Raw genomic sequence first — 72,089 nt, 5'->3', positions numbered from 1 at the left:
ACTATTTTGTATTTTTTAGATATATTTTTTAAACATTTTGTCATATAATCATATTATCTTGTCCTTCAGATACTTCCAAGGCTGGCTCAGAATCGCGAAGCTGCAAGGAAAAGTCGATTAAGGAAGAAAGTATTATTCTTGCTTCCATACAATACTTTGTTAATTTGTTTTTGTTTTTTCAATATTTTGCATCATCCTGATTGATTATTTGTAAAAATGAATGCAGGCATATGTTCAGCAACTGGAAAATAGTAGAATCAAGCTTCAACAGCTCGAGCAGAAGCTTAAACGAGCACGCCAGCAGGTACTTGTAACAAGAAATGCTAGCAATTTTAAGTCTTTTAACTTTAAAAAGTCTCAAAAAGTTGCTAATTTTATTTTAATGTAGGGTATGTTTATTGCTAGTGGAGATCAGAGCAATTTAATTGGTGGAAATGGTTATTACTAATCAATATTCCATTATTTCTTAAGTCAAGTAATTGGTTTATAAATTATGTACATATTTTGAGAGATAAAAAGTTCAAAACTTGCTAACAGGAGCCTTAGCATTCGACCTGGATTATGCACGATGGTTAGACGATCATCAAAGGCTAATTAACGACGTACGGTCATCATTAAACACTCAAGTCCCCGATAACGAGCTTCGTCTTCTCGTCGATGCAATCATGTCACATTACGATGACATATTCCGTCTTAAAAGCATTGCCGCAAAATCTGATGTGTTTCACATGCTTTCCGGAATGTGGAAGTCACCAGCCGAACGATGTTTCATGTGGATAGGCGGTTTTCGCTCTTCCGCTCTTCCGAACTGGTTCAGCTTACAAAAGTTGAATCAGCCAAAATATCAAAAACAATTTGACTTTTTTTCTATATGATTTTTATACGTATTTTTTAAATATAATTTTATTTTTCACCTATAGCAATCAAACAAATATAAATTTAACTGATTTTGTGTAATTATAATTATTATTATTATTATTATTATTATTATTATTATTATTATTATTTTGTGTTGACCATTTAATACTCAAAAAGGTAAAAAGTTGGGTGTGTTTTTTAGAAGTACCATTTTACTGAATTTCTGAACATACAAAATGGCTCAAACCATCAAAACTGAACCATTTTGGTCAGTTTGGCCCGCTCGCTAGCCAACCCAGCCAGACTCACGGTTTAGTTTTTTCAACAGCTGTACTTACCGGTTCAGCCCAAAATGTTCTTTTATAATCAAACCAAACCGTAAACATCTTTGTTTAGAATCATTAAACATCAAAACTATTGTTATATATATTACAATCAGTGCAAACATTTTAATGGATAAAGAGCAAATCTTTTGGTATGTATAAGTGTCAAAAACACCCTCTCACTGGTCAATGATTACTATGATATGATGATCCAATATAGTCTCTGCTCTCCACAACTTATTATGAGGTACACACGTACGTACTATGATGATCCAAGATTCTTGTGTCCTGCTGCTGGATGTACATTTACTCTGCCTCTTTCATCACTCTTCTTGGGTTTATTATTATGCCTTCTTCTGGCCCTGTGTACTCCGCCACGCGGTATAAACACCCCCGTGCCACCACCATTCGCCGCCCACAACCTCTCCATCCACCCAGGAACCGAAACCTTGTTACTCTCCGTCCAGCTAAAATAGTTTCCGGGAGTCAACGACAATCCATTTCCGCCAACCAGCCTCCTAATTTTAACGCTCTTGTTTTTCACTTGTGGCTGGTCATGGTCTTCACCCGTAAGAAGCAGTATTTGCCTTGTAAGCTCGGCGTAGAAGGCGGCGTCTTCCGCATCATCAATGGTCAACCACTGGTCCATTGGTGGTTCGAGTGAGGATTAAGGGTGGGTTTAAGGTTTATATAGGAGGGTGTTGGGTGAGGTTTTGGTCAACGAAAAGTGAGGATGTGTTATTGTTTAGTTGCGAAGTGGAATAGAAAAATGGATAGTGGAAGATTACAAGTTCACAAGTCATTTATGGGAAGACAAGAAAAGAATAATGTTAAAGTTAAACAACCGTACGTGTTTAAAGGGTTCTAGTTACATTCACGCAGACATAAACCGGTTTGGTGTGAACTTGGAATATTAATCTCGAGTGACGCCGTTCTGTAATCTTTCTTTCATAAAAGTTTTGTGGTTGTGAACATGACATTAATAAATCAAGAAATGGAATTAAGTGTTGGTCCAAAGGGAGGATGTGCACACCGCGGTATATTATTATGGATCTATTCTAAATCAAACCGGTTATTATTATCATTTTTATTTTGATGCATATAACTCACGATTAACTTTTCCATACATTTATTGCATTGTAGATGATAAAATTAAACATGATGTTACCTACGATAGGAGATTCAAAATTTTCATCAACTTTCCATACTTATTCTACTGCTCAATTTTTTATTGAAGTATTTATTTTAAAAGGTATACATATCTTTTAAATAACAACCCATAATACAAACAAAAGAAAAAGTGAAAAAAAATGAAATAAGTGAATTTCATCCCACATTGATTGAGGAAATAAAATAGAAGCCTTCCACCTTGATATAAATAAGAAAGTGAATTGTTTTACATCGCTAGATTATAAAACTAGTAAGATCTTAATAAGTAGGCTAGTTTATATGATAATCTTTTTATAAGACAAATCACACCTAGTGGTGCTAGCGGAGGGTGCACGGGCACGAGCTCGGGCAAAGTGCGATGGGCGCAATGTGCACGCTTGCAGCGCCGCGAGCTGCTTGAGAGCCACCTTAGTGTTTTTGAAAACTTGTTCATTCGTGCTACGCGAAGAAATACATTCAAGCTCCTTCGCGATGCACGAAGCATTATCAGGTTTCCGAAAACTGTTTTGTTTTTCGCGTTACGCGAGGTAATCCTTCGCGCTACGCGACGTGGTAGTCACGCAACAGTGACACATTGCCTGCCGTGTGGCATGCCACGTGGCATAGCTAGGGATGACTCGACAAAGCTATAGTTGCTTCACGCTACATGAAGCCGTTGATTGTGTTGGTTCGTGCTACGCGAACGGACAAAATTTCAACTATAAATAGGAGGAAAAATCAGCCTTCATTCTTCATCCCACATTTGCTTTCTCTCTCAGTTTTCTTGTAAAAAGGTGTTGGTTTAATACCCGAGTAAACGTAACGATACCCTCTCCGATTGATAGAAATTTTTATACAAGAATCCGAAAGCTCTGCATGTACAAGGTAAGACATTGCGCCATCGTGTAAAGTTTCTAATCTCGTGATTATCGTTATAATGAGTTTATACTAATTTAAATATGCTACATTGTGTTTAACCTAGGTGTTTAATACCAGGAAGCGTTCGTTTAATATAAACTTACAAGGTGAGACATTTGAGTCTTTGCACAACTCACATTTGCGTGAGACAGCTAGTTTTCCAATACTGTCATGAGGATTTTTAAAACATATTAAACTCATGACAAATAATCCAAATACTTTCAAATATAATTTCAAAGGATTTTAAAATACATTACAGTGATTAAGTCTCTGTAGACTTACGAGATGATTATTAATGGTATTGGGGGGTTTTGTATACAAGGCTTGCCTACTGGACTATTGCACGTTTGATGCTAGTCTGTCGCTATCTAGTAAAAAACAATTAATATCATTTCCTAATCACCTAAGTAAGCTAGGGTAAGTAGGGTGTCGAACCACGAGGAGTATGTGGTCAATGTAACGTGTAACAAATTTTATGCGATTATGAAGTAATGAATTGTAGGGCTGATCACACAAACAAATAAGTTTTGGTTTTAATCTTAATTAAGCAAATTATAACTTTCAACAATTAACAAAGAGAAATCATACCTAGGATTTAAGTAAGCAACTGAACAACAATCTCATGCAGCTTAACAGATTAACTATCTTAGATCAATACAGACTGACTAACGAGCTAAACCTTATGCACCAACAATCGCTAACACATGGCACTGGTTATCAACCAGTCCTACCAGTGTGACTCAACTAAGGGCAATCGAATGCTTCATTGTATCTAACTAGTCAAACAATCCTATAAGCAATTATTATAGCAACCGACAACTAATCGTTCTGATGACATAAACCTAAACCGAATGAATGCATAACAATACTAAACATCAGTACTCATAGATTAATCAACGATAGCTACATCTCATTAATTCTAAATACATGAGAAAATACTGAAAGTTACAAACTTTACATCCCCGGGTATGATTCGAGAAGACTAGCCGAGCATCGTCATCGTTGATCTTCCATTATGATGAGGAAGACCATTAGGATTGATCAAGAGATTATTTCTAGCCCTGGAATTCACCCAAAATCTACTAACAGCTGCTGGAAGTCGTAATAACTGATTAGGGTTTGTAAAATAGATGATATAGGTTTACTTGTTTTTTCCCGTTTTTTAGGTCCATCGCGATACGCGATGGACATATACCCATGTCGTCGCGTACCACGACCAAAGATAACCTCATATTCAGATTCCTTTCATCGAGAAACCCAAAATTCATATATTATGGGTCTTGTAACTCATTTTCTAGCCCAGGATATGCTCGTTTTACTTCTTGTCGCATTTTGTCAACCTATCTTGTTCAGTTTTAGCATCGGCTTTTGATTTCTCATCCATACTCTTCCCGAATCCTTTTAACACTTCCCAATACTTCAAATCAAGCTCCGTTCTTCCCGAGATATCATTCCATGCTCGTACAAGTCTCAAATTTAGCATCTTTAACGATCAATAATCTGAAATACAAAAGCACGTATGAAGTAACAAAGTTCTAACAATATAGTCAATAAAAATATATAATTAATACACTAATATATATACAAAATACCCGACCATCACATCCCCACACTTATTTTTTGCTTACCCTCAAGCAAACTTTAATGCAAACATCAACCTCTATCATAGGTATGTTAATTACCACCATTAATACTAGTAAGGTTTAAGGTCATACACGGTTTTCCAGACTGACACTTTCTAGAATAACAACCCACATGTATAAATATTAATGCTATAAAAACAATAAAGCCGCCTAGACGAGTGTACTTTGTTTCCGATTAAGGCATACATGTTCATACCCCTCACACTATCAACTCTCCTCTCGGTTTACTCTCTGAACTAGAAAAAGATGTGCTAGTATATATCTCTACCCTCGAATACCAAATATGAGTCACAACTTAATATGCTCGCAGGTCAGTCTTATCTTCACCCATTACCCACCGGTTGCATAAAGACTCAGACTAGGGTTTTGCTGAGGCTTAGGTTTGGGTGCGGATTAGGCATATTTAGTGACTAAGGTGGATGAAACCCATCTTTACAAATTCACAAATAAATGATCAAATACAAACAACTGCTATTTACAATGACTAACATAAACTGGTAACTTCTTTTTGGCTTTTTGTTGAATTTTTTTTAGACATCAACACAAACTGATAAAGAAATATTTATAACTCTATTGAGACATGTGTACATTATGTACTATGCTCTATAACTGACTATATACAACTCAATAATAAACTGGATTTCATCACATGAGTAATAATAAAAATAAAGGCCAAGGTTGAAATGGTGTGTAAAGTTTGATTTAGTAAATGGAAAGAAATATGGTCCAAACGGGCTCCTAGGGGGATAATGTCGGGTAAGAAATTCTATTTAGTGGGGAAAATATATGTACGGGTTTTTAAAGTCCTAATATCCATACAGGTGGTGGTATTAAGATCTCGATAAACATATGACAAACAAGTTCTAATTCTGCATACCGGTCACCCTCAATAAATGATAAGACATGTTTTATATTTATGATATAATATGTGTATTAAGTATAGGGGCAATCTCACAATATGCTTGGACATATGGGCTGACGATATGAAACATGTATACCCGTCCCCTTGACTCGTTATCCCCACCTAAACGACCCCATTTTCAACTTCTCTTTATGAAAAAAATTGTTAGGAAAACTATCGAGAAGCTGAAAATCAAACCATGACCAGAAACCTATAACTTGGCATTAATGACAATAATTAAAAGTTAACAACTTTGGTTTTCGAACACTCCTCGAGGTATTATCGGGCTAAAAATTTCAATTTTCCCCCATCCCCACACTTGAGGTTGACATTGTACTCAACGTTAAACATATAAATCGTTTAAAGAACATTTCAAGGACAGGGTTGAAATTGTTTGCTTAAAAATTTTAAATCGGGGCTCTAATGTGATGGTTCTGACACCAAATTCTACAATTACACTTCTAACACTCAAACTAAAATAATAAATGAAATCACCTGATATGAATGATAATTCAATGCTAAACGTGGCTCGTAAACTCTCGTGAACACTCGTTTCCCCCAAATACCATAATCGAATCTGGAAAATCTCGAGACGCGTAGAAGCAAGCTTATTACAAGTGTCAGGCATAGGCCTTTCAATAATTTTGCAAAAATGATTTTTTTAATTAATTTTATAAGACGATTATCAAGCTGAATTAGATAGTTTCATAATAAATTTTGTTAAACGAGTTAAAAATGTTAAAAGACCTAACTCACTTTCGTAGGAATCACTATAGCATTTAGCGTATGCAACAAGCCCTTTAAACCTCCTCGGTAGCCCGGGTGGACGAGTGAAGTCTCGTGAGGGTTTATAGTGAATAACACCCACAAAGTTCAATATACAACAAAATATACATGTACCTGGATTAACCACAACAAAAAGAACATGAAAGCACTCTCGTTAGCTTAAGTGAAACCTCATGAACCTTTCGTTCAAAATCTCTTTTTTACTTAAAAACCTTTAGTTTGAAAGTAATTTATAAACCTTTATTTTATTTATAAAACCCGACGTTTCTTCTTCTCTAAGAAACATATTCTTTTTCATTATTATTTAAGAATAGTTATTTATTACTTAAATAATATTTCATAACAAAGAATATATACTTACACACATATATATATTTTTCCATATTCGTAATCTTATCTTTTTGTTCTTTTCTTTGTTATGTTTACTTTTCTTTTCTTTTATCGAGGTATCGATTATAACCTCGACTTAAGGTTTAAGCCTTTTATAATATTTTATTATTATATTCATTGGCGTTAAGCCTACCTTGTTGGCGTTTAGAAACCCTAATAACTCGAGAAGCAACCTAACGCCGCTTCACCTTTCTTTCCTTCTCGTTTAAACTCTTCTTTCTCGTTTTCCTTTCCTTGATACGCCACACGATGAACACCAATGCTTTCACCAATTGCTGGCACGCTTCTCTCGACTAATCACCATGGTGTTGGAAATCACAAACTCCTTCTTGATGGATACGTCGCGGAAGATGGTACGAACAATGAGGAAACGAACACGGAAATTAAGGTATTATGGTACGTTTTACAAGGTGGATCTTTAATATGAATATGAACTTCTAGTGAGAGGTTAGAGAGAAGATTGTATGTGTGTTTTGAGGTGTGAGAAGCAAGAACCCGTGGCCTTCTTTTTATAGGTAGATTTTGGATCCCGTCGCTGTACGCGATGGCCTCCTGGCCAAACCTGTCACGAATCGCGACGTAGGCCTTCGTCGTCACCACGTAGACCTGGCAGGTGTTGTGCCGCGTGGCGGCACGTGACGGACGTGTTGCCACGTGGCGACACATTGTGCCACTGTCTGCCACGTGGCACACGTGTCACGATGTGTCAGACCACGTCATCGCGATACGCGATGACGCTGGTTCAATAACGATAGCGTATCGCTATTGACCCTTCCAGAAACTTTTGACCAAGCCCTTCGCGATACGCGATGGACTTGTCCTTTTGTTCCGTCGCGTTTCGCGATAGGACAAGAAAACAGAATTTTTCATTATAAACCCTTTGGTTTGGAATTTTGACAGATTTGATCTCAAAACTTTTGGATTTTGACATTTTGAACTTGAAATTTATGTGATGTTACAGGACAAGAAAACAAAATTTTTCCTTATGAACCCTTAGGTTCGGAATTTGACAGATTTGATCCCTAAACTTTTGGTTTTGACATTTTGGACTCGAAATTTATGTGATGTTATATCCTCCCCACCTTGAAGTAAATCTTGTCCTCGAGATTGCTTTACAAGAACAAGTGGGAGTATTTCTTTTATCATTTCCGATTCGAGTTCCCATGTATATTCGGGCCCTCTTCGTGAGTTTCATTTAACTTTCACAATTTTCAATGTACTTTTTTTTAGTTTCTTTGTTTTCGAATCTTCTATTTGTATTGGTTTTTCAACAAATTTTAAATTTTCGTTTATTTCAACATCTTTTAAAGGCATGTATAGAGATTCGTCGGTTAAAAACTTTCACAGATTTGGGATATGGAATAGATCTTGTATCCCTTGCATTTCCTCGGGCAGTCGCAAACGGTATGCAACAGTGCCAATTCGTTCAAGTACCTCGAAGGGTCCAACGAATCGAGAAATTAGTTTTTCTTTCTTACCGAAGCGAACTACGCCTCTCTAGGGCGAGACTTTCAATAACACTTTGTCACCAACATTGTATTCCAACGGCTTATGACGGATATCAGCGTAACTCTTTTGGCGATCACGTGCTATCTTAAGTCGTTCTCGGATTTGAATAATCTTGTCGGTGGTTTCTTGGGTTATTTCAGGTCCAGATAATTGATTGTCTCCAGTTTAAGACCAACACACGGGCGTTCTACAGTTACGGCCATATAACGCCTCAAATGGTGCGGCTTGAATACTTGTGTGATAGTTGTTGTTGTACGAGAATTCCATTAGGGGTAAGTGGTCATCCCAACTTCCACCTAAATCAATCACACAAGCCGAAGCATGTCTTCCAACGTTTGAATCGTCCTTTCGCTTTGCCCATCAGTTTGCGGATGATAGGCAGTGCTAAGGTTAAGCTTTGTGCCTAAGGCTTGTTGGAAGCTTTTCCAGAAATGAGATGTGAAATGACTATCTCGATCAGAAATTATAGACAGCGGTACTCCATGTAAAGCAACGATGTTGTTCACATATATACGTGCTAGTCTATCCATTGAGTACGATTCATTGATGGGTATGAAATGTGCGGATTTTGTCAATCGATCCATAATAACCCAGATTGAATTATGTTGTCTAGTCATTTTAGGGAGTTTGGTAATGAAATCCATGGTAATTAACTCCCATTTCCCTACGGGAAGTTCGGGTTGCTGAAGCAATCCCGAAGGCTTTTGATGTTCAGCCTTGACTTTCAAACAAGTTAGACATTTCGCAACATGCGAAGCGACATCCCTTTTCATCCCATTCCACCAATAGTTTGTTTTGAGATTATGATACATTTGTCGCTCCCGGGATGCATCATATATTTGGATTTGTGAGCCTCGTCCAAAATTTTCTCACGCAAGTCCCCAACGATTGGTATTGCCGAGTCTAAGTATACCATCGTCACCCTTGACTAGCGAGTCAAAGGTGCCGTTATGTTTTTCGTCGGAGATTTGATTTTCAGTGATCGCTTGAATTTGGGCAGATTTGATTTGTTCGAGTAAATCGAGTTGAAGTTCTAGACGCAACGCTCGGACTCTTTTCGGCTTCTCATGTTCCTTGCGACTTAAGGCATCAGCAACAACGTTGGTTTTGCCTTCATGGTAAACAATCTCGCAATCGTAGTCGTTGAGAGTTTCCATCCATCGCCGTTGACGCATGTTAAGCTCTTTTTGATCAAAGATATGCTTTAAGATTTTATGATCAGTGTACTCGGTAAATCTTACTCCATAGAGATAATGCCTCCATATCTTAAGTGCAAAGATTATGGCACCTAACTCTAGATCGTGAGTCGTATAGTTCTTTTCGTGTACTTTGAGTTGACGAGAGGCGTAGGCGATTACTTTCTTACGTTGCATTAGTACACATCCCAATCCAGAATGAGACACGTCACTAAAGACAACAAAATCCTTAGTACCTTCTGGCAAGGCCAGTATAGGTGCTTGGGTGAGCTTTTGTTTGAATATATCGAACACCTCTTGTTGCTTTGTTCCCCATTCATACTTGATGTTCTTGCGAGTTAAGGAGGTTAGGGGAACGGCTATACGAGAGAAATTTTCAATGAACCTACGGTAATAGCCAGCCAAACCTAAGAAACTTCTGATCTCGGTTGGCGATTTTGGGATCTCCCACTAAGATATAGCTTCAATCTTAGCGGGATCAACTTGTATACCGTTGACGTTGATGATGTGTCCAAGAAACTGTACCTCGTGTAACCAGAACTCGCATTTTGAGAATTTAGCATATAACGTCTCGGTCCTAAGAATTTCAAACAAAGTTCGGAGATGGACTTCATGATCAGCCTTAGACTTAGAATAAATAGGTATGTCGTCGATGAATACGATAACAATTTTATCCAAGTAAGGCTTGCAAATACGATTCATCATGTCCATGAACGCGGCTGGCTCATTAGTAAGTTCGAATGGCATAACGGTGAACTCATAATGGCCATACCTTGTTCGAAAAGCAGTTTTGGGATATCCTCGGATTGGACTTTGAGTTGGTGATAACCGGAACGAAGATCAACTTTTAGAAAAGAATCTAGCACCTTGAAGTTGGTCAAAAAGATCATCGATCCGAGGGTGTAGATAACGGTTTTTGATTGTGACTTTGTTTAACGCACGATAGTCGATACACATACGCATAGATCCATCCTTATTCTTGACAAATAGAATTGGCGCTCCTCATGATGACGAACTCAGTCGAATGAAACCTTTCTCAAGCAGTTCATTGAGTTGATTCTTTAATTCTTTCATTTCAGTTGGAGCGAGACGTTATGGTGCCTTTGCGATCGGAGCAGTACCAGGAATAAGATTGATCCTAAACTCTACTTCACGATCGGGAGGGATTCCGGGAAGTTCATTAGGAAAGACATCTGAAAAGTCAGAGACGACAGGTACGTCCTTTATCTCTTTTGGGTTTGATTCTTCAGTGACATAAGCCATGAATGCTAAGCATCCTTGATTTAAACATTTGTTAGCCCTAATCATGGAAATTATGCTAACTTGGCCAGCGTCTTTGTCCCCTTCAATTCGAATGGTTCTTTTATCGGGGGCCTGAAGTTCAACGGTTTTGCTATTGCAGATGATACGTGCATGGTTATCGGATAACCAATCCATACCAAGTACAATATCAAAGCCAGATAGTGCCATTGGTAAGAGTTGAATATGTAGAATATAACCAGCTAAGAGAATTTTTCCGTTTTCAAGGGCCTCAGAGATCTTAACGGTTTCACCTCTAGCAGTCTCGACGCTTAGAGTTTTATTTAATTTTGTTAAAGGTTCGTTTAATAGACTACAAAAACTATAATCTATAAAACTCAAATTGGCACTCGAATCAAACAAAACTCTAGCATAGGTGTAGTTGACTAAGAACGTACCGGTGATGGTTTCCGACATGTCAGCGGCTTGTTTTGTGTCAAGTACAAAGACTCTTGCGTTTCCTTTCTTGTTTTGACCACTTCCACCCGCACCACCAGTCGCGGGTTTGTTCTTGGGACACTCAAAGCTTAGATGCCCCATCTCCTGGCAGTTGTAGCAGGTCATCTTCTTCTTCCAACAGTCGGCCGTTGCATGGCCAGGTCGATTGCATGACTCACAAACTTTTGGAGGCGGAGCGAAGTTACATCGACCCTTGTGATATCTTTTACATGTTTTGCATGGCGTAGCATTTGAATTGAATCGATTTTGGTGTTGATTTATGCCTTTTCCTTTGAATCGATTGTTTCCTCCAGTCCTTCTCTGGTCGTTAGTTAACACAACCTTCTTATCCTCTTCTTTATTGCGGATCAATTCGCCCATCAATAACCAGCCAATTCCATCGCGGAGTCGGCGGTTTGTGGTAAGTGTGACCTCACCATGTCGCGGATTTCCCACGGCAGTCCCCAAATGTATCTTGTAACCTTGCTGGATTCAGGATTAACAAGCTGGGGAACTAAACGACAATACTCATGAAACTTGGTGTTGTATTCTCGAAGATTCGTCCCCACGACCTTAAGATTGAGAAATTTAGTTTGAATCTGGTCGGTTTGATGCATAGGACAAAACTTTGCCATTATCATCACCTTGAACTCATCCCAAGTCAGATTGTACATCATCTCCCTTCCTTTACTCATGATCATTGTATTCCACCACTCGAGCGCTTCCCCTTTAAACATAAGAGCGGAATATTGAATTTTCTCTTTATCTGTACACTTGCTTGTTATAACAATTGTCTCTATTTCTTCAAGCCATCTCACGGTTGTGATGGCTCCTTTATCACCATGAAATTCCTTTGGTCCATAATACTTGAAATCTTTAAACGAACAACCACTTATTTTCAATTTCTTGACTTCTTGCCTAACCCCACCATTAGCGTTGGACTCATGAATACTTTCCTCGACACGAGACGATTTCGGACGATATTTCATGGATTTTCGGGAAGGATTAACGGATTGGGAATGTTTTGAGTTCTTCGATTGGGACCTAGCCATAGATTCTTCCCTAACCGCATCCTTAATCATCTTTTGTATTTGACTCATATATTTTTCAGGGATCGGTTTATCTTGTTTATTCATGGGGTCTTTCCCCTTTTCTTTTCTTATTTGTTTTTCTTTTCGAGCATTCTCATTGTTGTTTCTTTGTTCAGACATTTTCTTTTTCTTTTTCAATATATCTTTTATATCTGAAATTTAACAACTTCCTTTAATTAAACATATATCTTATTTCACATTTATATATATATATATATCACGAATGGATATATATATATATTTATTTATTTTACAACATACACACACAATATAAATATATATATATCGTGTGATTGATATATATATATATTGATAAACCTATCTTTATTTAAGAACGTTTTCACGTTCTTTATTACATAACATTTCACATAACACGTAAGATTACATTAACACACATAGAGCTTTCTTGTCAAAACCTTCTCCATCATCTTCAATCTCTCATGAACTTTCTCACACCCCTTGTCAACTTGTTGCACTTTCGAAGAAGCGTCTCTCCTATCTTCTTCTTTTTCATTCCTTTAACGGCCATCTTTTTCCTCCATTCGCCCGACTCATGTAAAGCGCAGTCCAAGTGTTCCTCAGCAGCCATTTGCTCATACTCAGCAGTTTGCAGGGTCCTCTGAGGTGCACTAGGGAGACTTCATCTCGATGCAGGCTAACACTTCGGTCGCTCCATTTGTCACTCCAGGAAATACCCTGTTTGGGAATGCAAGTTACAACACCCAGACCGCTCCTCAGAATATTAATCAGGGTAACACTTTCAATACAATTCCCTTTAATGCTAATCAAGTATTTTTGTAGGATGCAGGCATAAGTTCAAGTTTAGCCCGGGAATTACAGAAGCTCAAGGACATGATATCAAATGTTCCTGGTGTAATGCGTCCCATAGCTGAAGTTCCCACTGATAGTCACAGAGTATCCCGATTTGTACCATCAATTGGTGACGTACAGATCCCTAAACGGTTTCAAACCCCAAATATGAAGCTATATGATGGTTCGACGGACCCCGAGGAACATGTTGCACAGTATAGAGAGCGTATGGAGATCAACCAAATCCCTATGGAAATCAAGGAAACGTGTCTTTGCAAGGGATTTGGGTCTACCTTGACTGGAGCAGCCATGAAATGGCTACTGAGTATTCCTCCTAATACTATCACTTACTTTTCTCATTTAATTAACTTGTTCAATAACCAGTTTTCTTGCAGTAGAACATTTGAGAAATTGACAGGTGATCTTTACAGGGTTACCCAGAATCTTGGGGAATCATTGAGAGATTTTATTACCAGGTTTAGTAAGGAGTCGCTGGAGATCCCAAATCTAAACCCGGTTTCGGTAGTGGAAGCTCTTAAGTTGGGGTTAGAAAAACACTCCTCTTTCTATGATGATCTTGTCATGACTCCATGCAGGTCATTAGATGAAGCAAGAAGCAGAGCCCTAAGGTTTATCAGGCTAGAAGACGATAAGAAAAAATTTAAAAAGATCGATATACCGAAGTATGATCAGACGAACAGGAAGGCCGAATTCCCGGGAAAATCATATCGATCAAAGCCTTATTATAAGCCTGATAACCCCAGGATCAATGCAGTAGATGATGAAGGCTATCTTAAGGTCTCTAAAAATTGTTTTTCTGTTGATATTGGTGGATTAATGTGTGCCATGCAGGATTTAGGTGAGAAAGCCAGGTGGCCAAAGAAGATGGAAAAACAAGGAGCCTGGAAAGACAAATCAAAGTGGTGCACATTCTACGAAGACTTTGGGCACTTGACTGATGATTGCAATGCACTCAGAAGGGAGATCAGCTATCTTCTCAGCAAGGGTCACTTGAAAGAGCTACTTGGCAGGAAAAGGAAAGAGAGCAAAATCCTGTAAAAGTTCCTGAAAAGCCGACTCCTCCACCAACGGATGAAAAAACAATCATGTTCACATCTGGAGGATCTGACATATGTGGAACCTCTTATTCTGCTGCAAAAAGAAATGTTAACCAAAGAAAGTTAGAAGTGGTTGACAGACCAACAAAGAAATCTATTCTCACTCAAGCAAAGACCATATCCTTTGATGAAAGTGATAGAGTCAATATTCAGGATCCCCACCATGATAGTTTGGTAATAGTGGTAATAACATTATATGTGGCTAACCATTATGTGCGCAGGATCCTCATAGATGGTGGAAGCTCTGTCAACATTATTCAACTAGATGTGCTGAGAAAGATGAATATTCCTGAGGATGAGATTATCCCTAGTTCCTCAGTATTGGTTGATTCAGTGGAGAAACTAAGAATACTATTGGGGATATCAAGCTCCCAGTATATGTCGAAGGGGTAAATAAAATGCAAAAATTTTGTGTTATTGACTGTTTGTCTTGTTGCAATATTATATTTGGCAGGCCCCGGATACACGACATGGAAGCAGTCCCCTCCACTTACCACCAATGTTTGAAACTCCCAAGCCCGTGGGGAGTTATCAAAATCATCAGTGATCAACAAGATGTAAAGAATTGCTACACCTCTTCTATGAAGTGTATTGCCAAATCCCAGCAGGCGTAGCAATTACAGAAGCCAACACGAGACGTAATGGAGGCCAGGGAACAAGAAATTAAAGAAGTACTTCCTTATCCCGAGGATCCTGAAGTCAAAGTGCTGATAGGAACGAGCATTCCTGAGGATATTGAGTCAAAATTGCTCGATTTCCTCAAGTCAAGACTGTCAACATTTGCATGGAAACATGAAGATATGACAGGTATTTCCAAAGATATTGTAACACATAAACTTGGAATTGATAATTCTTTCATGCCAATCCATCAAAACAGAAGAAAGTTTGCACCTGAGAGAAACATAATTATCCAAGAAGAAGTTGAAAGACTTTTGAAGGCAAATATGATCAGGGAAGTCCAATATCCCCGATGGCTAGCAAATGTGGTGGTTGTACAGAAAAAGAATGGCAAATGGAGATTTTGTGTGGATTTCAAAGACTTGAATAAGGCCTACCCTAAGGATCCATTCCCTCTACCACACATAGATTCTATGGTAGACGCTACAGCTGGCCATGAAATGCTGACATTGATGGATGCATCCTCAGGATTTCAGCAAATCCAAATGGAGCCCTCAGATCAAGAAGACACGGCCTTCATGACTCCCACAGGTATTTATTGTTATATTTCTATGCCCTTTGGACTTAGAAATGCAGGTGCAACCTATCAGAGGTTAGTTAATATGATGTTCAAAGAGCAAATGGGGGACACGCTGGAAGTTTATATCGATGATATGGTGGTGAAGTCCAAGAAAGCTAAGGATCACCTCAAGGATCTCAAGACTGTATTTGATATCCTCGACAAATATAACATGAAGCTGAACCCTGCAAAGAGACATTTCGGAGTGAAGGCTGGCAAATTCTTGGGATATATGGTCACCAAAAGGGGGATAGAGGCGAGTCCAGAGCAGATACAAGCTATCCTGAATCTGAAATCCCCAGCGTCAGTCAAGGATGTTCAAAGGCTAACTGGCAGGATAGCGGCACTCAACAGATTCATATCCAAATCCTTAGAAAAGTGCAAAGAATTTTTTGATATCCTGAGGAAAAACAAGAAGCTCGAATAGACCAGTAAGCATGAGGAAGCTTTAATATCCTTAAAATCTTATCTTTCTTCTGCTCCTCTACTGGTAAAACCCGAAAAAGGTGAACCTCTATTTCTATATCTAGCTATATCAAATAATGCTGTAAGTGCAGTTTTAGCCAAGGATGTCGAAGGTCAAGAGCATCCCATCTATTATGTAAGTAAAAGTCTATTGGATGCTGAAACCAGGTATTCTTATCTTGAGAAATTAATTTTAGCACTTATTATGGCATCTACTAAACTTAGACACTATTTTGAAACTCACCCTATATGTGTTAAAACTAATTACCCTATTAAGTCTGTTTTGAGAAAACCAGAAATGTCAGGCAGAATGGCAAAATAGGTTGTGAAGCTAAGTGCATATGATATAAATATGAACCTTGAACTGCCATCAAATCCCAGGCATTAGCAGACTTTGTGGCTGATTTCACCAGTGAACTTAAAGAAGAAGCAGACTTGGAAGTCCAACAACTTGAAGAAACCAAAGATAAGTGGACTCTATACACTGATAGTGCTTCAAATGTTAGAGGAACAGGTCTCGGGATCTTGCTGAAATCGCCACAGGGGAAAATTAAACCTCAATCCATATCCTGCAGATTTCAAGCCATAAATAATAAGGCAGAATATGAAGCTCTGATAGCAGGATTACAACTAGCAATCGACATGAAAATCAGGTTTATTCAACTACATGTTGATTCGTTATTATTAACTAATCATTTTAATGGTTCATATAGTGTTAGAGGAGAAAAACTAATGAAATATTTAGAGCTAGTCAAAAAACTAGCAAAGTGTTTCGAAATGTGTGATATTTCACAGGTTCCTAGAGAAGAGAATGTTGAAGCAGATTGTCACACCCCAAACCACGGCCTAGGCGTATGACATATATGCTGGTACCACAAGTGTAATTAAATCAGAGTTACGTTTAATAGCGAAAGACTTTATAAACTTGTGGGTTTAAAGTGTAATATTACAAAAGACGGGATTATAAAAATACCCATTATAAGTTATAACAAAAGTATTACTTGTTTTTAATTACAAACCACCATTTTAATATATTTAAGTTTATACAAAACAAATCCGAGCCATCGGATGTTTTTAGCACTTCGTCACTCCAAGCGCTATCCTTGTTCACCTGCAAAATGTAAGAAAATACGTCAGCAACGAATGCTAGTGAATATGCTGACGCTAAAAATATTTTCTTTTACTTTATTACCCCTCGAGACTACGCCTACCTCGGCCCATCGTGGCTTAGGAATAACAAAGTTAAAACAACATGTTTATAAACTCGAGTCTCTACTCTAAATACCTCAGCAAACACCGCAGTTTTCGACTTAGTTAAGTGCCTGTATGTATACACATGGTCGTGCTCCCCGCAGGAAAGTGTCCTACGACCAGGTGTGGTGCGATGTGCCCACCGCGTACTACCACATATGTAAGGATCCAGACAGACGTATACTACAGCCTGAGGGCTAGGCTTATACTCTTATTTATAACGATTTTAGGAATACGTAGTCCCTTGTAAATATTTTTCATATAACATGTTTGACTCGTTTGAAAATAAGTTTGTAAAAGTTTGGGGGCGTATTCACCTTTTCACTTTGGGATCGGCTTCAAACACCGTCCGAGGGTCTTTCCCTTGCTATCTCGCACCTATAGTAAGAGTATAACCATTTGTTAGTCGGATATACAATCCGGCTTAAGACCTTTAGTCTTATTTTACAAACTTTACCTCGATGAACCTTTAATTTAAAATCTCATTTTACTTAAAAACCTTTAGTTTAAAAGTAATTTATAAACCTTTAGTTTATTTATAAAACCCGACGTTTCTTTTTCTCTAAGAAACGTATTCTTTTTCTTTATTATTTAAGAATAGTTATTTATTACTTAAATAATATTTCATAACAAATAATATATACTTACACACATATTTTTCCATATTTATCATCTTATCTTTTTGTTGGTTTCTTTGTTATGTTTACTTTTCTTTTCTTTTATCGAGGTATCGAGTATAACCTCGACTTAAGGTTTAAGCCTTTATTATATTTATTGGTGTTACGCCTACCTTTTTGGCGTTTAGAAACCCTAACAACTCGAGAAACACTCCAACGCCGCTTTGCCTTTCTTGCCTTTTTGATCAACTTTCTTTCTCGTCACCTTTCTTTTTTTTTTTGCACACCAAATGATAACACCAATCTTTCACCACTTTTTGGTGTTTAGGAACCCTTGTATCATGTTATATCCCCTTGGCCTTTCATGAAGTGCGGTATGGATATTGTGGGGAAACTACCAAGAGCTCCATGTTGGTGCACTTTGTGACCGTCGCTATGCAATTCCGACTAGTTGGGTGAAGTTGTGGAGGGAGCCAACTTCACGTGTTGGTGAAATTAGAACAACTTCACATGTTGGTGAAGTTAGGACAACTTCACGTGTTGGTGAAGTTAGGAACAACTTCACCTATTGGTGAAGTTAGGACAACTTCACCATAGGCCCAAGCCCAAGCCCGCGAGTTTGTGTATCTATATATACGTGTGTCATGTTTAGGGTTTTAGTATCGAGAAAAAGAGAGAGTGAGAGCAGAAAGGTTTTCTAGAGAAAACAGATAGGGAGAGTCTCGTGGGCAGACCCGAGGTATAGCTCACCTCGGGTCGACCGTAACAATGTTTTCTTTTTCGGTATGTAATGTGTTTTGATTAATATATAAAGTGGTCTGCAGATCTGGTTATTATATTCGTGTGTTTGTTTGTGTGTTATCGTGTTCTTCGTCTCCAACATCATAAACGGGTATAGGAGGATTCCGCACTCCTAGACATCGTGCGGATCTCGAATCGATCACCATCGGCCCGAGGGGACTTACACTCCAGGAGGAAAAATCTTTATGCTGGCTATGACGAATTATTTCTCGAAGTGGATTGAAGCGGAAGCTTTTGTTCAAGTCAGAGAGAAAGAAGTTATCTCATTCATCAAGCGCAATATCCTGACAAGATTTGGAATCCCGGCAGAGATAGTGTGTGACAATGGCTCGCAGTTCATTGGCAAGAGAACCAACAACTTCTGTGCCTGTTGGGGTATCAAGATGATCACCTCAACACCTGTCCATCCTCAGGCTAATGGTCAGGCTGAGTCAAGCAACAAAATCGTTATCAATAACCTGAAGATAAAGTGGGGTCTAAGAAAGGAAAGTGGGCCGAGGAACTACCTTTTGTTCTTTGGGCAGATAGGACCAATTCAAAGAATGCTACTGGTCAGACTCCTTTATCATTGGTATTTGGAGCTGAAGCAGTTATCCCGACAGAGATGGTTATCCCTACAGCTAGAATCAGTCATCAGAATCCCGAAGATAATACTCAAAGTCTACTTGAAGATCTAGATGTAGTAGAAGAGCTCAGGGATTTAGCGAAGATCAGAATGGCCTCTTATCAGCAGAAGATAGCAAAGTCCTACTACAAGAATATCAGGGTTCGTAGATTTCAAGAAGGGGATTTAGTTCTCCGAAAAGCTTTTCAGAATACTACAAATCCTGCGGATGAAAAGCTCGCACCAAAATGGGAAGGTCCTTACTTGATTGAGTCAGAAGCAGGAAAGGGGGCATACAGATTGTCTACTTTGGATGGTGACTTATTACCAAGGGCTTGGAACGCTATCCACCTCAAAAAATATTTTATGTAAGACTTCTATCCCGAAGATAATTGCTATTCTGAGAAATTTAACAATGATGTTAAACAACTAAGGTATGTATTCAAATTTATTCATTTTCAATATTATTATTCCTTTATCATGTTACTGACTTAAGCATCGGAGGGGTGTTAGCAAGGCTAACACCCACCCCTCACTTAGATTTGAGTTTTTTGTAGCCTGAAGACATGTGGTATCCCCACATGGAATGAAGTTAATTTGGGCCATGTCGCCAGTCTGTTTGGGCCTTGTCGCCAGTTTCTTTGGGCCTTTCCGCCAGTTAAGGTATTATTCAATGCCTTCTAAGGTTTAAGGGGTTTTCACCTCTTCTTAAGATCGCCTGTAGCGCACGTTTATTCAACTGTAGTTCGAGAGACGGGGCCAACACATGAAATATAGTGACTTGTTACCTCGTTATCCTCAGCTATTGGTTTGACTCTTAAGTTTATGGTAGACGTACCATTTCCTAAGGTTTAAGGGGTTTTCACCTCTTCTAAGGTCCTTGTCGCCTGTTTATTCCTAAGGTTTAAAGGGTTTTCACCTCTTCTAAGGGCCTTGTCGCCAGTTTGTTTAGGCCTTGTCGCCAGAATTTCTGAAATTATTTTCAGGATAATATTAATATTGCAGGTCTGTCAGAATATCCTTATGATTGGAGGAACATCCTGAAAGGTAATCTTATTACAAGGATGAAATGGTCTATACATTATCAGAGTTAGTTGCTATATGATTCTGGTATGATTTCACATTTGTAATTATCTTATATTTCATATTACTTGCCATATTTATAAGATGAATTTTATGACTTGGTATTGATTTATTGACTTAAATTGTTATTAAAAAATTCCATTTATAATAGATTCAATTTTTTCTCTAAAAATTTTATAACAGAAACATGGATAAAATACCAGCACAAGTCATAAAAAGTTGTCATACTAATATTATAGTGCAGGAAAGGATGATTCAGGTTTCACTCAAAATAGAGCCCATCCACCTGAACCATCAAATTGTTCAAAAACATGAAATAAAAGTTAGTTTGGGTTTCGTCTTGAACCAGGATCCCTCAACCCAAACCACTATCCTAGGCATATTGTTCATACATAACCAAAACACAAATTGTTCAAACAAACTGGAAACACATCAAATTAACCTGGAAACCAGGTTCAAACCTTGACACCATCACCATGATCACCCTCCTTCTTCTCCGATCCCGTCACATCACTAGCCTTCGTCTCCTTCATCTCCTCACTAGCACCTGTCTCCTTAATCACCTCAGAGGTACCTGCCACATCAACCTCTTCAACCTTCTCACCCCTCAGCATCTTCAGCTTCTTCCTCCAAGCCGCAGAATTTCAGGAATCCATCACATAGCCGTTCGCTTGCACCTCCTGTGACATCTTGAGCATTGACTCTAGGATACTGGTGGCTGCAGATTTCTTAGCCTCTTCAATAAACTCAGTCTTCTCCAACTCAAATGAAGTTCTGAGGTCCACAATCTCTTTGTCCTTTTTGAGAAGCTTGTTCTTTATGTCAGCTGCTTGTAGAAGATCGACAATCTTGCCCTCAGCCTCTTTCAGAGCCAATTCAGCATCTTGGGATCTCCGATGGTAACCTTCGGTTCTCTGTTATCCCCAAATTAACATAAGTTTTTCTACAGATTACCATTTTCAGGCTAAACAAAGATACTTACTGTTCCAAGAAAGTTGGCGAGAGCTTGCAACTTCTCTACAGCATTGGTAGTGCTCATGTCGGCAAAGGGCTCAGTTTCAGCTGAAGTGGTGGCCTTCCTTTTCTTCCGGGCAGCGCTCTTTTGACGAGTCGTTGGAATCCTTACTTTCTGGGAGAGGGTCTTGGAGTGTTCTTGTTTCACCACGGTCCTGTCCTCGATGAGATCGTCCAGGTCAACTAAGCTTAAGGAAGATTTTGGCTTTTGCATCTCTGCACAATGATTTATCAAGTTATTCTCAAGAAAGTGAAATCCTAAGAATTTTATGAAATACCTAAGATACTTACCAGAAGACATACTTTCAAGAGACTTCGCAGCGGTCACGCTTGTTTCCCCTGTCTCTTTTTCTAACCAGAATTCCCTATCTTGTGCCGGAATTTTGAACAACGCCTTAAGCCTTCGATTCCTATCTTTCGTGTACCTTATTATATCCTCAAACACAACTGCAAAAAAGAAGCCGTATTAATACAAACTGTTTGCAAAAATAAATTATATCCTAAGAATTTCCTACCCTTGTGAACCCATTTAACAGGCAAGTTTACTCCATCGGGAATAGAGTCACGGCGAACGAAAAGAATTTCTTCTTCCAATCGTGATCATTACCGGACACCTTGGGGACCATGTAAAGGCGGTTGGATTTGGATTGAAGGCAGTAACGACGAGATCCGTGTGTACGAAGGTTATAGGTTGCGGCTATTTCAGGAATACCTATGGACAGTTCATGGGTTCTATTCAAGCGATCTATCGTAGACAAGACTCTCCACACCATTGGCATGACTTGGGAGTAAGAGAACCCGGTGATGTCAAGGAACTCCTTAATAAGCGGCGAAAATGGATACGAAAGGCCAATCGAAAAGGGGTAATGGAAAAAGCAAACCCAGGTTTTAGAAGAGAATTCAGCTTTGACTTTAGGGTCATATGGTCTAATGATGGCCTCAGCGGGTAACAAGCCTGAATCTTTCAGAAACCTAATGCCGAGATCTTTAAAAAGACACTGGTCTTCATCAGTGGCAGGGATGTGACCCTGGTCGACGAAATCTTCCGAGGTTACGAATGAGTAAGGATTAGGTGATCGAAGGGTTCTTTTCCTCATTGTTGTCCGAATTAAAAGCTTCAGAAAAATTAAGAAACGAGAGAAAGAGGAACTGACCTGATTATGAAGCGGTGGAAAGACTATTATTTTGAGATTTGGGAATGGATTGATTATAACCTAAAGAAACGGTTATAGGGTTTCCGGAATCCGCGAGCACGTCCTTTCAAGTAACAGAAGATATTTTTATTTTGAAATTTGAAATTTTTACAGCTGTCACGCGCTATCTGTAAAAATCATGGGCAATTGTTGGGTGCAGATTTTTTATCCTCAAGATTTGTTATGATTCAAGAATTCCGAGCTATCCTACCGATGCAAATATTCTGAGGAGGATATTTTATTAATTCAATTGTCCTATATTATTTTTGTTTATTTTGCATATTAGACCACGTGATTAATGTGATTATAAGAACGTGGGATTGCAACGGATATTATTTGAACTTCGTCAACTCGAACGTGGGCAGCAACAGATCATGGGAGACTTAGTCTAGGGTTTGTTCCGGATTTCTCGGAAATTCTGTTGTATTCTTTGCTTACTTAAATGAGCTGATAAAATCGACTAGAACACACACTACATTGCTCTAACTACTAGCACTCATTGTAACACTTAGCATTCGATTTACTATCAGCTCTGCCACTTGTAACCACCTTTTTGTTATTAATAAAATCGACGGTGATAGTTTTCACCGTCCGGGGGTTTTTGTGCCGGAGATTCTCACAATCAAGGGCTTTTCCCCCCCGTAAACAAATCATTGTGTTCACTCATTTTTCAATCAAGCACTCTACCTCACGTACTAATTTGATCAAAAGTTACTTTGTTAATTTTTGACAGAAACAGTAACATCCCCAAAATTTTGGTCCAAATTCGACAAAATAATAAAGTTAAAGGATCAATAATAATCCAAAGACAAGTAATGGGAAAAAAATTAAATAAGGAAATATAAGAAAAATAAAGAAATAAATATATAAGGTAAGTCTTCCCACATGAAGGAAATAAGATAAAGAAAACTCATCCCACATGGAAAAATGCAAGAAAGTGGAAGCATTCCACAAGGGTATAAATAAGGAATATGAAATCCATCCCACATGGAAAGTGGTAAAGAAAGGAAGCTCTTTATAAGAAATAAAGTTACCATAGTTATATTCTTTTATGCCAAGTATGCACCTAGTGGTCCTAGCGGAGGGTGCGAAGCACCCGACGCGCACGCGCATGGGCTCGGGCGATGGCGATGGCGAAGGCGACGGCGACGACGAAGGGCGTTGAGCACAATGTGGCGCTTTGATGGCACACTTTTCACGTGGCGTGACCTCAAAAAAGAAGGCGTCGCGATACGCGACGCAATTAAGGTAGAGCCCATCACGTATCGCGATGGGACTCAATTTTGGCTATAAAAGGGTGAGGATCACAACTCATTTCTCACACACACATCCACTCTCTCTCTAAGTTACTTTCTCTCTCTACATCGTTTTGCGTGCCACCGACCCGACAATCAACACCTCGTAATCTGTGCCAATACCTGACGTGTTCTCAAAGTACGTGCCGACAAATCACGACGACCGGCGCACATCGTTTTGCGTGCCAATCTTGTAGTACGTGCCAAGCTCATAAGTTCTGACGGTATAAGTTTCGATACACGATATAGAGTAGAAATGTTGCCCGATAGGTGATAAATATCTAACTCCGAATACCCATGTGAGGTAGGAGTTCTGTATAAGTTATTATTTTATTATTATAAATGGCTTAGACCATAGTCGGGGGTATAGCCCAAACCTTGATTACGATTAAATATAATATAACTTTTCTTAAGAAAAAGTTATAGTCAAAATAGTATTTCTTTATGACTAAGAAATATAATATTTATACAAGAGATTATAGTTAAGAAATTGATGTTTCTTCTTGAAGAAGAAACTCAGTATAGATGTTTCTTCCTGAAGAAGAAACGAACATATAATTGGTAAATAAAGAAAGGGACTAAAGGTCCAAATGTTTATATAAACAAATGATTTTATCAAGGTTAAAGCTATACAAAACAGACTAAAGGTCTGAAGCTAGATCGGTGATGTAGTTATTTATACAAAAGTTATTCTCGTACTATAGGTCCGAGGTAACAAAACAAGAAGCAGAAATCAAAAAACAGGAATCAGCATCAGAAACTGATTATAAACATTAAAAGGTGAATACACCCTAAACTTTTACAAACTCTTTTAGAGTCATAATGTTTACATAGGATTTACGAATCCATAAAACTTTGTGTTACAATAATAAGAAACAGACACTCTGATTAAGAGTATAAATGTGTCTGGATCCATTCATACATGGTGACTCGGAATTTCCCGAGGCCATGCATATCATCAACATGCCTCTGAAAGTCTACGGGACTGTTCAGAGAAATGATATTCTGTATATAATTTATTGTACAAGGTACATAGGGTAATTTGATCCCAATATAGTTAGGTGCCTAATGAGTAGTCACAAAGGTATTATTGTTGATTTCACAAAGGTATTGAAAAGATTTTTACAAAGAGTCAGCGTCATTCACCAGCTGTGTGTTGACGTATTTTCTAACCATTTTACAGGAAAACTGAAAGGTTAGGACAGACAAGCAAGACAGAATAGAAGATTGGATAATTAGTCATTAGATGGTATCTGATGGCTCAGATATTTTATATTAAAATATTATAAAGAATTATATTTTCTAAAGAAAGGTATTTGAAATATCAAACGGGTATTTAAACTCGAGTTTCAATTATAATAATATTATATTTAAGACTTCCGCTGAAAAGAACTTAGTTTCTCAAACATGTTTTGTAACATTAAATGGATATTTTAAACCTCACTATCACTAAGTGAGAGGTAGGGGGTTCAAACTTCACTATCACCAATTTATATGGTAGATATGAGGGATGACCCTGTCTTGCCAGAGTTCGAGTCCTGATCTCACCCGGTTTTATCGCCTCCTCGCTGTCGTGTCATTTTGTGGGTGGGGGGTCGGTTTTTATCCGGTGAATCCCTCAATAGGTGGACCGCTAGGGCTTCGTCCGTCCGGACTAGTGGCCGGCTCGGGCTACCTTTAGCCAATGGGGGCCGCGTACGGAGTACCCGGCGTTACTTAGTTGGTCGTTAAAAAAATGGATATTTTAATCCAACATTTTATAAATGAATATATTGTATTAAAAGACTTCCGCAACTATGATATATTTACAAAATAAGTACCAACTATTGATCACACGCCTAGGCCCTAAGTCGGGGTGTGACAGCATATTTAGTGACTAAGGTGGATGAAACCCAGTTTTACAAATACCCAAACAACTAATAAAAAACAAACTGCTAATTACACAACTGACTATTAACTGAACTTTTTTTTTGGCTTTTTGCTGATTTTCCATTTTTTTGAACTGATAAATAATACACTGAAATAAATATATACAACTCTGACATTCACATATTTACAACTCTTTCGACTATATGCAACTCGATAAAGAACTGGATTTCATCACACAGGGTTAAAATAAAATAAAGGCCAAGGCTAAAATGATGTGTAATGTTTGGTTAAGCAAATAAAAAGGAATAGGGTCCATATGGGCTCCTAGGGGAATAACGTTGGGTAGGAATTTTTATTTAGTGGGGAAAATATATGTACAGGTTTTCTAAAGTCCTAATCTCCATACAGGTGGTGGTATTAAGATCTCGATAAGCATATGACAAGCAAGTTCTAATTCTATAAAACATACTGGTTTTCCCTTAATAAATGATATGACATGTTTTATATTTATTATATAATATGTGTATTAAATATAGGGGCTATCTCACAATATGTCTGGAATTATGGCTTGCCGATATGAAACAAGTATACTCGTCCCCTTGACTCTTTATCCCCGCATAAACGACTGCATTTTCAACTTCTCTTTTTTGAAAAAAAAAATTGTTAGGAAAACTATCGAGAAGCTGAAAACCCAATCATGACCAGAAACCTATAACTTGGCATTAATGACAATAATTAACAGTTAATAAACTCCTCCCGTGTGTAATAGCCCGCGGCCATTGCGAAGTCGGGAACCGACATCTCGTACACGTGCCGTCCTAGCGAGAACGACACAGCATGTGGCTCGGCGAAATCGGTGGCCGTGTGTCTAAATGTAGAATAGTACTCGCGTGTGTGTGATGGTTGGGTGTAAATCATTTAGTTATTTATATTATTTTATGAGTTTTAGTTAGTTTATTAGGTGAACAATGGTACTTAATACGTGTTTATATGTTGCAGGTCTTTGAATGTTAAATATGCTAAATTGGGACTTGTACGAGCATGGGATGAAGTCTTGGGATGATCGGGGAGTAAACAGAAGCTAATCAAAGTGGAGAATTGAGCCTAAGCATGTTATACAAGCGTTGGATTGGAAACAAGACGAAAACATGGAATTCCAGGTCTTAGCGTAACTTACTCTGGGCCTGGCGTAACTTACTCCAGGACCTGACATAAAGGGCGTAAGCAACTTATAAAACAATTGGGTTACGTCAGGTAGGGAGTAACTTACGCTGGGTGCTGATATGTGACGCGAACTTAAGAGGTTTTTAGGGTATAAAAATCAATAATAAACCCTAACTCGTTTTTAACTTCTCGTGGCCGTTTTGGAACATCTTGGGGACGATTTTTTGAGCTAAGAAACACCAATAAACATCATTCGATAGATTACTAACGGATTCTAATCATCAATTGAAGATCTAATGGCTACCATGAGAGGCTAATTCCCTTCGAATTATACCTGGGATGTAGAGTTTGTAACTTTCAGTACTTTCTCATGTATTAGAACGAATGATTTGTAATTGTTATTGATTAATCTATGAGTATTGATGTTTAGTATTGCTGTGCATTCAGTCGGTTTAGGTTTATGTCGATATGAACGATTAGTCTATCGATTTCTATAATAATTTCTTATAGGATTATTTGATTAGTTGAATACAATGAAACATACAATTGCCCTTCGTTGGGTTACACTGGTAGTGATTGTTTGATAACCAGTGTCGTGTGTTAGCAATTGTTGATGCCTAAGGTTTAGCTCGTTAGTTAGTCTGCATTGATCAATGATAATCATCTGTTAGGTTACATGAGATTGCTGTTTGGTTACTTACTTGAAACCCGAGTGTGATTTGTTTTGTTTATTGATTGACTTTGCTTTGTTATATGTGTGATATTAAAACTCAACTTGTTGGCTTGTGTGATCAACACTATTACTATTACTTCATAATATTAGAAATTTGTTGCATGTTACACTAACCACATACTTCTCGTGGTTCGACACCCTACTTACCCTAGCTTGCTTAGGCGATTAGGAATCGATTTTAATTGTTTTTGACTAGATAGCGACAGTCTAGCATCAAAAGCTCACATGCGAGTTCTATTCGACATTTAGACACACGACCACCGATTTTACCGAGCCACATTCCGTGTGGTTCTCGCTAGGACGGCACATGTACGAGATGTCGGTTCCCAACTTCGCAGTGGCCACAAGCTATTATGTTGGGTTTCTATGGAATTTATAAACTTAGTTAACCATTTAACTAGTCACAATTAAGGCGGAAGCGTGATGTTTACAAACTAAACATATGTATCCATGTTTATATATATGTTACAAGTTTATAAAATGTGTACATGAACAACCTAATTTATTCATGTTATAAGATTACCAATAATCTATTTACTAGAAACCCGAAACAAGGATCAAATGATACGAAAAGCTAAACTATCAAAGCTTGTAAACACTTACATTCTTAACCCTTTAAGAGTTTAGTTGGTGGTTGAAGAAGATGATGATGTTGATGCTAGACTTTCAAAGGGAAAATCCTCAAACGGAATGTACCCCGAGCCTCCAACACACACCGAGCTATGTTAGGAAGTTTGAACACGAAAAACCGAGACCCGAGCCTTCTTTTCTTCCTTGGCCGTAAACAAGAAGAAAGAAAAAGAGTGTTATGGTTTTTGTTTACTTGAAAGTGTTATAATAATGTATCTTGATCTTGATCTTTTATCATTACACACCATCATCCAACATGGTGTTAGGTTTTTGGTTAAGTTCACACTCAACCTTTTCATGACAAAATATTGACCAAGACATGGGGTGTGGGGCCCACCCAAAACCGGCCCCAATTATTATATTTTTTTTTTTTTATTTTTTTTTTATTTTATTTATTTTATAAAGTATAAAATAAATATATAAACACCCCATCTTTTATAAACCATTTTACAAAAGAACACATAGTTAAATAATCATTCCAATAATAATTATTTGAATAAATAAATTAACCAATTAATTTATTTAACACTTTCAAGTAATTATTCAGAAACCCGTTTTTCTGAATGTGTCGTGTTCTGTATTTGTCTTATAGATCTTATCTTAACAAATACATAATTGGTGTGTGTCTAACTCGTTATTGGGTATGACCCGACTTGGATCAAACACGGCTAGCCACATTAACCTAATTATGTGTCTCGGGCATATGGTATTCCAACAATCTCCCACTTGCACGAGACTCATAGGAAGTTAATGCTAATGGTGAATACCGCCTAACAACAGGTCACCACCCCTAGTGTGTTTGACTAAGTGCCATTCAATAACATCATCCCCTTCAAGTCCATACTTGATATGATATAGGTAAGTCTTATCATTACATCCCTTTGTTACTAGATGTCCTGTCAAATCGAAGAGACACAGATTGATCATTCTCTCATTGATTTAACTTAACAGGCCTTAGACATCTAAACTCTCAACACATAAGAGGAACAAATCCCATCTTGACTGCATACATCCTTGTTGACATCTCGTATGATATCTGAGCTCTTTCTTTTACGTCATCGTGTTACCGAAAAACAAAGAAGAGAGTCAAGTTACCAGACTTGATGAAAAACAGGATCCAATATGCATCTCAGGTCAAAGGACACAATGATACTCGCCTTTACTCAAGGATTACTTATGATCAGTTGCACTAACTCCATGCAGTGATCCTTGATAGCGGATCATGTCCAATATTTGTATCCCACAAATATTTATGAACCTTGGTGGCAAACCTATGCCTTATATTCATCACATGAATATCAACCAATCCGGGTTCATAATAGTCTTACCTTCATACTTGTTCCCACAAGCATGATCGACTACGGACGTTTAGAACAACATAAGTTATTCATGGATTAAACATGCAAATATAGAACATAACTCATTGAATAATTAAACATAATTAATTTTCATGAGATACCCATTACATTCGTTCTTATACAAACACTAAACACAGATTAAATCCACTCACTAGAATACCGAAGTCCTAATGCACAAACATGACCCTCATGCTTTGGCCTATCGAGGAGCTTCGTGAGTGGGTCCGCAATATTTTGATCGGTATGAACTTTATGAATACATATCTTCTTCTTTTCAACTTCATCCCTTATGTAGTTGAATCTGCGCTCAATGTGCCTCGTTTTCTGATGAGCACGAGGCTCCTTGATCTGTGCAATAGCACCCTCATTGCCACAGAATATCTCTAGGGGCTCCTGAATGGTAGAGATAATCCCTAGATCCATGATGAACTTTTTCATCCATGCAGCCTCTTGGGCTGCCATTGAAGCGGCGATGTACTCAGATTCTGTAGTGGATAACGCGACAACATCCTGCTTCGAACTCTTCCAAGAGACAGCGCCTCCATTCAAAATGAAGACATATCCCGACTGTGACCGAGAATCATCTCGGTCAGTTTGAAAACTCGCATCCACGTAACCCTTTACGACGAGTTCCTCCTCACCAGACCCATATATTAAAAACATATCCTTAGTCCTTCTAAGGTATTTTAATATATTCTTGACAGCCATCCAATGACTGTCACCTGGGTTGTGCTGGTATCTACTCGTTATGCTTAAAGCATACGAGACGTCCGGTCTGGTGCACATCATTGCATACATAATAGATCCTATTGCCGAAGCATAAGGAACATGCTTCATCCTATCCTGCTCTTCCTTAGAGCTAGGACTTTGGGATGAGCTTAACACGGTTCCTCTAGGAATAGGTACCAAACCTTTCTTAGAGTTTTCCATCCTGAACCTTTTCAGGATTTTATCAATGTACGCACTTTGATTGAGTCCGATCAATTTCCTTTGTCTATCCCTATAGACCTTTATTCCCAAGATATATGTCGCTTCTCCAAGATCCTTAATTGAGAAACGACTATTTAACCACGCTTTAACGTTTTCCATACTTGGTATATCATTTCCAAATAAAAGTATATCATCGACATACAAAATAAGGAAAATGATTATACTCCCACTAGCCCATTTATACACACACGCCTCATCACCGTTTTGGACGAAACCAAACGCTTTGATTTCTTCATTAAAACGATGATTCCACATCCGTGATGCTTGTTTCAACCCGTAGATTGATTTCTTTAACTTACAAACTTTATCAGGATTAGATGGATCGACAAAACCTTCAGGCTGAACCATATGGACATCTTCCTCAAGATATCCATTTAGAAAAGCGGTCTTGACATCCATTTGCCATATCTCATAATCAAAATGAGCTGCAATGGCAAATAATATCCTGATCGACTTAAGCATCGCGACCGGCGAGAAGGTTTCATCATAATCAATCCCTTGAGTTTGCGTGAAACCTTTTGCTACAAGTCGTGCTTTGTAAGTATCTAAATTTCTATGCATATCGGTTTTCTTTTTGAAGACCCACTTACATCCAACCAGTTTGGAGTTAAGTGGACGATCAACCAATTCCCAAACTTGGTTATCGTGCATGGATTGCATCTCGGCGCTCATGGCTTCAAGCCACTTGTCACAATCAGGTTGTGACATAGCATCTTTGTAGGAGATCGGTTCATCCGAATCGACCAAGTAACAATCATCCACAAGAAATCCATATTTCTTGGGAGGTCGACTAATCCTATTAGATCTGCGAGCAACGTGTGTATGATCAACCATTTGATCATCTTCAACATCCTCGTGTTGAAAGCTAGTATCGACCAACTGTGTATCATCAAGTGATTCTTGAACCTCTTCAAGTTCCACTTTCTTTTCACTAGGTCCTTCCATAAGGAACCTAGTTTCTAAGAAGTATCCTTTGCGTGAAACAAACACTTTTTGTTCACTAGGATCATAGAATATATATCCTATATCATCCTTTGGGTATCCTATGAAGATACACCTGATGGATCGAGCCTCAAGCTTATTTGGGGTGTCACGTTTAACATAAACTATGCATCCCCATACCCTTAAATATGAAAAGGATGGAACCTTTCCATGCCACACTTCATAGGGTATTCGATCCACCTTTTTGGTCGGGGCCATATTCAAAATACGAGCCGCTGTAAGTAGCGCATATCCCCAAAATGACGGCGGTAGTGAGCTTCGTGCCATCATTGATCGAACCATGTCCAACAGTGTTCGATTCCTCCTCTCGGATACTCCGTTATGTTGAGGAGTTCCAGGAGGAGTGAGCTGTGAAATAATTCCACAATCTCTAAGATGACTTTGAAAAGCATCACTTAGGTACTCGCCTCCTCTATCGGAGCGGAGTACCTTGATTGTTCGGTCGAGCTGATTTTGTACTTCATTTTGAAATTCCTTGAACATTTCAAAGGCTTCATGTTTGTGTTTCATTAGATACACATACCCATATCGACTAAAATCGTCGGTAAAGGTAATGAAGTACCTTTCACTATTCCTACTAGCTGGCTTGAAAGGTCCGCATACATCCGTATGTATGATACCTAACAAATCCTTAGCCCTTTCATTTGTACCTTTGAAAGGCTCTTTGGTCATCTTGCCTTGAATACAAGATTCACACTCATCAAACGAACCTAACTCGTTTGTTTTCAAAAGACCTTTCTTTTGGAGAGTGTTTATACGATTCTTGTTTATGTGTCCAAGGCGACAATGCCAAATGTAGGAATCACTCAAATCCTTTTTGAGTCTTTTAGTAGAAGTTTGATACAATGAGCTATTTGAGGTATTATCATGAACCAATTCATAAATACCGTTGTTTGGTACAGCTTTAAAATAAAAGATACCATTAGATGATACATGCATTTCTGATCTTACAAATTTAAAGTCAAAGTTACATTGTCTAAGAAGGTGCACAGAAATAATGTTCCTAGTCAAACTAGGAGCATACAAAACATTTTTCAAAACAACTTCCAAACCACTTGGAAGCGATAAAGTGAAGTCTCCTCTAGCGACCACGTGCACCCTTGCACCGTTGCCCATGAAAAGATTCACTTCGCCCTTCTTTAAGTCTTCATTCCTTTTGAACCCCTGCAACCAATTGCAAATATGAGTTCCACATCCGGTATCCAATACCCATGTGTTAGAAGAAATAAGATTTAGCTCAACATTAATCATAAAGACATTACCCGAGGTATGCGCCACATTCCTCTTGTCTTTTAGCTCTTTTAGGTAGACCGGACAATTGCGTTTCCAGTGTCCGGTCTCCCCACAACCAAAACAAGGATCATCCTTATGACCCTTCGGTTCCATAACCTTTTGTTTCTTTGCCATAACCGGTGATTTGCCCTTACCCTTAAGATGCACAGGGGGACCCTTTCTTTTTGCTACCTTAGCCTTAGGATTGGGTTGAGACCGATTCTTGGATCTACCTTCATTGATCGCAAACATGGGTAAAACCCTTTTGCCCATGCTCGCCTCGGCTGTTTTAAGCATTGAGTGAAGTTCTCCAATGGTTTTGTCCCACCCGTTCATGTTATAATTTAACACGAAAGTGTCGAACCTTTTCGACAAAGAGTTAAGGATCAAATCCGTTGCTAACTCTTTTGAGATGGGACAATTGAGCTTGGCGAGGCGATCAATGTAACTTTTCATCTTAAGTACATAAGTTGAAACTGGTTGATTATCATCCATTCTACATGCATGCAAGGCTCGAACCGTTTCGAACCTTTCAACTCTTGATTGCTTAAGGAACATTTCCTTAAGTTGAGTAATCATGTCGTACGCATTATGGTTTTCGAAATCCTTTTGGATTTCGGGAACCATAGTCGCCAACATGAGGCATGACACTTGAATGGAATCTTCCGTGAGTTTGACCCAATTCATATATTCGACCTCACTTCCCTCTTCCGGTTCTTCGGGGATAGGTGTTTCCAAAACATGATATAATTTTTCTTGTTTTAGAACAATCCTTAAATTTCGGAACCAATCCGAAAAGTTATTGTGGTTAAGACGGTCTTTAGCGAGAATAGATCGGAGAGATACGTTTTGGACGTTAGGGATTATGTTGTCGTCGACGTGTGCGGCCATCTGCAGAACTTTAATTAAGTTCATTTTAGTGTTTTACCTTTTTAATTATTAATACCCTTTTATATATATACCAAATATAATTAATAATTAAAATCTAGAATCCAACGATAAACCCGACTCCGGTTAGGTGACCTTTTTCCCATTGTCGGTTTATCAAGGTAGTTATTCATAACAATTGCAAACCTTTTTGCAACTTCTAGAGTTTATGGGACCGGTTCGAAATCATATTTCGTGTCGGCATGTTTATCCCATCAACACCTATTAGACCCCATGCTTGGGTGACCCTCTTCACATGGTTCTAATTTAAGTCGTCCTACTTGTATCAACTTGTAATATTAACATACAAACGGTTAGGTGACCTTTTTCCCATTTATATGCCAATATTACCTTAACATATTAATTTACTCTATGCGGTTAGGTGACCTTTTTCCCACTAAGAGCTTACTAATATGTTAAGCGTTATACAAAAGGATGGTGTTTAACTTATTATCCTTAATTTTAAAAGGGATTTTTAGTTTTAATAATTCTAGTTGTAAAACTTTAAATCATGTACTAACATGCATTTAGTAACATGATATTTTGAAACCATTTTCAAAATTCTAATTTATAATAAAGCCATTTTATTATGGGCGTGAGACGGCTAGTTAATAAATCCATTTTATTAAACTATGTGTCACGTAATTACCGATAATTATTAGAACCCGTTTTATGCTTTGTTAATTAATTCTATGTGACGAAGTTGATATCCTAATATCTAACAACCACACAATCAAACAATCAATTAATTAACAAGCATACACAATTATACTAGACACGAGCCACTAAGTTAGACCACACTTGTTAGCCGAAACAAGTGTGTGTCTTAGGTCCGATCCTAAGGGACACATGACACATGGATGTTATAGCTCCCACTCGATCCCGCATCCAAATGCTTCGAGCATCTTCTTCAACCCCGTTGTGATCCATTGGGCTTGAACTTGGGCCTTAGCTTCCATAAGCTTCCATTTGGGCTTAATTGGTGGGCTTAGGTCCTTTTGGGCTTGAATCCCTTTAATGGGCTTGTGAGACCCATTATCACCATACCCGGCCCAATTAGGCCCAAACTTCCAATTTTGCAATCTTCTTTAATTTTACAAAATCAAATGTCCTAATACATTTTTTCTATAAAATAAAGATATTACAAATAACCTATTTATTACATACCCATATGAATAAATAATTACAAAATAGCCCCTAATTAATTATTACAAACCGAAACTTTGAATAATTAACTACAATCACAACATCAACCACAAACAAACATCCACTTTGGTCTACGGCTCGGTCTAGTTTTAACAAACATAACCCGTTATGTTTTAGGAACCCGTTCCAAAACCCCTTGACTTTATCGGGCCTAGCCCAACCCATTTTGGCTTGACCCAATAACATGATTATGGGCTTCGGCCCACTTAAAAACTCATGGGCTCGGCCCATTTAACCAAAAATGGGCTTCGGCCCATATAGCTTTTTCCCTTTTATTTCCGGTTAGCCCAATAACCATATTCAAGTGGGCTTCGGCCCAAATTCACCCGAATTGGGCTTCGGCCCATTAACTCGGTTTTTTTTTTTTTTTTTTTGAACAAAGCCAAAAACAATAACAAGATTAAATACAAAAAAAACATGCATGTTAATTTTTTGTATAAAATCTTTCAAGGGGAAAAATATAAAACCGAGAACCCGAAGCTTAGTTTCCCGTATCCCGGCTCTTGATGCCATTTGTTGGGTTTCTATGGAATTTATAAACTTAGTTAACCATTTAACTAGTCACAATTAAGGCGGAAGCGTGATGTTTACAAACTAAACATATGTATCCATGTTTATATATATGTTACAAGTTTATAAAATGTGTACATGAACAACCTAATTTATTCATGTTATAAGATTACCAATAATCTATTTACTAGAAACCCGAAACAAGGATCAAATGATACGAAAAGCTAAACTATCAAAGCTTGTAAACACTTACATTCTTAACCCTTTAAGAGTTTAGTTGGTGGTTGAAGAAGATGATGATGTTGATGCTAGACTTTCAAAGGGAAAATCCTCAAACGGAATGTACCCCGAGCCTCCAACACACACCGAGCTATGTTAGGAAGTTTGAACACGAAAAACCGAGACCCGAGCCTTCTTTTCTTCCTTGGCCGTAAACAAGAAGAAAGAAAAAGAGTGTTATGGTTTTTGTTTACTTGAAAGTGTTATAATAATGTATCTTGATCTTGATCTTTTATCATTACACACCATCATCCAACATGGTGTTAGGTTTTTGGTTAAGTTCACACTCAACCTTTTCATGACAAAATATTGACCAAGACATGGGGTGTGGGGCCCACCCAAAACCGGCCCCAATTATTATATTTTTATTTTTTTATTTTTTTTTATTTTATTTATTTTATAAAGTATAAAATAAATATATAAACACCCCATCTTTTATAAACCATTTTACAAAAGAACACATAGTTAAATAATCATTCCAATAATAATTATTTGAATAAATAAATTAACCAATTAATTTATTTAACACTTTCAAGTAATTATTCAGAAACCCGTTTTTCTGAATGTGTCGTGTTCTGTATTTGTCTTATAGATCTTATCTTAACAAATACATAATTGGTGTGTGTCTAACTCGTTATTGGGTATGACCCGACTTGGATCAAACACGGCTAGCCACATTAACCTAATTATGTGTCTCGGGCATATGGTATTCCAACATATTACACACTGGAGGAGGCTTAGACTCCTTGGTTTTTACAGAGTTTTAGGGGATATACATTGCGGGCTTAGAGGGATAGAGATTTTTGGTTGACTGATGCTCAGTTAGCTCAGTTCTGTGAGCAGATAGCGGACGGGGCCCACTCGAGTTCAGTAGTGGAGTCATTCATTCAGGACCCCGCCCATCGCTATTTACACATGATCGTTGCTTACAATAGCGTTGGCCGTCATTCGGGCCGCAATAAGTGTAGTAACTTGGATTTTCTATGCTTATCATCGATCGTTACTGGCCGAGAGGCCAACATTGCAATGCTGCTGCTCCCATCGTTTGCCCGATGCTGTAGTTTGTAGGGTTCGTTGGCCTAGTTGTCGTTGGAGCCGTATAATATAAATACTCCTGCCGGTTAAATGGGTCATGCACCATGCAAAAACCATGGCGCTAGATGTATACCTTTACGCATCAAACATTCTCTGATACCTCGGGAATGGGAGCGTCAAAGATCTCCATGAGTATGGTGCAAAAAGGAAGGATATTCATCGTAAATGATGCCCAACCAATAAGGGACGGACAACACATACTCAATAGTTCTACATAGTACGACATGTCAACATCAAATGGCCACCATGCCCACCAATTATCCTTAACACACGTTAAAGGAACCTGATTGGTGGGAAGCCTGACAGGGCAGGTGGCCATACCCATCACCCTTCCAACGGCTATAAATACCAACCCATCTCCAAATGGTAAAGGACCTAGACTTTCACTCGCCATTACTCTATTATACATATATTAATACTGATTCTCACGCCGGAGGGTGGTTATGAGAGGATCCCCCCCCTCCAATTTCCCTCGTAACGAGCTTACGGTGTTCTGTTTTGTAGATGTACTACTCGTTTGCACCAAGGAGATATCATCCATCGTGGGAAATACTTAGTCATCGTCCTTATTCTAAGTAATTAGACTAAAGGGGGATTTCGTGTTTCTTCATATATCAGTTATCACACATCATTCGAAACCAGTGAAGTATATACTGAAGTTGAGTTCAGAAAAAATAGACATGTTTCTTATTCTTAAACTAGGAAAACATATATTAATTTGAAACTAATATCATCAACATGAAATAGAAAAAGACAACTTTTGTTACTTTTAATAGAGGGGTATTCATATTCTCATTTACGCTCTATTCTCGAGTTCAATTAAATAAGAGAAAAGAAAGGAAAGGAAAAAATTTTCTTTTTTTTTCTTTCCCCTCTACATTTCCTTTCTTTCTTTCCATTTCTTTTCAAATTGGAAAGAAAAAATTTCCTTCCAACTTGCTTTATATTTCTCTTTATTTTCCTTCTATCTATTTTCTTTTCTCTCATTTAATGAAACTTGAGCACAATTTCTCTCATCTCCTTTAAAAAAAACCTCTGGAACACAATAATTTTTTTCTTTCCACCAATTTCATTTCTTTTCCATCAATAAATTAACTCGGGAACACAATGTTAGAGAGGATCAGGCAATAAAGCGGATCGGAGCATGTAAAAGAACATTGGTCAGTGACTTGGCATATAATTTATTGTATAAACTAAAAGCAATTTCCCAAAATGGAATGTTGCTACTATAGCCATCACAGTACAACCAAAAACACTCAAAAACATTTCAGCAGGGCGCGTTCGTTTCACGGAATGGAATGAAATTGGAATTGGAATTTGCATAGGATTTGGAATTTAAAGGAATTGGATTTGGAATCTGAACATTCCAATAGAATTTGGAATTGTGAGGAATTGAAATCCAAATACATTCTTATTATGTTCGTTTGACAAATAAATAGGAATCAAGTTTCTGGGCAAAAACATTTTAGTTTTTTTAGATTTTTTGTTTTTTATTTATATATTGCATTATGCTTTTTTTATTATTTTTTTGAATTTTTATGGGTTTTCTATTAAGATTAAAAACCCTCAAAAAAATATTCAAAAATAATAATAAAAAAAATTCATAACTCAAAATATAAATTAAAAACAAAAAAAGTAAAAAAGCTAAAATGTTTTGTTCGTTGTCCTCGTTAAAAAAAAACTTTGAGATAAGATTCCAATGAATTTCCTTGAATTCCTCCACATTTTGGAAGGATTTGAAATCCCTATTTGAAGGAATTTGAAGAAATTGAATTCCAATTCCAATTCTTTGAACCGAACACACCAAAATGGAATTAAGATTCCACTTCCAACGAAACAAACACGCCATGTCATGAGATTTTAATTCCAATTCCTTTGAATTCCCACAAATTCCGTGAAACGAACACGCCCCAAGTCTTTTCCACGGACGACCCCAACCCAACACATCAAAAAAATACTTCCCCGACCACATATGGGTCATCCAACCCCATTCACTCACAAAACTGGCACCTCCAAAACCACCCTAAACAAAGCTGAAACTCGCTAGTGTGGGTGCTCCGAGTTGAAAAGCAACGGCTTTGGCCTCACAAGCCAAAAGTAAACCAACGTCGGGGGCATTATAACACTAGTGCCTTATAAAAAAAAAGGTCTGAAATACAGAGCAAGTGCAGATTAAATAGGATTCTGGTTACAATCCAATTTCCGTCTTTCCCTCACTCGCATATTTCCACAAGTATAACCACTCGGAAATTAAAAAAAGAAATAAGAAAGAAAGAAAGGAAGATGAACACAGAAATAACCACAGCAGGGGCAGTCCACCATTACCATTTTATCAACACTATTAACTAGTCTTCAAACTCATGGCTGTGATCTAATAGGTAATTGGCCGCAAGCTCCTCGTTCTTGTTACATGCAAAGAACACCTCTAATACTAGTGCTCTATCAAAACCCATTGCTTCTAGCTGAAACAAAAATCAACCTCCTTTTTAAGATTCTATCGCCAAACTATTTCCATTTATTTATTACTCAAGCAGATGATAACTTACACGTTCAATGGCTTCACGTTCCTCGGGTGTAACAGTCACAGCCTGTGGCATTGCAGCAGCAAGATCCCCAAGTACATTCCTGAAACTTAAGCCCTATTAGATTCCATCTTAACAGCCATAAATCAAATACTAAAGATTAGACATTAACAGAGAACGTACTCTCCGCCTTCAACAGGCTCGTTAATCAAACGAAGAAAATCAGCCTGATGCTCTTGAATGAGTCTCACCAAGTGAGGATTTTGTTTCCCCAGCTCTTGAAGCATAGGCTGTCAACATCATCATACATAAAGAAGTGTACCAACTCACCTGTGTATGTCTACATGTATATAAAACACTTACCTGCAAGATTTGTGGATTAGCTTGCACCATCGCCCGAAGTGCTTGGAACTGAAAACAAGAGCATAGATGGTTGGTTATTAACCATTTAATTGAGCTGAACCTTGGGTAGATATGTGTGGTGAAAGAGTGTGTATTATACCTGTGGACTATTACGGAGGAAATCAAGATTGCCTGCAGCACCAGCAGTAGCATTTGCACCCATATCAGGAAGACCCTATGACCAAATGTAAGCCTTATCATTTAACATGTTCAGGATGTAGATAAGGACAGTTGACAAGTCAACAAAAATACCTGAGGAAAAAGATCCAAGGGGTTTGCATTAGGTCCAGTTGAAGGCACAGCTGCTGCTGGTTGTGCAGGTTGTGCAGGTGGGCTGACCGCCTGCACACCTGGCACTGGTGAAGCTCCCGCTGCTGGAGGAAGCTCAGCTGGCTCGGGAATTCCCTGACATTTATAAGCAGTTTTCTTATGTTATATACTTTATGTTTAGTTTTGAAATAAAAAAAATATATGAACGTAAAAGTGTCAAATGTCAAAAAGGACTTACAGAATAGAGATACTCAACAGCTCTTTCTGGATTATTGAAAGCAGCACGAAGGGCACGTACAACCGTATCCCTATCCCAAATCCCTCCACCCATATCAAGTAGATGCTGGATTGTACCATCCAAATTGGTTCCCGCTACCAGATTTGATGCTGCTTGATCATATACATTCTCTGACCTATAATACATCATTAACTTACTTCAGTAAAAACCATCGAGTATCGGTGTTTATTGATTTACAAATAAGATTAGCTATCTCGTCTTATTGGCAAAATACTGACGGAGCATTCAGAACAGTGGCTGGATCTGAAGCTGGGGCAGCTGAAGGAACAGATGCAGGCCTGCAATCAGAGAAAGGTAGATTAAATTACAGATATTGTATATATGAAAATAATGAAGATATAGTACACAGATATAAGTAGCAGCTTAAGCTTACTGTGTCACAGCTGGAAGGGGAGCCTGAGTAACAGCTGGCGCCAGAGGAGTGGCTGTGGCACTTGTCTGAGGTGCCTGCATGAGATGGGGGGTTCAGTGCACATCAATGATATAACTGAGATGAAGATGTAACTAAACAACACTAAAAGTGAAGAGAATAAATTTCAAACATATTACTACAAAAGTTGATACCTTAGGGGCTGCTGCTGCTGTTGAAGTTTGACCAGGGGGTGCCTTGCTCTGTATTTAACATTGGAATACATTAGAGAACAAAATACTAACTAAATAACAGTTTAATATTAAATATGTGTAGTAACTATGAAGCTAGAAAAAAAGATAAAACATAATAAACACATATATTCTCAGATCAATGAAACTAAAGTCCTGATGTGCATCCGCTTAATTTAGCAGTGTGCCAAAACACTGTAATGTGATTCACAATAAATATTTAGTGTCTGCATATCTTGCTATCTAAACAATCAATAAGAATTTCATATTCATAGAATAAAAAACAAATACCTCATCTATATTGCTAGCTAGGGTGACTAAATAACTGGACATCTAAAATAATGGAACATATAAATGGAAAATATACTATAAGCTTCTAATAATAAGCCAACAGAGACTAAAAGAGATGCTTGATGAATGAAAAGTACTTGCATGTCTTAGAGACAAAGGGGAGTTAATTTAACCTTGGATAACATGATGACAATAAAGGAATTTTCAGCAACTTTGTTCTCTTCCAAGGTGGTGGCATCTTTAAGCACTTTACCCTGATGGATAAGCATCTGCTGTGCAGCAGGATAAACATCTTGTCCCTGAACACCTTCTATATTTTTCTTCACATCAGCTACCTGTATCAATAATCAAACTATCTTACCACCACGTACATAACTTCAAGCAAACTAACTAAGAGACAGATGGCACAAAGTGTGGCCTTTAAGGTAATTGACTGGCAAGTTTTAACTTTATTGCAAACTATTCTACGTTACGATTATAACTAACTGTATTTAATACATTCCTTCAGTAATTTGAAAAGCATCATAAACTTTTAGCTCAACAAAAGGCCATATAGTTTTGTTACAGCAATAAATAGATACTAAAACAAACAGAAAAATATATTCATAATGTGACTTTCAAATCAATAGTTAAAACCGATTGATCCAGCAACTAACGGTTGTCCTAGTAACATATCAGTTAACTATAAAAATATCAGTTAGATATGTATATGCCCCATGATGAACTGCAAAAGTGAAGAATATCATTACAAGTTTGGCATATTGCATATCAGCAGACAACAAAAAACAACAATCGTACCCAGTAAAAATCCCACCAATAGCAAAGCTATTAACAGGGTCTTGGGAGGGTGGGATGTAGGCAAACTGTACCTCTATTCAAAGAATAGAGAGGTTGCTTCCAGAGAGACCCACAACTCTAAAAATGTAGTGCATGGACCTCAAACCTCAGAAGAAACAACTCAAGCAAAAAACCAACCTACTACTTTCTTCAATCATCAATCAATCATACCCAGTGAAGTCCCACCAACAGCCAAGCTATAGGTAGGGTCTGGGGAGGGTGGGATGTAGGCACACCGTACCTCTATCCAAAGGGATAAAGAGGTGGCTTCCAGAGAGACCCTCAGCTCTAAAAAACATATGTATGAAGCAATACAAAAGAAATCAAAGTTCAACAGTAATAATAATAATAAAAATAATGCTAATAATAATAATAATGATAAATATAATAATAATAATAATAATAATAATAATATATGGAAAAAATATACTAATACTATATATATGGGAAGAATAATACTAATAATAATACTAATACTAATACTATATATGTGGCCAAAATAAGGTAAATAGAAGCCCTAAGGAACCCTAAGGAATTCCTTTGTTCCTAAAAATCCGTAACTTTAATTCTACTTCTCCATGAATTCCTATCCTCAACCATGTCCTCTGAAAGGTTTAAGTCTATCAAATCATGCTTAATCCTCTCATCCCACGTCAATTTAGGTTGTCCTCTACCCCTCCTCCCTTCTATAGTAATGTTTTCTACGGATCTAACAGGATTCGTCGGCTGTCCAAACATTAATTTCACAGGATTCGTCGGCTGTCCAAACCTACTACTTTCTTGTTTGTTCCAAACATTAATTTCACATTCAATCCCAATCAAATCACAGCGATAAAAGAATTAAACTGGTTTCTTTAAAATAAAATACATTATATAGCTTACAAAACAAATTTAAAAAAAAAATCATAACCACAGATTTGAGCTACCAAGTGAACAGTCTTTTAATAAACAAACTCCAATAAAAAAGCCAAACAAAACCAAGATTTCCTCTGTTTTGAGGCTGAAAAGTAGATTGTAATATCGTAAAATGTGGTGGTTTCGTACACAGCATAAGCTTATCCTAAACACGACAAATAAAAAAGAAACAGAAATAAAGAGTTTTATCATTGTGAGTTACATGGAATATAATTGTCAAGGTAACAGCTTAAAACAAAGATTCATATTGCAAATTCATTTGTAAATAGAAACTAATACCTAAATTAAAAACCAAGCATATAATGAACATGCACAACCATTAATTAAATTACAAATCAAGTAATACTAGAATTCAATCAGCTCCCAATTGGACTGATTGAAAGGCGTGACATCACGATTTAGCACAACCTAAACCCTAAAAACGAAAGTCAGGGCTCCAGAAGAAGAGAAAACGCATAAAACCCTAACTGGTAGACAATCAATTAATAAAACAGCAGGACGATTGGATTAGATTGGATGGATACCGTATCTTGAGGTTTGACTTGGATTTCGAAGTGAGTCCCCTTCAATGTTTTCACAAAAACCTTCATCTTCGGATTGGCTGCAATTAAATCAAATAAGCAATCGATTTATTTTACATAAAAGAAGAAGAAGAAGAAGAAGAAGCAATGAATAAACAAACTCACTCTTTCGTCTATTGTTGTGTGGATGCGGTGGTGTTAGTATGTATACTTACCCCCTTTCTCAAGGCAAACTGGCCAAGGTATGTACACGCTTTCTTTCTGGGCTTCTTTAAAGAGCCTACTCATACAGGCTTTAGTTTACATAATGCTTCGTGCTCAAATAATTGTTTTTCTTACGCCCTATACAAATCATACACGTGCACATCTTAACTTATTATAAACGAATAATATAAAACAATCCCAAGAAAATCGTTATGATGATTTCCTCCCAATGCAATATGCAACCAGAACAAGTGATCTCGTCCAGTCTACCAGGATCACTCATACTCGAGAATTTGGTGTTATCTCGGGATCCCAAACTATGATTCCCGATACTGGTAATTTAAAGAATATTATACATGTAACTAACCATGATGTTGTGCAGGATTCCGATATTTTTTCCAACAATTCAGAAGGAAATGTAGAAGCTGAAACAATTAATCTCCAGCGCACTTGGGATAGTCCAGCCAATTCCGGAAGTGGCTCCACGTAGCCACAGGATCTCAAGATTCGCACCCCCTATATGTGATGCTGAGATCCCGTAGCGATTCCAGACTCCAAGCATGAAGCTGTACGATGGTACCACGGATCATGGGCAGATTCAATATTGAGCCAGAGGGAGCGTATGCACCCCCTCAAATTCGTATTTTCTTCTATAAATTTCTACTATATTAGGTTCAAAGACCCCAAGTGCCCCATCCGTGTTTTTTTAATGCCCCAAACTCAAATTTCCGAGTCAACTTTTCAAACACAAGTGTAGTTTTTCTTTCACAAAATAACAATTAAGCTTAGATTATTTAATCGTCTAACCACTTCATCAGTTAGTTATTAATATAGTGATATATCTTTTTAGTTTAATCGGGCCATTATAAAAATGAGATCAAAATATGATAGTCTTTAGAGTATCATTTCTTTTTTATAATTCTACACTATTTAACTGAAATTTTTTTTATTTGTACATAAGTGCGCTTTGTGCCATAACAATTATGCAAAGGTTTTTATCAACTATAATTTGTATTTTGGGGAAAATTATTACTTACATTTCTATACGTGGTTTATTTAATGTAATTTCATTTGACATGCCCCATTTTGGTTTGACCCGTTTTAGTTTGACTTGACCCGTTCTATGTTAACCGTTTTTTGCACCCACTGGCAAAATTTTCTGGATCCGCCACTGCCATGGATCATGAAGAGCATGTCGCCCAGTACTGAGAGAGAATTGAGATCAACCCTATACCTCAGAATTTCAAAAAGCCTGCTTATGCAAAGGCTTTGGCTCAACACTCACCAGAGTTGCATTGAAATGGCTCCTAAGTGCCCCTCCTTTCTGTATTAAATCTTTTGCTCCTTTAGTTAATTTGTTTAATAACCAATTTTCGTGTATTAAAAGTTTTGAAAGGTTAACTAGTGATTTATATAGAGTAACACGGAGAAATAATGAGACCTTTGGGGATTTCTTTAGCAAATTCAGCACTAAAGCTCTAGATATCCCAAACCTGGATGTTGCGACAGCTGTGCAAGCTTTCAAAATGAGTCACAAGAAAGATACCCCCTTTCTATGAGGATCTCGTGATGAATCCTTGCAGTAATCTGGACGAAGCAAGAAACAGAGCTCTAAGGTTCAACAGGCTGGTCATTCAACAAAGGTTGGATGATCCTAACAACTATAACCACACGAACAGGAAGTCGGAGTCCCCATCATCTAAGCCATATTGATCCAAACCCTATTCTAGAAACAATAGGGTCAATGTGGTGGACGATGATGAGGATCATGATTCTTATCCCAACATAAGTGATTATTGTTTGACTGTCGATATTTCTGGATTAATGTGTGCGATGTATGATTTAGGTGATAAGGCAAGATGGCCACGAAAGAATGAGAAAAACAGTCCTTGGAAAGACAAATCCAATTAGTGTGCTTTTTATGAAGATTACGGTCATATGACAGAAGATTGCATTGATCTAAGAAGGGGAGATTAGCTACTTACTCAAAAAGGGTCACTTGAAAGAGCTGGTGGGAAAGAAGAATCGAAACCGGGATCTTGAGCAAGATCTCAAAAGGGCAGAACCTCCACCTTTGGGCGCTCTAATTGTGAACGTTATTTCCGGAAGATCGAATATTTGTAGCACGCCCTAGTCAGCAGCCAGAAGGAATGCCAAAGTAGTCAAGGTAGAAAAACCTGAAGGACGAACTAAGACTATAATCTAGCCCAAAGAATACGGAGTCACATTCGACAATAAGGACATGAACAATATTCGGGATCCTCATCACGATGGTTTGGTCATAACCCTATATATATTTCTATTTTTTTGTACACATGATCATGGTGGACAATGGAAGTTCAGCAAATATCATCCAGTTGGACACCCTGAAAAGAATGAATATACCGGAATCCAAGATTGTATCAAAGTCTTCGGTCTTAGTGGGATTCGGAGGGGAAGCCAAGAGTAAGGTGGGGGAGATTAAACTGCTAGTCTATGTGGAGGGAGTAAACTCTATCCATAAACTTTGTGTTATTGATGCATTGACTTCTTTCAATGTTATCTTAGGCAGGCCCTGGATCCATGATATGAAGGTTGTACCCTTAACCAATCATCAATGCATCAAGATGTCGACGCCTTCGGGAATTGTCAAGATTCAACGCGACCAACAGGAGGCTAAAGATTGTTATGCCTCATGGATGAAACCTGTAACACCCCGACCAAAGGCGGATTATACATCGGGGCGCCACATATTGTTTCATTACTCGTGACACTATTGGGTGTCAATATTTAATAAATACGTTCATTCGCGCACGCGCAGGGTAAAAGTAAGATAACATAAATCATCATAAATCAATATATTATAAATCATAATATTCGAACAGCAATAACTTGTCTTGATACATTTTTAATCTAGGTCCAAAATAAAGAAAACTTCCTAGGTTATCTCGAGCTCCAAAACAGCTACTGCAAACCTGAACATGTGTTAAAATAAACGTCAAACACTTGCGTGTTGGTGAGAAATCAAGTTGAATACAATACATAGATAACAATAAAATCTGCGCGCAACACGTGTATGTCTGGTGTTTAACAAGGGTGCAATCAGATTGTGATCAAGCCTAGATAGATCATAGCTCATAGTTCATAGTTCAATCCGTGCTCCCAATTGAGCACAAAAACGAGAAAACATCTGTGCAAGTGTAAACAAAGAAAACCGTAAACGATAGGTCTCCCGTGTTCATCTAATGGATCCATGAAAACTTCGGAATAGGCCGAACAAAGCGGTTAATGATACACACATACAAATAAACAGCCAAGTAAACGTCCTCAACACATGGGATACTGCGCGACTAAAGTTCATAAACAAGTTTAAGACTCTAAGTTTGTATGAACACATGAACATCCCAAAACATTTAAAAGCAAAAAGGGATTAGGTACGAGATTACTCACTTGATAAACGATGCGGTGTAAGATAAAGCAAGAACCAACTTTAAACAAGCACAAGTTAACCTATAAATAAGATTGTTGTTTTAATGATTGGTTTTAAGTCTTGATTATAAGTTAGCATAATTAATAAGTATATATTACCGGAAAAGCAGGGCAGAACAGGGAGGAAGACGGAGGCAAGAGAGGGAGGCGGCAGAGAGCAAGGAAAACAGGAGAGAGTAAGTGTAGTGTGTGAAGTGTTAAGAAAATAGTACTATATATAGGCAAACCCTAGGGGACACAAACCCTAGAAAAGATCTCCAAAAGTAAAAGAAAAGATATCAACAGTAAAAAGTTCTGAAAAGTAAAGATATCAAAAGATATGGTAGCAGGGAAAAAGAGAAAAGGCTGACAGGATTCAGAAAAAGGCATGGGAGAGGACAGATAAAGGTACAGGTCAAGCATGGCAAAAGCAGATCCTCAAAAGATTATGTCAGTCACTTTATCTGTCAACCAATGGGGTTGGTGCGCATGCCGCGCTGAAAGTAACTTTTCAGACATAAAGCAGATTAGGTCAACAGCACAAAAGATAAGACAACTCAAAAGCAAACGGCTAGATTACACAGAAGAAAACTCAAAGGGTTCAGCGCGAGAAGGCTGACACAAAAGGTCAAGAGAGCGCGAGCGCGAAGGCAGACAGAACTAACCTTAACGCGTCGCGGAAAGAACTACATTTCTAAGCGCGCCGCGGGAAGAGTCACATTTCTTAGCGCGCCGCGGGAGGAACTAAAATTCCTAGCGCGCCGCGGGAAGAACTATAATTCTTCGCGCGTCGAGGGATGAACTACGATTCTTAGCGCGCTGCGAGAAGAACTACAAATCCTTAGCGCGTCGCGGGAAGAACTTCCGTCCTTCGCGCACTGCGAGAAGAATTACAATTCTTAACGCGCTGCGAGAAGAGTTCGTCTCGCGTATCGCTGAAACAGGTGGTCTTCACGCAGGATTCCTTGTAAGGGAGTCTGGCGCGTGGAGCTGTGCAGACAACCTTAGGCGGGAAGGAACAAAGGACAAGCAAAGAGTTAGAAGAAAAAGAGGGAAACAAGGCGTAAGGGCGGGACGGCGACAAGAGGGAAAAGAAGGCGGAAAGAGAGAAGGAGAGGGACGGGACGGCGGAAAGAAAGAGAGAGAAAGAGGCGGGAAGGAAAAGTATATTATTATTATTAAAAATAAAGTATAAGTATAAATATATATTAAATCATAAAAGAAAGAGTTCGGGTCAGAGAAACGGGTACCTGGGTCGGGTCGGATCGGGTCAGATGTCACAGTCTCCCCTACTTTAAGAAATTTCGTCCCGAAATTTATCTCGAAGTAGGTTGCGCAGAGAACAGGTGCGGGTACTTGATCTTCATTTGATCTTCCCTTTCCCATGTAAACTCGGCTCCGCGCTTGGACTCCCAACGAACTTTCACGATAGGGATACGACTGCGCTTGGTTTGCTTTACCTCGCGATCCATAATCTCAACAGGCTTCTCAACGAAATGCATAGTTTCATCAACTTGAACTTCATCAAGTGGAACGTGAAGGTTCTCGTCGGCTAAACACTTCTTGAGATTGGATACATGGAACGTTGGATGCACATTACTGAGCGCGGGCGGCAGGTCAAGTCTGTAGGCAACTTTTCCCACACGCGCGAGAATCTTGAATGGACCAACATAACGAGGAGCAAGCTTACCTTTCTTCCCAAAGCGGACAACACCCTTCCAGGGCGACACTTTGAGGAGAACAAGATCACCAACTTGAAATTCGAGAGGCTTCCGCCTACGATCTGCGTAACTCTTCTGTCGGCTTCTGGCAGTCAGCAGATGATCACGGATCTTGGCGATTTTATCGGTTGTCTCTTGAACAAGTTCGGGTCCTGTGATTTGAGTTTCACCCACTTCGTTCCAACAAATCGGGGAGCGGCACTTACGACCGTAAAGTGCTTCAAATGGGGCCATACCGATACTGGAATGATAGCTGTTATTATAAGAGAACTCAATCAAAGGCAGGTGTGAATCCCAATTACCTCCAAAATCAAGAACACAAGATCGGAGCATATCCTCAAGAGTTTGAATAGTTCGCTCAGACTGACCGTCAGTCTGAGGATGATATGCCGTACTCATGTCCAAGCGAGTTCCTAGCGCAGATTGGAGAGATTTCCAAAAGCGAGATATAAAACGGCCATCGCGATCGGATATGATGCTCAAAGGAGTACCATGGCGGCAGACAATTTCCTTGACATAAAGCTGCGCGAGTTGCTCAACACGGTAGTTTTCACGAATGGGCAGGAAGTGAGCAGACTTAGTCAAACGATCCACTATTACCCAAATGCTATCATGTTTGCTTGCTGTCAAAGGTAACTTGGTAATAAAGTCCATCGCTATACCTTCCCATTTCCACGTAGGAATTTCTGGTTGTTCGAGCAAACCAGATGGGCGTTGGTGTTCAGCTTTCACTTTAGAACAAGTCAGACATCTAGCTACGAACACAGCAATATCCTTTTTCATACCAGGCCACCAATAAGTTATGCGCAAATCCTTGTACATCTTATCAGTGCCAGGATGAATAGAATACCGAGATTTGTGTGCTTCACTCAGGATATCAGCGCGAAGATTCTCATCAAAGGGAATCCAGATGCGATTGAGATAGCAGAGAATTCCACTCAGATTAGGGACAAAGAGTGCTTCCGCGCCACACGCTAACTCGGCGCGAAGGTTACCATTACTGATGGATGCGCGCTGCGCGTCACGAATACGCGATTCAAGGTTGCTTTGAATCGGCGCGAAGTGAAGCTGGGTGCGCGGCAAGATACAGTTGAGCTGGCAGGGTTTTCGGCTGAGCGCATCGGCTACCACATTAGCCTTACCAGGATGATACCGGATCTCACAATCGTAATCGCTGATGAGTTCGTTCCATCGGCGTTGCCTCATGTTAAGTTCCTTTTGATCAAAGATATGCTGAAGGCTTTTATGGTCAGTGTAAAGGATACACTTAGTACCATAAAGGTAGTGTCTCCAGATCTTCAAGGCAAAAACAACTGCACCAAGTTCGAGGTCGTGAGTTGTATAATTCTTTTCATGAACCTTGAGTTGCCTTGATGCGTAAGCGATAACCTTGCCTCGTTGCATAAGAAAACAACCGAGACCTTGGTTGGATGCATCGCAATACACGACAAAATCATCATTACCCTCAGGTAACGCAAGAACAGGAGCTTCACACAACAATCGCTTGAGCGTTAGAAAGGCTTCTTCTTGCTTCGAGCCCCAAATATACGGTTTACCTTTGTGCGTCAGAGCTGTTAAAGGCAAAGCGATCTTTGAGAAGTTCGAAATGAAACGCCGGTAATAACCAGCTAAGCCCAGAAAGGAACGGATCTCAGAAGGAGAGGATGGCGTAATCCAGTTCTTGATTGCTTCAATTTTGGATGGGTCGACATGAATACCCATCTTGTTTACAACATGACCAAGAAACTGTACTTCATCAGACCAGAAATCACACTTGGAAAGCTTAGCATAGAGTTGCTCGGCTCTAAGCTTTTGCAATACCAATCGGAGATGTTGCTCATGCTCGGCCTTGGTCTTAGAATATACCAGAACATCATCGATAAACACAATCACGAATTTATCCAAGAAAGGCCTACACACCCGATTCATTAGATCCATGAAAACGGCGGGTGCGTTGGTTAGACCGAAGGACATGACCAAGAATTCAAAATGGCCATAACGAGTTCGAAAAGCAGTCTTCGGAACATCTTCATCGCGGATGCGCAACTGGTGATAGCCAGAGCGGAGATCGATCTTGGAAAAACAAGAGGCACCTTGGAGTTGATCAAAGAGGTCGTCAATACGCGGTAAGGGATACCGGTTTTTAATGGTGAGTTTGTTCAACTCGCGGTAATCTATACACATGCGAAACGATCCATCTTTCTTTTTAACGAACAACACCGGAGCACCCCAGGGCGAAGAGCTAGGGCGAATGAATCCTTTAGCAGTCAACTCTTGAAGTTGGCTTGCCAATTCTTGCATCTCAGCGGGTGCAAGACGGTAAGGAGATTTAGCTACGGGGGAAGCACCAGGGACAAGATCAACACGAAACTCGACTTCACGAGCGGGAGGGATACCAGGAAGATCATCAGGAAAAACTTCAGGGAAATCACTTACAACAGGGATATCGCGAAGCTTCTCTTCTTCAGCAGGTTTAACCACATGAGCTAAGAATGCAATACACCTTTTCCGCATGAGTCTTTGGGCTTCGGCGCAAGACATAAGTTTAAGACCGCGGGAGGGTTTTTCGCCGTAAATATGAAGATCACCATTTTCTTGAGGTATGCGAATCATCTTCTTGGCGCAAATAACTTCGGCGCGATTATGCGAGAGCCAGTCCATACCAATGATAACATCAAAGCTTCCAAGAGGCATAGGGATGAGGTCGATTAGAAAATCGTTTTCGTTAAGATTAAGCGTGCAATCTTTAATCACCGAGTTAATTAAAATAATTTCACCATTAGCCAATTCAACTGAAAAATCTTCTTTTAAGTTATCGCGCGGTCGCGCAAGCTTCTGCTCAAACGCGCGAGAGATAAAACTTCGATCGGCGCCAGTATCAAAAAGTACAGAAGCATAAAATCCGTTAAGCAAAAATGTACCATTAACTACGTCATTATTCGCTTGCGCTTGGTGCGCGGTTATGTTAAAAGCTCGTCCACGCGTCACTTGGTTTGAAATCTGGTTCACCGGATTCGCTTGCGTAATCTGAACTTGTAGCCTTGGGCACGCGTTCCGGAAATGACTGGGATCACCGCAGTTAAAGCACGATCTGGGTCGTGGGTTTTGGTAGGTTGGTTGTGGGTTCTGCGGGTAGACTGGTGGTGTTTGCGCAATTGGGTTGGCGGGAAGGACTCTACAGTTTTCAGCAGTGTGACCAGTACGGCCACATTGGTTGCAAAGTCGACACGGGGTTTGGGTTGGGTGGTGAAATCTACAGGTTGGGCAAAAGGGATGGTTTCCTGTGTAAGGTTTCTTAGTTGGCGGGGCAGGGAGTGCTGGGTTGGTTAAGGCATAGTTGTGGACTACAGGAGGTGTTGGGTAGGCTGACAGAGGGTTAGGCGCGTAAACTGGGGGTTGGTAGATGGGTTGCTGGACTATGGGCGGGTTGGTAAGCGCATAGGCCTTGCGCCTGCGCTTGAGGTTGTTACGGTTTGAGGGTTCAGGTTTGGTTTCTGTTGGTTCAGGGGCAGTCTTGGTGAGTTTGGTCTTCTCAGTTCCCCGCAGGAACAGGGTTCCTGCTCTGACATGGTTGTCGCTGAGCACAGCGGCCAACTCAATGGCGTCAGAGAGGGTAACTGGGTTTCTGGCCCATACAGAATCTTGAATTTCCATGGGGAGACCCCCAAGGAATTTCTCGATTGCTCGGCGTGAAGGGGTAACAAGGTGAGGGACCAGTAAGCTTAGCTCGTGGAAGCGCGTCGCGTACTCGCGCGCTTCGCCACTGTATTGCTTCAGGTTCCAAAATTCTTCCTCCAGGCGCTTTACTTCGTTGGGAGGGCAGAATTCTCGCGTAAGAATTTCCTTGAATTCCTCCCATGTCATGCTAGAAGCAGCCTCTGCGCCACGCGCATGAGCTACTCCATTCCACCATGTAAGCGCTCTGGATTCCAGGACACTGGAAGCATATAGGGTTCGTCTGTCTGAGGGGCATTGGGTGTGGAGGAAAGTGTTTTCTATTTTCTCAAGCCATTGGAGCATCACGGTGGCTCCTTCAAGACCTGTGAACTTTGGAGGGTTACCCGCGTTGAAGGATTTAATGTTGTAACCAGAGGTGTTGGTATTGTTTTGGCTCAAGGCTTGGGCTATCGCGGCGGCCATTTCCTGGGAACGTTGCTGTCTACGCATGCGCGAGGCTTCTCTTCTCTGAAATCGGCGAGATAGCGGAGGCATTCTATAAAAGTTTTAATTTTAGTTAATATCTTGGTTTTAGCGCAAAGTTTTAATCTTATAAAGCTTGGTTTCACGGAGTCAGTTACTGTCAAAAGTTAAAGTAAAATAAATGACCCAAAATGCAGACTTAATAAAGGTAACAAATTCGAATCAAGAATCGACAATTCATGTATCACCATGACTTTCCGAATTCCCAATTTAAAATATACGAGTAAACGAGTATTGGAGATTGACGATTCATGTATCACCATGACTTTTCAATCTTCAATATAAAACATACAAGAAAATGAGTATTGGAGGTTGACAATTCATGTATCACCATGACTTTTCAAGTCTCCAACCTCAGAACATAATCGTAAATGGAAATTGAAAATCAACTATTCATGTATCACCATGACTTTTCGGATTTTCAATCCCAACAAACGAATATGTAAATAAAATCAATAAAAATCGAAATTCAACAAAAATCGAAATATCGCGAAATAAAACATAAAATCATATATTGCGCAAGCGCGAGCATATTCATAAATAACGAGTAATTAACAATAAGCGCGCAAACATGAGATTTCTCTCACGCGCGAGAAGGGACTCTTAGGTATTCTAGGCCGTTACGTCTAACCACCTATCCTAAAGTCAACGAGCTCTGATACCAATCTGTAACACCCCGACCAAAGGCTGATTATACATCGAGGCGCCACATATTGTTTCATTACTCGTGACACTATTGGGTGTCAATATTTAATAAATACGTTCATTCGCGCACGCGCAGGGTAAAAGTAAGATAACATAAATCATCATAAATCAATATATTATAAATCATAATATTCGAACAGCAATAACTTGTCTTGATACATTTTTAATCTAGGTCCAAAATAAAGAAAACTTCCTAGGTTATCTCGAGCTCCAAAACAGCTACTGCAAACCTGAACATGTGTTAAAATAAACGTCAAACACTTGCGTGTTGGTGAGAAATCAAGTTGAATACAATACATAGATAACAATAAAATCTGCGCGCAACACGTGTATGTCTGGTGTTTAACAAGGGTGCAATCAGATTGTGATCAAGCCTAGATAGATCATAGCTCATAGTTCATAGTTCAATCCGTGCTCCCAATTGAGCACAAAAACGAGAAAACATCTGTGCAAGTGTAAACAAAGAAAACCGTAAACGATAGGTCTCCCGTGTTCATCTAATGGATCCATGAAAACTTCGGAATAGGCCGAACAAAGCGGTTAATGATACACACATACAAATAAACAGCCAAGTAAACGTCCTCAACACATGGGATACTGCGCGACTAAAGTTCATAAACAAGTTTAAGACTCTAAGTTTGTATGAACACATGAACATCCCAAAACATTTAAAAGCAAAAAGGGATTAGGTACGAGATTACTCACTTGATAAACGATGCGGTGTAAGATAAAGCAAGAACCAACTTTAAACAAGCACAAGTTAACCTATAAATAAGATTGTTGTTTTAATGATTGGTTTTAAGTCTTGATTATAAGTTAGCATAATTAATAAGTATATATTACCGGAAAAGCAGGGCAGAACAGGGAGGAAGACGGAGGCAAGAGAGGGAGGCGGCAGAGAGCAAGGAAAACAGGAGAGAGTAAGTGTAGTGTGTGAAGTGTTAAGAAAATAGTACTATATATAGGCAAACCCTAGGGGACACAAACCCTAGAAAAGATCTCCAAAAGTAAAAGAAAAGATATCAACAGTAAAAAGTTCTGAAAAGTAAAGATATCAAAAGATATGGTAGCAGGGAAAAAGAGAAAAGGCTGACAGGATTCAGAAAAAGGCATGGGAGAGGACAGATAAAGGTACAGGTCAAGCATGGCAAAAGCAGATCCTCAAAAGATTATGTCAGTCACTTTATCTGTCAACCAATGGGGTTGGTGCGCATGCCGCGCTGAAAGTAACTTTTCAGACATAAAGCAGATTAGGTCAACAGCACAAAAGATAAGACAACTCAAAAGCAAACGGCTAGATTACACAGAAGAAAACTCAAAGGGTTCAGCGCGAGAAGGCTGACACAAAAGGTCAAGAGAGCGCGAGCGCGAAGGCAGACAGAACTAACCTTAACGCGTCGCGGAAAGAACTACATTTCTAAGCGCGCCGCGGGAAGAGTCACATTTCTTAGCGCGCCGCGGGAGGAACTAAAATTCCTAGCGCGCCGCGGGAAGAACTATAATTCTTCGCGCGTCGAGGGATGAACTACGATTCTTAGCGCGCTGCGAGAAGAACTACAAATCCTTAGCGCGTCGCGGGAAGAACTTCCGTCCTTCGCGCACTGCGAGAAGAATTACAATTCTTAACGCGCTGCGAGAAGAGTTCGTCTCGCGTATCGCTGAAACAGGTGGTCTTCACGCAGGATTCCTTGTAAGGGAGTCTGGCGCGTGGAGCTGTGCAGACAACCTTAGGCGGGAAGGAACAAAGGACAAGCAAAGAGTTAGAAGAAAAAGAGGGAAACAAGGCGTAAGGGCGGGACGGCGACAAGAGGGAAAAGAAGGCGGAAAGAGAGAAGGAGAGGGACGAGACGGCGGAAAGAAAGAGAGAGAAAGAGGCGGGAAGGAAAAGTATATTATTATTATTAAAAATAAAGTATAAGTATAAATATATATTAAATCATAAAAGAAAGAGTTCGGGTCAGAGAAACGGGTACCTGGGCCGGGTCGGATCGGGTCAGATGTCACAAAACCTACGGCTAAACCTACTCAAGCATAGCAATCAAAGATAAAAACACTTGATGTCTTGGAAGCAGTTGAACAAGAAGTCAAAGAATTACAATTAGATTATAAGGATCATGACATTAAGGTGTTGATAGGAACTGAGATTCCTGGAGAAATTGAAGAACAATTGGTCAAGTTCCTCAAGTGCAGAATCTTTACATTTGGATGTAAGCATGAGGACATGACAGATATTTCTAAAAATGTTATTACTCACAAATTAGGTTTCGATAAAAGTTATAACTACTTTGAAATATAAGTCATGAGCCTATTTAGTGGGATATATATAATTCGTGAGCCTCCTATAAGGGGTCCTATCCCATTTGGGGGGAATGTAAGTTCTAAGCCTTTTAGAAGGGGCTATTTTCCTCTAGGGAAATTATAATTACTGGGACTCATGGACGAGGCTATTTTCCATGGGAGAAATTAAAAGTATTAAGCCTCATAGATGGGGCTATTTTCCTCTTATGAAATTATAAGTATTAAGCCTCATAGATGAGCTATATTTCTCTTAGTAAATTATAAGTATTGAACCTCACAGACGGGGCTATTTTCCTCTGGGAAAATTATAAGTATTGAGCCTCATAGATGGGGCCATTTTCCTCCAGGGAATTTATAACTATTGAGCCTGACAGATGAGGCTATTTTTATATATGGATCCAAGGCCCCTTGCCATGCCTTCATTTCCCTCATTGTGAAAAAGAATTTGTGTTATCTTCCTACTTTGGGGAATTATAAGTATTGCGCCTCTTAAAGAGGGCTTTATCCCATATAGGGGAATTATAAGTATTGTGTCTCCTAAAGTGGGCTTTATCCCTCTTGGGGGAATTATAAGTAATGTGCATCCTAAATAGGGCTTTATCCCTCCTGGGGGGATTAAGTACCGTGCCTCTTAGAGAGGGCTTTATCCCAACTAGGGGAATTATAAGTAGTGTACCTATTAGAGAGGGTTTTATCCCATCTGGTGGAATTACAAGTAATGATCAACCAATTATATTTGTTAGTCACAAAATACAAAAGCATAATTAGTTTTAATACATGTTAGAAGTCTTACACATGAAGGATATGGAAGGGGTCTGTTCCCTTCTTATAAAATATCATATGGCTACGAAAATTTTTCTTCATAGGAAATTCGTGGAATGTAAAGTCTTGCTACAAGAGGCTTCTTTCCTTCCATAGCGACTTTGCCACTCTTTGGAAGGGGACTCTTTTTCTTCAAAAGGAAACTCTTGAAACATGAGATGTTGTCGTAGAAGGCTTTCCTTTCTCTTGGAAAAGACTTTTCCAAGACCTCCTTCATTAGAAAGGTACTATTCTTATTGAGCGAAAGATCTTAGAAAAGGATCTTCTTTTTTGGAAGAAATTATGCTAATATGGAAAGTTGTAACACGGCTCCTTATGAATCGAACAAAACCATCGTGGCATCCCCATAATCTTATTAAATATACTTCAATGACGAAAACCCATGACACAATGGTGTAATGTCAAATTAGTCTCCTAGCTTCATGTTGGTGTAGGGAGGGGGTTCTTTGTGAATGGAAGAGACCTTTCATGTATGTCATCCCCCATGCGGGGATTTTTCTTTTTCCTAGAAAAATCTTGTAGTATGTGATGTTGCTGTTGTAGTAATGAGATTTGACGAAAAAGAAATACCTTCATACATTTCATCCCTTGGAGGGGGATTCTTCTTCTTCAGATAAAATTCTTGTAATGCAAAATGCTGTTGTAGAAGGCTCCCCCTTCCTCACGGAAGTGGCTTCTGGAACACATCGTCCAATGGAAGGGGATTATTCTTCCTTGGAGGAAAATCTTGCAATATAAGATTTTGCAAGAAGAGTCTTACTTTTCCATGGAAAGAAATTTGTGAGGGGAGTATATGGGCAGGGTTTCATTATGATAGGGAATATTTGGTAAGGGACCTCATTATGAGGGCATAACTTGGTAAGGGGTTCTTTTCGAATGAGCGGTTCCGTAAGGGGCTTTATATGAGGCGATTGTTTAACAAGGGACTTCATTCTGAAGAGATGGTTCAGTAAAGGACCTTCTTCTGAAGGAAATATATGGTAAGGGAGTTTGTTCTAGAGAGATTATTTAGTAAGGGGCTTCGTTCGGAAGAGATGGTTTAGTAAGGGACCTTTTTCTAAAGAAATTATTTTGTAAAGGGGTTTGTTTTGGAGAGATTATTTAGTAAGGGGCTTCCTTCTGAAGAGATAGTTTAGTAAATGATCTTTTCTAAAGGAATTATTTTGTAAAGGGTTTCATGTGAAGGACCTCGTTCTGGAGGGATTGTTTCAAGGCTTGTTTAGTTTTAGGGATTTGTTATGAATGGGTTTTTTTGTACAAGATTTCATTCTGAAGGGCCTTCGTATTAAAGTAATGGCTTAGGTACACCCGGGAAGGGGATTACTTTCCAAACTTTTAAAACGTATAAAGTACAAGTAATATTTAAATAATGCATAAAGTGAGTACATGTTGACCCAAAAGACGAAAATATGCTTCATGTGAGTATGTAATAACACATCAACTTTTAAAAAGAAAGTTCCAATCAACTTTTTAAAAGTGCACATACTATCACTTTTTAAAAGTGGACTTCCTGTCAACACATTTTTTATATATAAAGTAGATGGAATACAGTGCACACATTTATGAAAATGTGAGTTTATTTTATTTTTTATTCTTTATAACAAAAGATTGTGACACCCAATATTTCATTCTGAAGGGCCTTCGTATTAAAGTAATGGCTTAGGTACGCCAGGGAAGGGGATTACTTTCCAAACTTTTAAAACGTATAAAGTACAAGTAATATTTAAATAATGCATAAAGTGAGTACATGTTGACCCAAAAGACGAAAATATGCTTCATGTGAGTATGTAATAACACATCAACTTTTAAAAAGAAAGTTCCAATCAACTTTTTAAAAGTGCACATACTATCACTTTTTAAAAGTGGACTTCCTGTCAACACATTTTTTATATATAAAGTAGATGGAATACAGTGCACGCATTTATGAAAATGTGAGTTTATTTTATTTTTTATTCTTTATAACAAAAGATTGTGATACCCAATATCTAGATTTTATTTATTTTTGATAATCTAAAAAGAGAAAGTAAGAGAAAATTTGGTTTTTTACCACTAGGGTCAAACCCTCTGACCCTATATTCATCTAGATTTTGTCATCCCTCATTGTTTGGTATAAGAACAAAAATATAATTAAATAGATAAATGATTAAAAATACCTTTTATGTGTTTATCCATCTAAGGTGGTTGACCTTGTTGACCCTACTTTCTAACCCCACAAATTAACCGCGAAAAACCGACTATGACTTACCAAGATCTGCCTATGAGCATTCACGAAACATTCATCCCATATTTAGAGCTCAAAAGTAAGCCTCACATCACTCAAATTTGCCTCATTAAACCGATTCCCGGGACTCCGACAAGGCAACAAATCCAGCAACCCTTGTTTCATCAAAGCATGTCTATCAATTACAACCAGGTTGGACTAGATCAGGTTTTGTCAGCTCTGGCAACCGGAAATGTCGACATCGGATTCAACAGTTCGATGGCGAGGGCGTAGTTGAAACCAACAAAAGAAGATGGGTATGTATCTTATGGGTAGAAAGAAGTCGTCATGTCTTAATTTTCAAGACAATCCGGAGAATATTTCAAAATTATTGACTTCACGAAATATTCCAAAAAGTCAGAAAAAGATGTCGGCAATGGAAAAACGCTGGAGAACTTGAACTAGGTTGGTGCGTGTTTACCAAAACAGTGGACGGACAACACCAAGGACCTTTTGTCGGCAAGACAACGGCGGCGGCGGTGTATTTGGTGGTGGTTGTCGGCCAATCTTTATTGGTTGTGGGAGGAAACCTTTTGCCGAAGCTTAAGGTCCCACGGATGGCACCAATGTTGGAACCAATTGAACAGACAATAATGATACGAGTTCGAATTTTGCTTTATTGAATGACCAGACTCGAAGAGAATGGTGATGAAGGTGAATGTTATTCGATGGAACCCTAAGTGATAATTCAGATTTCTATGAGAGTACGTGATTATACTACCAAGAGAATTGTGATAAAAATGTGCTGTGATTATAGCATTCAAGTGGGGATTATCAATCTGCATTATAAATATGACCCTCCTTCCATATATAAATAAGGGGAAAATTATTATTACATTTTGTATATTTAACTTATCCTAGACAATGAATTCTTTGGTCCGGTTTCTTCCTTTCCCTCCTGAGTCTTCGCCCTTTAGTCTTTTATATATAAGACCTTAGCAAGGTTCAAGAGACATGGATGCATTGAGCCTTTCACCTGAACAGTAGACTTGAGAAAGGTTCCAGATGTAATCTTTCCTTGATTTCTTTCATCTTCTTATCCTTTTCTCTTGGGGTTCCCTGGGCTTTTCTTATTTCAGGCATGCCTCTTGACCTGCTTCACTATGGGCCGCCTCGGAAGCTCGTATCCGAGGTAAGGCCTACAACCGTAGAATTGTATTGAATTTGTTAAAACGAGATGATGTTTTCAAACAGATGATCAAAGTGCTATTGAGAATGTAGAACAAGATATTTGCATTGTCACATAATTTTGTATGTATTTATATTCTATCCTTTTAAAGTAAAAAGGATTATGACTTATCAATATTAATCAAACTTGCAGTTATACCGGTGCACTTAACCAAGTTGTTGGTGACGGTTTTATGGACTCTTATAAAGAAAATGGTTTTTCTAAGAATGCAACTTCTCACGCATTAGTTTTTTTTGTTCTTTTTAATTTTGCTATCACCTCACCTATATTTATGAGAACTTTGAACTGAAGCAATCTTTTGTTCCCACTTTGCAATCACCTATATTTATAAATGACTAAGTTTCACGGAGGAAACTTTCAAAGTCAAGTACTTACGGTACAAAATGACTAGGTGCAAAGCTCAATATTTGATTTAATATACTGTTCGCTTATTTGTTCAAGACTCCTCACCCATGTGAAATCAACCTTTTAAGAAGCCAGAATACATTGTTCAAATGTTTTAAACCTTTTAATTTCTATTTTGTTTTTTTTGTACATATGTAATTGCGTTTTCAGAGCTAATGAAGCAAATTTATATGCTAAAAATGGAGCCAAGATCAGTTTATGGCAGCTCAAATGACAGAAACCAAACGAAGATCATCAACAGATACTGTTTCTGAAAACTGGAAATTTACTACGTAACAGATATGCTACAAAATTCAGGTTTCTATGACATAGATCCATGGTTATTTGATCATCTTAAAAAGATATATCAGATCCGGTTGTTTCAAGTTCCAAAGGAATTCAAATGACATAGGTTGAACCATTAAAATAGTGTTTGGGAATATGAATTCAAGTTGTCAACATGTGTTGTTTGATACTTATTTTTGTATTCAGGGCATATAATAATCTATATCTATATTACATTATAATAGAGATAGGCAAATCTTCACCTCCCTACATTCTCTTTCTATAAGACACCGTTATATTAATTGTAATTGAATCCTCCGACATCCTTCCACGTTCACGTTCCGGCACCCTTGGTAGTTTACCCCAACCCTCGCCTGAGCATCCCAGTAGACCGCCTTCAATTATGACCATCTATTTCAATTAAGTATCGGTTTCAATCAGTTATCGGTTTCAACAATCAATCCATAGCACACCACCATTCAATTTTCAATTATTTGCTTCTCAAAACCACCCACCCTCTTCTACTATTGATCAATTTGGTCATGTTTTTACAAATTGCAGGTTCTTTGGTTCCGCATGAAGAAGGGTAAGTCAGATTTCGTTTAAATTCGACGATCATACCTGTGTTTGTTTGTGACAGAAATGTGAACCTCTCAATTAACAATGATCCAATAATTACCCTCCCTTTGCTTATGAATTCCAGTGAGTTTTTTTCCCAACATACCAATTTGGTTAAATTCTGTCTTTTATAATATCTTCATCCAGCTTTGATTTTGGGGAATGTGATATCCCACATCGGTTGGGAATGAGAACTAAGCGTTCTTTATAAGGAGGTGGTTACCTTCCCCATCATAACGCGTTTTGGGCGCTTAATGGTAGTGGATGAGAGAAAAATTCCATAGTTAAGCGTGCTCAGGTGGTAGTAATATGAGGATGGGTGACCACCTGGGCAACCAAAAGCAAATCCGTGAGGCGATGGTGGTACGTCTCGGCCAGAGCGGAAAATATTATGGTGCGGTGGTAGCTGGGCTGTTACAAGATGGTATCAGAGCACAAGTTCGAGAGAATTAAGCATCCTACATGCTTAGACTCGAACAGAGAATGGGATTTAAGTATGAAAATAAAGAAGATGTCAGTTCAAGAAAGCCATGTGTTGCTCAAGCAAGCTAAGTAAAGGTGAAGTATATGATTTATTAATGTGTAATAATGTTAGCTCAACTGCTAAAGAAAGAATATGTGTATGTTAGGGATAGGATTAATTGATTGCTGATTGATTAGCCGTTTGAAAATATAACTTAGCACAAGTGAATTCACAAAGGGAAGTGTATAGAACACGAAAAGTAACGTGATCAACTAATCACAGCTGGCCACTGTTATTACCTGTTAGCCTTACTATCCCTGTACCAAATAGTTCCTTGAGTGATGGCGTTTGTGTTTTTCTTAGAGAATACGAATGGTTGGGGCGAAGAAAGCTACTGGACAAGGAGGTCGTACGGGGCGTTGTGGTAGGCCGAGAATTGTATGACCACCTTCTGAAGAGCCGATTGTTAACTCTAGAGAAGGAGTGAGTGAAACCCTGCAAGGGCCCAGCCAAAATGAAGGGTATCGGCTTGACCATGCTGTTCAAGATGCCATTGCTCAAGTTGTAGCTGCAGCAGTAAAGGAATTATAACCTGAAAAGTCTGCTGGGAGCCATGCAAGAACTGCTGAGAGGTCGGGAGAGAACGACAAGAAGGATGACGAGAGAGATAAGGATGACTCGAGTGAGGTCAGGTCTGTGAAGGTCAATGACAAGAGAAGAGGCCGAGGCGGGTGTAACTACAAGTCATTAAAAGGTTGTGACCCGCCAAAGCTAACTGGTTTGGGGGACACAATCGCTACTCTTCAATGGATAACCGCCATGGAAAAGGTTATCCGAATCAACGAGTGTCGACCTGACCAAGCAGTGGGGTATGCCACTCAATCATTCGGAGACGAAGCTATGTACTGGTGGGAGTCGATAGAGCAGATAAAGAGTAAAGAAGAGGTTAAGGCTTTAAGATGGGATGACTTGAAGGAGATGGTTATGAAACGTTTTTGTGCTGATACTGATGTAGAAAAGGCTGAAGAGTAACTCGAGTGAGGTCAGGTCTGTGAACTTTGAAGAGGTTTCTTCTACAACTTCTAAACTTCCAATCTCTTTTGACCAATTTCTCCCTAACATACAGGAGTTCTACATCATCTTCCATACAACATTTCAAACGGTGGCATACCAATACTTGAATGGTAGTTGTTATAGGAGAACTCTGCTAGTGCAGATGATCATCCCAACTTCCTCCAAAGTCTAGAGCACAAGCACGTAGCATATCCTCAAGGGTCTGGATGGTTCTTTCAGACTGCCCATCTGTTTGAGGATGATACGCCGCCTTGATGTTCAATCTTGTTCCCATCACTTCATGGAACTTCTTCCAGAATCTAGAAGTGAAACGAGTATCTCTATCAGACACTATTGATAACGACACTCCGTGCTTAGCCACAAATTCCTTTATGATTACATTTGCTAACGTTTTAGACGAGATGGTTTCTCGTATAGGCTGAAAGTGAGCACTTTTAGTCAAACGGTCCACAATCATCCAAATGGTATCATGATATTTAGCTGTACGAGATAGCTTAGTTATGAAATCCATGGTGATGTGTTCCCATTTCCATTCTGGTATCTCTAACGGCTGCATTTTCCCATAAGGCTTCTGGTGTTCAGCTTTGACTTGCAAGCAAGTTAAGCACTTATTGACGTAATCTCCCACATCATTCTTCATTCCTGGCCACCAGTAGTCTCTGTTCAAATCTTGATACATCTTGGTGGATCCGGGTTGAATATGAGCTTCGTCTAAGATTTGACTTCCGAGATTCCCATGACGTGGAATCCACATACGTTCAAACCTAATCTTAACACCATGAGTGTTTTCCATAAGCTCGTTATGTTGCCCAACAATCCTTTCTTTCTTCATTAGTCCATCATATGCAAGTACCTCATGTTGTACCTTGATGATTTCTTCAAAGAGATCCGAGCTAACAATCAACTTATATGACTTCACTGTTGCGATGACTTCCTCATTCTTATGGCTTGGTGCATCGGCAACTACATTAGCCTTACCGGAATGGTATTTGATGTTACAATCATAGTCCTTTATCAATTCTAACCATCTCCTCTGTCTCATATTCATCTCTTTTGGCTCAAAGAAGTACTTCAAACTCTTGTGATCGGTGTAAATAGTACACTTAGTACCATATAGGTAATGTCTCCATATCTTGAGAGCATGCAATACTGCTGCTAGCTCTAAGTCATGTGTCGGGTACGTACTCTCATGAACTTTCAATTGTCTGGACGCATAAGCTATCACCTTCCCTCGCTGCATTAACAAGCAACCTAACCCACGATGCGAAGCATCAGCACAAACAATCAAATCCTCGACACCATCGGGTAGAGCAAGGATTGGAGCTTGCGGAGTCTCTTCTTCAATTCCTCAAAAGCCTCTTCCTGAAACTTACCCCAACTAAATACTACAGACTTAGTCATACCGGTCAACGGTGTGGCTATCTTGGAGAAGCCTTCGATGAATCTCCTATAATAGCCAGCCAACCCTAAGAAGCTGCGTATATCAGCCGGGTTTTGCGGAGTCTTCCAATTCGTTATCGCCTCGATATTAGCTGGGTCCACAGTAATCCCTTCAGGATTGATTACGTGTCCTAGAAATTGTACTTCACGCAACCAGAATGCGCATTTTGAAAACTTGGCATACAACTTTTCTTCCTTCAAAATCTCCAACACTTCTCTTAGATGCTCAACATGGTCAGACTCACTCTTTGAATAAATCAATATATCATCAATGAAAATGAAAACTGACTTATCCAAAATTGGCTGGCACACCCTATTCATCATGTCCATAAATGTTGCGGGGGCATTTGTTTGACCAGATGACATTACGAGGAATTCGTTGTGTCCATACAGTGTTCGAAACACTGTTTTAGGGATGTCCGCCTCTTTCACTTTTAGTTGACGGTAACCCGATCTAAGATCTATTCGAGAGAACCAACTCGAACCTTGTAGTTGGTCAAACAGATTATCAATCCGTGGCAACAGATATCTATTCTTCACCGTAAGTTTGTTCAACTCACGATAATCTATGCACATTCTCATACTCCCATCCTTCATCTTGACAAACAATACTGGTGCGACCCACGAGGAAACACTTGGCCTTATAAAACCTTTATCGAGGAGTTCTTGTAGCTGGGACATCAATTCTTTCATCTCGGACGGCGCCGGGCGGGAAGGTGCTTTGCAACGGGTTGTGCTCCTGGTATTAAATCTATTTGAAATTCTATCTCTCGCTTCGGTGGAAACCCCAGGAGGTCCTGAGGGAACACTTTTTGGTAGTCGTAATAGGAACATATTTCACTTATTTCGTCTCGGCCGTAACTTTGACAACATACGCCAAGTAGGCACCGCACCCTCACCTTAACAAACCCTCAGCTTTTATCATCGAAATGCTACTATGGGAATCGCTTTTGCTTTCTTTTCCTCTGGCTACTAAGATGTTTCAGTTTGCCAGGTTGTCTCTTGCCTGCCCATGGATTCAGCAGTAGTTTGAAAGGTTAACCTATTCGAGAATCTCCGGATCTATGCTTATTTTCAACTCCCTGAAACATTTCGTTGCTTACTACGCCCTTCCTCGTCTCTGGGTGCCTAGGTATCCACCGTAAGCCTTTCCTCGTTTGAACCTCGCCCTTCATTTTAAGGCTATGCCATCCTAAGGTGCTTCTTTGCTATACGCTATTCATGGTGCTACCGTAGAAAATACTTTATTTGAAGATGGTGATGGCACAAATACATTCCGTGCTTTTAACCCAACTCATGCTGAAGAAACTTATTTAATGGTCACTGCTAATCGCTTTTGGTCCCAAATTGTTGGAGTTTCTTTTTCCAATAAACGTTGGTTACATTTCTTTATGTTATTTGTACCAGTAACTGGTTTATGGATGAGTGCTCTTGGAGTAGTCGGTCTGGCCAATTGGATTGACTAGAATATAACGAGTAATGCAACAAAGTAATATATTGGGAATATATTGAACTAATAAATAATTTCTATTTTATATACAAAGTCAAATAGAAAAAAGGAAAGACATGTGATAGCTCATAACAAGGTTTTTCCAGACATTAAGCCCAGAACTTTCCTTATCACCATGAACCGTCACCGTACCACCACCCAAGGACTTTAACCTTATTAACCTACTCTTACACACTATCTAAGTTTCAAACTCAGATAGCCAATCCATTCCCGAAACCACATCGAAGCCTCCTAAGGTCATAACGTACAGGGTAACAGGGAACTCGCGTCCCTCTAATTCTACCTTACAATCCTTAACCATTCTCATTATCCTAACCAAGGTTTCACTAGCAGTTTCCATGGTATAAGTTTCGGGCACACCACAACATTTAATTTTGGCTAATTTACTAAATGGTGTAGCTACGAAACTTCTATTTTCACATGAATCAAACAATACTGAAGCGGAAATACTGTTTACTAGAAACGTACCTGTCACAACATCTGGAATCTGCTTGGCCTGCTCCAGAGTCAGCATGTAGGACCTAGTCCTTGGTCTAACTTGTTCTGCATCCTTCTTCCCACTTCCCCCCAGCTTCACCATCAGTGCATTCCCTTGCCATATGACCCGTCTCACCACATTTGTAGCATACGGGTTTTACATTGCATTCATTAGCATAGTGCCCCACCTTTCCACACTTATAATAGGCATTTGTCCCAAGCCTGCATTCTCCACCATGAGCTTTCCCACACTTGTGGCACACATCATACCCTGTACCCCACTTGCACTCACCACCACGAACTTTCCCGCAAGTCTTACATGTCTTTCTCTCCCACACCTTCTGCTTCTTGTCTCTAGAGTTCCACAATGGTGTACCGGGTCGTTTAGCATGATTGACCCACTTCTTATCCATCATTTCTTCCACCACCACAACATCCTCCATAGCCAGGTTGTCATAAACCATCTCTGCGAGTTCCACAGCAGAGTCAAATGTAGTTATTTACCGTGGAAACTGCTAGTGAAACCTCAGTTAAGATAATGAGAATGGTTAAGGATTGTAAGGTAGGATTAGAGGGACGCGAGTTCCCTGTTACCGTGTACGTTATAGCCTTAGGAGGATTCTATGTGGTTTTGGGAATGGATTGGCTATATGAGTTTCAAGCTCAGATAGTGTGTAAGAGTAGGTTAATAAGGTTAAAGTCCTTGGGTGGTGGTACGAATGTCCGCGAGTCAAGGCAAGAATGAAAGCTGCTCAAGACAGGCAAAATTCATATGCCGATAAACTACGACGACCAATCGAGTTTAACGTTGGAGAAAATGTGATGCTCAAGGTCTCGCCTTGGAAGGGAATTATCCGTTTAGAAAGAGAGGAAAGCTGAGTCCGAGATACATTAGACCATTTAGGATTGTGGATCATGTGGGCGAAGTAGCCTACAAATTAGATTTACCCGAAGAGTTAGAAGGAATTCATTCAACCTTTCATGTTTCTCATATGAAAAAATGCCTAGCGGATGACACGTCTCATGTGCCATTAGTAGACATTGAGGTTGACGAACGATTGAACTACATTGAGCAACCTATAGAGGTGATTGACCACAAGGAAAAGCAACTCCGTCATAAAGTTATTTCGTTGGTAAAAGTGATATGGAAGATCGCAAAGGATCAGATGCCACTTGGGAAGTTGAGGAAGAGATGCGCAAGTTGTAACCTGATCTGTTTAAGTAATAGTTAGGTTTCGGGGAAGAAACCCCTTTAAGGAGGGAAGACTTGTAACATCCTTTTTTATAATAATAAATAAAAGAAATTATGTTTGTTTAAACGTGTGTGAACAATTACCTAAGATTAAATATAATAAAGGAGTATGGACTTGGTTAATGAAAGATGGATTAAGGGGTGGGGATGGGCCTTAGGTCCATGGGCTTAACGGAGTATAAATACACATTAAACCTTCCTAAAACCCTAAAACCCTAAAATCCTCATTTCTTATCTCTTAGCCTCCCTACACACACTAAAACACACACATACCTCTCACTACAAACGGTCGTGACCCGAGGCCAAGATCCAAGGCCAAACCAAGCTCGGATTCTTGTAGAACTTGAGTATACGAGCAAGATACAACCCGAAAGTTTCATATCCAAGCTAACCGTAACCTAAAAGCATGAAAAGGTATGTTCTTTACACTTAAAGGTTATGTTTTTATGAACGATTTGTCCTAAAACCTTGCCCTAGAGCAAATCGGGTATAGATGTATCATAAAGATGCAAACTTGATGTTTAAAATGGACTTAGCAAACTTGTTAGTATACACGGTTCATGTTAAAACTCTAGATCTAGCCTAAACGGGTTAGGGACCAATAAAGGTTCAAACTTTATGGACATCCGAATTAGATCTTAGGAAAAGAAGGATATGGAAATGGTTAAGGGATGATATGGTGCCATAATAGGAGTATTAGTGTGTTATATATAATGATAATGATGTTAAAGGAATGTACAGTATAGACCATTCGAACACAAGAATGTGTGCTAACACATATCTATTCGAAATATGAGTCGTTCGAATACAAGCATGATTGCTAACACATGCCTATTTGGATCCTTGGTATTTCGAATACAGGATCCTATAACAAACCCAACTCGAATACAAAGAGAAAGGAGTCCAATACGAATGCAAGACTTCAAATACAGCCATTCGCATGCAACATTTACTCGAATACACGATGTATTCGAATACTCCCTGTAGTCGTATACATCATGTATTCACGTACATTCTGCATTGCTTACTAGCTCCAATTCGCATATGGAAAGAAAGGTTAAACAAGTGTGGCCTATTCGAGTACAGTTTGTATTCTAGACCCTCGTCCATTCGAATACAATGTTGTTCGAATGCAAATGTATTCTAAGACCAAGCCTACTCTAATACAAGTGTAATCTAATAAGCCTCATTTGAATACAAGAGGGAAGGAATGAAAATCAGAAAAGTTATAAATAATCTAAGGCATGAGTATTCGAATACAATAGTGTTCGAATACATTGCCTTGCCATGCCAATTCAAATGCAATGTCTTATAAAGCCATTAGAATAGACCAGACTTAGCCATTTTTGCTGAAACCCAAATAATGTGATTAGGACAAGTATTGATACACGTACTTAATGTACAGTTAGCCGAGCTCAGTTAAAGAAAGGAATAACCGTTAACGGCGAACAAAACAGAATCCAGGTGAGTTTCTAGCCCCATTCCTTGTTATGTTTCCGGGGCTATGTGCATACTCAATGTGATTCGTTAATACACTTACCTTAAGTGGTAAGTGTATGCCTTGTATGATTATTGTATGAATGAATGCTTGATGGTGCATGGGCGATCTTCGTATATTGCATGCATCGCTAGGTGATAGTTTGATGATATGGTTGTTGTATATGATGAATGGATGATGTATTTATGTATGAAACTTATAATTATGAATATATATAAAGGTATGGTATGGTTGTACGGAAGGAAGGGAGATCAGACCCTAATAATATACGAGGATGGAGGGTACCAGACCCTAATAATATCCGAGAGAGAAGGGTGACCAGACCCTAATAATATCCAAGGATGGAGGGTACCGAACCCTAACAATATCCAAGGTATGTAGGGCGAAATGCTCTTTACAATGTAAGGTTAGTTATGAAAGTATTGTGAATATTAAAGATATAGAATACAAAAGAATGAAAGTATGTATATAAAAGCAATGTGAGCAGATTAAGTATGAAGAGTGTATATCCCTTCGGGCATGTATACATATATGTGAACTAATTGTGTGATTAACTAGAACTCACTCAGCGTAGCTGACTTTTAGTATGCACGCATGTGAGTAGAATGAGGCAGTTCGCTTGACGTGGACACATGGTATGGACTTGAAGACACTGACATCTCAAGGAAGAAAAATGTAATGTTGACTTAAAGACTTATGTTTTATTTAAAAGACAAAGAATGTTTATATAAGATAAGATTTGAATGTTATGAAATATATATATATATATATATATATATATATATATATATATGGTTGAAGTTTTATATTCCGCGAAAGTTTAAATTAACTCTGATATTTGGGACTGTGTTTATGAGTAAATCCAACGTCAATGTAGGGCACCGGGAACGGGGCCTTACGGGGAATTTTAGCATAATATTCTTCTTCAATTTGAGTGTAATGGATTGTATAACATGTCTGATATGCATCTAATAATTAGTTTCGTTTTCTAGGTTTTGTAGAATTACGAAATTAAGGTATAATGATATTGATGAATTGAATTGAATTTTAGGAGCTTAATTACATGTTTTAGGTTAAATTATGTTCTTATATGCAATTATTTCATCGATGTTGTCAAATTGTATTCCAATTGATGTACTTCATGTTCTTAATTACATGTTTTAGCAGGTGGAGAGGCGGGGAAAGTAAGTTTGCGGCGGTGTTTATAGAAATCAATCGAGGGTTTAATAATATGATGTTTAATGGTGGTTCAAGTTCAACATAACAGCTGTCAGTTCGTGGTGGTAAAGGGCTTGGCGGTTTGATGTGTTTGACCTTTTGGCATTTATTTTTCATCTATGCCTAATAAACATAAAATATAGTTATAATTTGTTAACATGATGATTGGTTGTAAAAAATAGGCTTCAACAGTTTCTTATCATGATGGGTTGTTTAAATTTGTTGATATCAAGATTTTGAGGCTGCTGATGTATCTGTAAGTCACACCCCAACCAAAGGCGGCGGAACATGCCGGGGCACGATGGATTGCTCAAGAACACAAGACACTATTAAAGTGACAATATTTAAACAACTAATTCATTTCATTCAATCATCAAAAGTAACACAACTTGTTCATACAAAATAACACCAAATACAAGAATTAAATTGTTCATTCTTCTAATAACCTAAACGGTCTCAAATTAAAATAGTGTCTCCAAACTTCAATCAACCAATAATCAAACCTGTAACAATACATAAAATATATTTTGTCAACACGAATGTTGGTGTGCAATTTCATAGTTTTGAGTATATATAATATGAGGCAAAATCCACAACTCGTATATGAACCTATAAATAAAAGCAACAATTGCGTTATATAAATCATAAATAAATGAGGATCCTTTCTAATTGGTAACAACTAGCATACTCGGATAATGAGGCCCTATTCTACTAGCACAAGGCTAAAGTAGTTAGGGGTGCATATGATCATACTTATTGAGGCTCAACAACAACAAAAATAAACACTTGTGCACATAAAGTATATGAGACATATAACACACAATCGGGCAAATACTCAAGGTATCATACACCCTAGAGTTTGTGGTTTGAGGATCTAGTATCTTAAATCATTCTTGTTTTGAATATGTATGCATGTTACCCCCAAAGTATAAAAATTAAAACGGGGGATGAAATGTACTCGCTTCGAATAAGTGACTTGAAGATGAACTTGTCCAAAAGATAGGTTGGGAAAGGGTTCGACGAGTACAGACGAATCCTAGATTAAAATGGTCTTTAAGTTAGTTAGATGTATGGTGAAATCTTAAAGTAAAATAAAAGGCAAGTAAAAATTAATAAACAAAGTTTGGGTTTAAAGTGAAATAACACTTAAGTTAAATAAAATGACGGTTTAAAAGTAAGTTATCTCGAAATCGGGTCTCGGTGTTTTTATCCATAAGTTTTACTTAACCTTTGTTAAGTAAATGTGTAGAGATTGTATTAAACATTTGAATTTTATATACTACTTTGTTTTAAAATAATGAAATAAAGAGTTAAACGAGAGTTCGGTTTCGGTTCGGTCCATGA

At 38.7% G+C, this 72,089-nt stretch overlaps 2 protein-coding genes across 2 annotated transcripts in view; one reads left to right on the top strand and one right to left on the bottom strand.

The window, feature by feature from the left end:
* Positions 1-1,343, top strand: part of LOC143616048 (transcription factor PERIANTHIA-like) — a 2,261-nt gene extending 918 nt beyond the window's left edge. Inside the window, exons 6-10 of the mRNA XM_077089006.1 lie at positions 70-129; positions 227-304; positions 389-437; positions 538-811; positions 1,298-1,343. Coding sequence (XP_076945121.1) covers positions 70-129; positions 227-304; positions 389-437; positions 538-811; positions 1,298-1,343 — 507 coding nt within the window. The remainder of the gene's footprint in view (positions 1-69; positions 130-226; positions 305-388; positions 438-537; positions 812-1,297) is intronic.
* A 37,642-nt stretch (positions 1,344-38,985) lies between these two features.
* LOC143616047 (ubiquitin receptor RAD23d-like) lies at positions 38,986-43,785 on the bottom strand. Its single transcript, XM_077089005.1, has 12 exons — positions 43,684-43,785; positions 41,581-41,742; positions 41,081-41,128; positions 40,890-40,963; positions 40,735-40,794; positions 40,457-40,631; positions 40,201-40,353; positions 40,049-40,123; positions 39,910-39,957; positions 39,730-39,836; positions 39,571-39,649; positions 38,986-39,486 (listed from the first exon to the last, which is right to left on the bottom strand). The coding sequence occupies exons 1-12, from the start codon at positions 43,747-43,749 to the stop codon at positions 39,370-39,372; spliced, it is 1,164 nt and encodes a 387-aa protein (XP_076945120.1). The 5' UTR covers positions 43,750-43,785; the 3' UTR covers positions 38,986-39,369.
* Between the last annotated feature and the right edge of the window lie 28,304 nt (positions 43,786-72,089).

Source organism: Bidens hawaiensis, unplaced genomic scaffold (assembly GCF_021521415.1).
Source record: "Bidens hawaiensis isolate Kalapana, Puna unplaced genomic scaffold, B.hawaiensis_p1.1 tig00045427_1, whole genome shotgun sequence".
Taxonomy (NCBI): Eukaryota; Viridiplantae; Streptophyta; class Magnoliopsida; order Asterales; family Asteraceae; genus Bidens; species Bidens hawaiensis.
This window is presented reverse-complemented; position numbering and strand designations above follow the sequence as displayed.

Excerpts from the sequence above, each read along its gene's own strand:
- LOC143616047 (XM_077089005.1), bottom strand. The coding sequence starts at position 43,749 with ATGAAGGTTTTTGTGAAAACATTGAAGGGGACTCACTTCGAAATCCAA. Across the intron at positions 40,964-41,080 it reads CAGCAGCAGCAGCCCCTAAG|GCACCTCAGACAAGTGCCAC; the intron begins GTATCAACTTTT and ends CATCTCATGCAG. Across the intron at positions 39,487-39,570 it reads AACGTGAAGCCATTGAACGT|CTAGAAGCAATGGGTTTTGA; the intron begins GTAAGTTATCAT and ends TTTTTGTTTCAG.